The following is a 59,890-nucleotide window of genomic DNA, read 5'->3' on the forward strand; positions in this document are numbered from 1 at the left end:
CGCTTTTAATCCCGACGGCGGGTTCACTTCCCCTCGGTTCCCGACGGGGTCTCCTGCTTTCCTTGCCGCGCGTCTCGTTGTTTGCTTGCCCTTCCCGCTGGATCTCGTGGTTGATTCGTTTCGCAATGCCGCGGCACTGATTTCTGGGGGGTTCACTTCTGATCCGTGTTCTTGCGGGGGAGCTAAACGACAAGAAATGCACCCGTCGCATGCTACATCTCTACGCGGTAGCAGGAACAGGGCCATTGCTGGTTGAGATGGGCCCAAAGATTTGCAATCTTCAGTGATTTCATTTGAGGTTCTGAGAGGGGTTCTTCGCTGTTGTCCTCTGAGTAGTTTTTATTTGGATTTTTTTTTCCGGTTGGCTGTGCCAATGCGCCATGTCATATTTCTGCGAGAGGTTGGTGGTGATTGGTACTTGCAATTGTGCAAATCTCTTCTATGGCTTTGTTTAGTTTCAAAATTTTTTTGCAAAATAGGTACTGTAGCACTTTCGTTTGTTTGTGACAAATATTGTCTAATTATGTACTAACTAGGCTCAAAAGATTCATCTCATTAATTCCGACCAAACTATGCAATTAGTTTTTATTTTCGTCTATATTTAATACTTCATGCATGCGTCTAAAGATTTGATGTGACGGGGAATCTGAAAAATTTTGCAAAATTTTTTGGGAACTAAACAAGGCCTATTTTTAAGTGCAGGCTACTGGGGGTCTGGGGCTGAGACTAGGGGCAGGATTTGACTTTTTGATTGTTTTCTCCACACTTGCTATTTGTTTTTTTCTTGGGAGCCCCACGTTCGTTAGAAAAGGAGAGAATGTGTGGATTATCTGCACTGTTTTATCTTTCATTTCGGTTAGAAAAGGGACAAGTCACGCCTGATTCTCGATTCCTTTGTACAGCAAAAATGAGGTATTTCAATTTAGTGCCTTGATCTGTGCTTACTGAGGCCTTGTTTAGTTCCGAAAAGATTTTGGATTTTGGTACCGTAGCACTTTCGTTTGTTTGTGACAAATATTATCCAATTATGGACTAACTAGGATCAAAAGATTCATCTCGCGATTTCCAGCTAAACTGTGTAATTAGTTTTTACTTTCGTCTATATTTAATGCTTCATGCATGTGCCACAAGATTCGATGTGACGGAAAATCTTGAAAACTTTTTGCTTTTTAGGGTGAACTAAACAAGGCCTGAATGACTCTGGGACCTCGAGATTTCATACCGTACTTCGTTTCTTTGGGCCTGTTCTAGTATATACCCCTAAAAAATAAATGCTCCAATACTGCGCTAAGATAGCCTTAAGCATAATTTCTTTTTAAAATCTCTCCATCCTCTTTTATGCTTATTATTTCTGTCTCAAGTTTTGGCCTGGATTTATTTAATATATATTTGAGATCCGAAACATGCAGCATTTTCTGTTTGAGCTCAAAAGCCATGCAAATGATTCTCTTTCAGTACCGTTTTATCTGCCTTGACGTGTTCAGCTACGATCTTGACCTGATCTCTCATCTGAGTTGAAGCTCCTTGTTGGCTGTGCAAGGGGAGAATCAGGGCAAGTACGGAAACCTGTGTTCTTATGGTTCTTGTGTCTGATTTTCTGCAGTGACTTTGCTACAATGGGTCATGTTCTAATCAAAAGAAGGACCACATTTTCTTGTCAACATTGAAGATACAATCTTTCATTATTGCTGGGTAAGTTGGAACAGAGAAGCGCATATTCAAGATGATGGACACGAGGCGTCACTCTGTGTCTGTGGATGTCCCACTGTCAAGAACCTTGGTGCAGCTCAAGCGAGTGAGATCGCTGCGGGATCCAGCGACGAACTCGATGAGCAAGTACGCATCTCCTTCTGATCACATGATCTGGGAGACTGCTTCTAGCAATGGGGTGACTCTGGACCTTGGCAGGTCAGCACATCATCACCTGGTTGAAGAAGACGAAGACGTGGGAGCTGAGCCTACAATGGGGTCAGAGCGGAGTTTTCGGGGACCAAATGCAAGGACTGCATCATATAGGAAATCTTCAGCTGTCAGGATTAGAGGCTTGAACCCACCAAGAAACAAGCAGGTTCATCGTGTCCGCCAAGATGGTCACCGCAAGTCGTTGGATTCTAACCACTCAAATCACAGTTCTATCCGTCAATTGGCAAACAATGTGGTCAACAATGTGGATGCAGATAAGGAAGAGGAGGAAGTGAATTCTTATGAAAGACCAAAATTTGCAATGCCAGATAAGGCTGATGAAGAAGTGAAAATGCCAGACTACTCCAAATTCAGGAGCAAGTCTTCTGCTGCAATGAGCCGTGTTGGGAGCCCCTGTATGTCAGCCAGTGAGGCACGCTCCGTTGGGTCAAGAAGAAGCACTTTAGGGCATGGAACTGAGGATACACGACTGAGGTCGAATGATGTCGTGGGATCGAATTTTAGTGGCTGTGGTATAAGCTACTGCTGGTCAGGAGCATCGAAGTACCGAGAACTTTATTCAGATAGTGATGGTCCAGATCAACCTCTCTTGTCTACAGATGGGACCGAGGCTGCATTCCAAGGCAATGTACCATACACTGAGACACCGAGGTGTTTAAGCCAGAAATTCCGCCCTCGTTCTTTCAGTGAATTGATCGGCCTAAATGTTGTTGCCCAGTCCCTCTTATATTCCTCTTGCAAAGGAAAAGTTGCTCCAATGTACTTGTTTCATGGCCCCCGGGGTACAGGCAAGACATCCACAGCAAGGATTTTTGCCGCAGCACTAAATTGTGTATCTCTTGAAGAGCAAAGGCCATGTGGGTTCTGTAAAGAGTGTGTCATTCTTTTCTCTGGGAAGAGTAGAGATGTGAAAGAACTTGATGCAGCGAAAATGGATCGTTTAGGTCGAGTAAAGGCACTTCTCAAGAGTGCATCTCTCGTTCCATACTCTTCGCGCTTCAAGGTTTTCATAATAGATGAATGCCATCTCTTGCAAGAAGATGCATGGTCAGCAATACTGAAGAGTCTTGATGAGCCATACCGGCATACAGTATACATTATGATTACTTCTGACATAGAAAGCCTGCCTCGCACTTCCATCACACATTGCCAGAAGTTCCATTTTCCGAAGATAAAGGTGGCAGATATTGTCTACAGGTTGGAGAGAATCTGTATAGAAGAAGGATTGGAATTTGACCATGATGGGTTGTATTTCATTGCTGCAAAGTCTAATGGTTCTCTTAGAGATTCAGAAATAATGCTTGATCAACTCAGTTTGCTAGGGAAGAAGATCACAATTTCTCTTGTGCATGAACTTGTGAGTTGTCTACTGTCATCTGTCATGCTCTAAGTAGTATGTCATAAAGTCAGTATTGTCATGTTTATATATCTGTTATTTGCAGGTAGGATCTGTGTCTGATGACGAGTTGATTGAATTGCTTGATCTAGCATTGTCGTCCGACACAACCAATACTGTAAGACGAGCTCGAGAACTTATGGGGTCAGCAATTGATCCTCTGCAGCTGGTGTCTCAGTTGGCCAACCTTATTATGGACATTCTCTCAGGGCGATGTCAATCTGCAGTCACTGAAGTCAGCAAAAGTTTCTTGGGTAGATATGCATGTACGTGTCCTTTCCAGCTTTCCTTGCCATGTTTCTTTCTTATTTGCCGCATGAGCATTCTCCTATTGTTCAAAATTGCGTGCTTTTATCTTTTAAGATGCTTGAATTGAACCAACTACAGGATCATACATTTATTGTTGGAAAATTGTCATGATCTTACTTTTTTCTTGAATTTTGAAACTGTGTCTATCTTACTTTTATCTTGAATTTTGAAACTGTGTCTATCTACATCCCTGTTTGTTCTACAAAGATTTTCGTCTCAAGTCTGGTCTTTTTTGTCACGATTATGCAGTATCGGAGATTGGAATAAAGAAATTAAGGCATGCACTGAAGATACTATCAGAAACTGAAAAACAATTAAGGACATCAAGGAATCAGGCTACTTGGGTTACAGTTGCGCTTTTGCAGTTTAGCACCAATGAACCTAACCTTGCTGCTGAACCGAATGATATGCATGCACATTCAGTAACTGGATATACAGGTAAACATACTAATTTGCAGTATCCCATGTATTTTCGATTTCCATACAGAATGGAATGATAACCATTTTTGATATCCCATTGTGTAGATGACTGGGTTTCCAAGGTGCACTCAAGTGCCAATTTTTGTCAGGCATGTAACAGCAGCAAGTCCAACTGCTCTGAGAGACACTGTAGGCGGCTTAAGCTTGAGAACATATGGAGGAGAGCCATTGGAAAGTGTCGATCAAGGTCAGCCAAAAGTTTCCTCAGGAAAGAAGGCTTCTTATCATCGGTTCATGTTACTGAAGGTAAAAACAACCATGCCATCTCAATTGAAAATTTAATTTCTCATATATGGCTTGTGCTGAAAATGATACACTATATGTACAAATTCTCAGAGCTGGCCATAGCAGAAGTTGGTTTTGGACACCCGGATCACCTATCAAGAGCAGAGAAAATGCAAAGCCTCATAGAATGCTCTTTACAGCATGTTCTTGGGTGCAATGTGGAGATCAGATTCAAACTTGTACCCTGTCCAGTCAGAAAAGATGCTAGGTTGAAGAGACAGTCGTTCAGTTTTCTCAACTGCTCTGGCCGGAAGCAAGAGCTGTCAGATTCAGTTGTGACTGATGAAGATGAAGTTGTGAGGCCTGGAGCAAGAGAGACACCGCTTAAAGGCTACACCTCTAGTCAGCAGGAATCACCATATACCATGCAACGTGTTGATTCAAAACCAACAGTCCATGGTTGTGAGGATGATGCTCGGAGTACCTTGACGTCAAACAGATCCATGACAGATGATCTGACAAGGACGTGCAGGTCAGAGACTAACTACTCAAAGGGTGTAAGTGAGCACGGCCACTTTGATAGCATCCAGGAACCGGACCTACAGCCGAATTGCTTCTCGCGAACACTCAAGCTTCAAAAGAAGCTATTGTCTTCTGGCGCAGCACACACAATCTGTTTGAGGATCCAGCCACATAACAAGATGGACTTCCTGCCTAAGAAAGAATTCGATACATACTTCTGCGCATACGAACCTTACGAGCAGTGTTCAAGATCAAATTCAAGAGCTACTTACAGTTCAAGAGATGATGACTTGTAAGCAGTCTGAACTTGGCACAATCTCATGCAACGATATATTCAATTACATTACTGCCATGTGACGAACAAGTGCTGAACTATTTTTTTCTTCTGCAGGTGGAGCAAGAATTCACGCTTTGGTTCGAATCTACTCTGCTGGAGGGCCCCAAAACAATCCATGTAACCGAGGTACATTACTCTGTATTTTCATATTTCTTGGTCAGAAACTCAGAATAGCCATGTGGATTCAGTGTTTTGGCCTGCTTGGTTGGTATTTGCTAGTGTTCATGTGACATGTTGACCCCAGTTCTGCCAGAGCATCCCCCACACCAGCAAGTTGCTTTCTTACAAGCGTAACTGCAATGAACAGCACAAGCATTGCTGCTGGGGAAAAGTGAGTGATGATAGCAGAACATTGACATGCTGAAAGCTGGGGAAAAGTGAATCATGATAGCAGAACATTGACATGCAGAAAAACAGTGCCAAATCATTCAGCTTACCTTTTGCATTTCTCTGTGAATTTGCAGGAAAGGATGAGCATACTAGATGGAAGACAGCAATTCTGCTATGACATTTGCCAATTTTGCCCGAAGCTGTAAACATGAACACCACCTGCGGGGACAATTTTTCAAGGAAAGTCCAGGAGTGGTCTGTGTTATTCTTGTTCTGAGAAACTGTTTAGTGATATTTTCTTGGTAATGCAGGTCCTTTATAATGCTAGTGGGCAGTTGTACAGCGCGCCAATGATGAAACCCTGTGTATACTGAATAGTTCTGTTATTCTGAATTTTGTAGGGCGATTTGATGCTCTCCCCATTTACATGATCTTTTTATTAGCTGAATTATTAACATCGTCTAAACTCCTCACGAGTCACGACTCATATAGATTGATCTTCCTTTCAATCAAAAGGTAAGCGTGCAAAAGCATCAGCGTCAGCCTGTGAAGTGTGAGCACGCCTGAAGTTTAGTGCGACCCAGTTGTACTTGCCACCCAATGGCCATCGCAATCGAACATAAAGATCAGTTAAAACTGAAACCAACCAGAAGCCATCATGGCTTGATTTGTCCACTGTCCAGAAAAGAAGCCACCATGAAACCTTGTTTTTTTCGAGATCGGGGGATATAGCCCGTTTTTCATTAAACAGAGACCATAAAACCTGATAGTTCGGAATCTAGTCTAAAACGAACTAAAAATGTTTGCAAATAGGTATCCATCAACCGTTTCAGGGCTTAGTTCCAACACCAGCAGCTACCACACCACCAGGAGGGCATGCGAGATGGCTGAGGGCTGAGGTCGATGCTGGTTGGTAGGAATGACACTTACATTCCACACCAAAGGAATGACACTTACATTCCAGTTGGTTGGTAGGCCAACATAGGAGATAGCAATTGCCCACGGCAATCTGCACAACAAGAGCATCCACAAGGGGTCCAGAGAGAAGGCGAGGCTCGAGATACGTGAGGTCTGAATCATGATCAAGCCTCTCATAATGCCCCCAACAGAAAGTATAAACCCAACCCTCTCTAGACAGAGCAGCAGAGAAGAAGCCTCCTACAGATGCTTGGACTACAAATACACCTTTCAGTGACTCCACAACCTTAGGGATGCTGGTATAAGCACCTGCAAATTCCAAACCCGCGAAACTATCCTGTCCAAACACGTACACGCTTCCTGTGTCACTCACGAGCATTGTCCGCCTCCAGCCGGTGTGATTCTGATGCCCTGCAGAGACCTACAACTAAGGAATGCATGGTTTCAGAGTTGTGACACTGTGCATATATGTTAACAGTAGGCAAAGGAGGGAGAAATTGGGGAAGGAATTGGACGAACAGCACAGCAGGAGATCGAAGAAGAATACGGTAGGAAGAGTGCTTAGCAAGTATGAGAGTTTGGTTTACAATTTTCTGATGTCCCTCCCTCTCGATGTCTTGCCTCATATAACCAGTACATGGGCTGCTGCCCCGCCGTGCACACAGGCACGCTCACATCCACTCGCTACCCGCTACGCGCATATTGGGCCTCCGAATACGAGAGCCTGCTCTGGGCCCATGAAGCACTTCACTAGTATCGGGACGGATGCTGACATTCCCCGGGGCTTGAGAACCTGCTTGCCCCCAAGCAGGTGCACGAGGAAAGGACTGGCGAAGATGAGCAGCATTCTCCCAGGTGGCCATGTCACGGTCCCAGCCCGACCAGCGAACCAAAACTTGTTCCACTGTCCCATTAGCAGTGGGAACAACACGCTGCTGAAAAATTTCCTCTGGCACACGAGGTAACTCAATATCAGTAGGGAATGAGGACAACACTGGAGTACCTGGGAGGATGGCAGCCTTCAGTTGTGACACGTGAAAAACCGGATGGACCGACGATGTGGAAGGAAGCTGCAACTTATAAGCAACAGTCCCAATGCGAGCCAATACTTCAAAGGGGCCATAGAATTTGAATGAGAGTTTCTGGTTGGCGCGAGGGGCCAGAGATGTTTGAACATACGGCTGGAGTTTGACGAAAACCATGTCTCCCACCTGGAATGAGCGTTCAGAGCGGTGCTTATCGGCTTGACGCTTCATGCGCAACTTAGCACGGGCCAGGTGCTGCTTGATCAACTCACCAATGGCATGACGATTTTGCAGCCAAGAAGAGAGTTCTGGAACTACCACATCATCGAACACAGAAATCCCAAAGTGGCGTGGAGGAGCACCATATAGCGCCTCAAAGGGGGAGAATCCAGTAGCTGAGTGGGTAGAAGCATTGTACCAGAATTCGGCGAGTGGAATCCAAGAAGACCATTTAGTTGGGCAGGCATTAGCAAAGCAACGAAGAAATGTCTCCATAGTTTGGTTGAGGCGCTCAGTTTGGCCATCCGACTTAGGGTGGTAACTGGAACTCATCTGGAGGGAAACATCAGCAAGACGAAACAATTCCTTCGAGAAGGTACTAGTGAAAACTCGATCACGATCCGAAATGATAATCGTCGGAAGACCGTGCAATCGATACACATTGTTGAGGAAAAGCTGAGCAACCTTAGCAGCAGTAAATGGGTGTAGTAAGGTGATGAAATGTGCATACTTAGTGAAGGAGTCCACCACTACCAAGATGCAATTGGCGTCTCCCGAACGTGGAAGGCCTTCCACAAAGTCCAGCGACACAATCTGCCATGCTGCAGCTGGCACCGGTAACGGCTGCAGAAGTCCGGGTAGCTTGGACGGTCTGGTTTAGCCTGCTGGCAGATAAGACAAGTACTGACGAAAGATCGCACAGCGGACTTCATACCTTGCCAAGAAAAGAGTTGCTTCAGGCGCGTATAAGTCACCGGAAACCCTGAATGGCCGCCCAGCGCGCTTGAATGAACCGCATGTAAAATCTTGAGTTGAAGGGCTTTGTTGTCGCCAATCCAAATACGAGAACCGTGCCTGAGGACACCATCACGCAAGGAAAACCCAGCAACAGCTGTGGGATCAATGCAGAGCTTAGCAATCATAGCAGTGGACATTGGGTCATTAGCATAGCCAGCAATCACATCCTGAATCCACTGTGGGGTAATCACAGAAACTGCTGCACAAATGGAGTCATGGACTGGTTTGCGCGACAAAGCATCCGCCGCCCTGTTGGAGGCACCAGGTTTGTATATGATTTTAAACTGGAGACCAGCCAATTTGGAAAATAACTTTTGTTGCCACGGCGTATGCAGACGCTGGTCAGTAAGCTGTGCTAGACTTTGCTGATCAGTATAAATGGTGAACTCAGCTAGCTGGAGGTAGGGACGCCATTGTTGAACCGCCATCAGAACTGCCATGTATTCCTTCTCATATGTGCTTAAACCCCTACTACGAGGACCCAATGCTTTGCTGAGGAAAGCCAAGGGATGGCCAGCTTGCATGAGGACAGCGCCAATTCCAGTAGCACAGGCATCAGTTTCAATACTGAAAGGTTTGGAGAAATCTGGCAATGCGAGAACCGGAGAGGAACTGAGAGCTGTTTTCAGAGCCTGAAAGGACTGAGCGTGTACCGGTGTCCACTGAAACAAGGAATTCTTACGGAGAAGCTCCGTGAGTGGTTTAGCCAAGATCCCAAAATGCCTCACAAATTTTCGGTAGTAACCAGCCAAGCCCAAAAAACCACGCAATTCCTTGACTGAAGTAGGGGTAGGCCAATTGACCACCGCAGAAACTTTGCCAGGGTCAGTCTGCACACCATTACCAGAAATCACATGGCCCAAATAAGAAATGCTGGTTTTGGCGAATTCACACTTGGAGAGTTTGATTTTCCAATCATGAGCTAGCAACTGGTGAAATACCTGCTCCAAATGCTGAATGTGCTCTTCGAAGGAATTGCTATAAATCAAAATATCGTCAAAGAAGACCAAAACAAACTTGCGAAGGAATGGAGCCAAGGTACAGTTCATAGCATCCTGAAATGTGCCTGGAGCCCCAGTGAGCCCGAAAGGCATCACTCTAAACTCAAAATGGCCAAACTGAGTTTGAAAAGCTGTTTTATACTCTTCCCCGGGCTTGAGTAGAATTTGATGGAACCCAGAGCGCAAATCCAATTTGGAAAACCAAGTAGCACCACCAAGTTCATCCAAGAGTTCATCAATGATGGGAACAGGATATTTGCCTTTCTGGGTAATAGCATTGAGTTGGCGGTAATCAACACAAAAACGCCAAGTCTTGTCTTTCTTCTTAACAAGTAACACTGGGGAGGAAAAGGGGCTGGAGCTTTTCTGAACAATACCAGACTGCAACATCTCCCTAACTTGCTTCTCCACTTCATCTTTAATTGCAGGAGAAAAACGGTATGGCCGAGAGTAGACTGGAGCGGCACCGGGTATCAACGGAATAGAATGGTCACAATTCCGAGAAGGAGGTAACTGAGTTGGTTGCTCAAACATTTTAGCATAGTGTTGTACCAACTGCTGAATCTCTGGAGGCCAGGTAGATCGTCCATTGGGGATGTTTCAGAGGCCGACATGTGTAAAACTGCACCAGACGGTAAATCAGACAAGATGCCGACAAGCTGAACTGAGTTCCCTTTATGAGTAAACTGAATCCACTTTTGCCCCCAATGGACCTCCATGGGACTGTTGTCCTCTAACCAGTCCAAGCCAAGTATCATATCATACGCAGACAATGGAAGAACCTTCAGGTTGGAGATAAACTGGCAACTCTGTATTGACCAGGAAGCATCAGGTATATGGGTGGAGCATGTGAGAATTTGACCATTGGCAACCTGAACTTGCAATGGACAAGAAAGTTTCTGGACTGACGAAAAACGAGCGGCCAACTCTGTGCTGATGAAAGTATGGGAACTACCAGAATCCAACAATATGCGAATCTGATGATCACCCAACTGACCCCAAAAACACATCGTGCGAGGGGCAGTGACACCCGACACAGCAGCAACTGACACAGAGAGAAACACCTGATCAGTGATCTGTTCTTCTGGTGGATCCTCTGGCTCATGGACGTCGTCGAGTTGAAAAACATCTAGAAGTTCTTGCACCACATGCAGTTGTACAGTAGGAGGGCATTGGTGATCGCGGGACCATTTACCGCCGCAACGCATACACAGTCCTTGAGCACGCCGGGTGGCACGCAAAGCAGACCACCGGTCTTCAGGAGATGGACCGCGCGCACCTTCCACGGCTGGCCTGAGCTCCGAGGTTGGCAATGCCAGTCGAGGAGGAGGCGGAGGCAGCGGGAGAGCCTTTGGTGCAAACGGCCGAGCGGTCATCGGGGCGTCCCAACGCCGGCCATCCCTCTTCTTCATGGGGTCGGCGACCTCCTCCTGCAATTTAGCGAGAAGGCAAGCAGTATCCAGATCTTTGGGACGGTGCATCGAAACAACAGCACGAATGGGATCCTTAAGGCCATCAACAAAACGCATAGCATAATAGAGTGGCTCCCTAGTGCCCCCGTAAGCATTAAGCTGATCAACCAGAGCAGTGTATTGGTTAATGTAGTCCTGGATTGGGCCAGTTTGGCGGAGTTGGAAAAATTGTCTAAGCAACAATTCGTGTTGTTCCTGCCCAAAACGCTCCAGAATGAGGGATGAAAAGGTAGGCCATGAACAGGTTTGCAACTGATGCTCTACAGATGATGACCAACGAGCAGCATCTCCGGTAAAATGCATTTTGGCTACCCGAACCCACATATGAGTTTCAGTTCCATATAGCTCAAAGTAATCCTGACACTGACTAAGCCAATACTTAGGGTGAGAGCCATCAAATTTGGGAAAATCGAACTTAGGCAACTTAGGACCGTAATACCCAGTGTTACCCACACCTAAGTTACCGCTGTGAAAGCCTGGCTCTACTGCAGGTTGCAGAACTGAAACAGGGGATGAAGGAGGGGGAAAAACAGGCATACCCAGGGTAGAAACTACCCCGAATCCACTCTCCCGGTGATGGTTGTCGACGCGGTGCCCGTTGGGCGATGTTGCTGGAGCGCCGTGATGCGGACGCTCGACAGCAGATGGAACGGCGTCCGGCGCGGCTGCGAAGACGCCAGGAGAGGTAGCCGGCTGCTCCAGGACGGCACGTTCCCAGTGGCGCGAGATCTTAGAGACCTCGAGCTTGGTCTTGGACACTTGAAGCCGGATGTCGTCCACAGCGCCATCGATTGAAGGACGCCACTCCTCGATGGAGGCGGTGGCGCGCTCCAACGACTCCATGCGGGACGCCTGCGACTTCTCCAGATCCGCGATCTGGCGGGCGAGGCGGGCATCCTGATCCGCGAACCGCGAATCCCACTTCGCATCTTGTTCGTTGAAGCGCTTGGTGAGTTCATCCAGGATGAGGCGAGTCTTCGGATTCATCACGCCGAGACGTCGTTGACGGCGAGTAAAGTGACTGTGGGCTAGGGGTGGGGGAGGATCCAGATCGAGAGCACCCACAAGTCGATTCAAAGCGGGGATCGGAATTACAGCGTTCCAAATCGCTACCAGCAGCTCACTGCTAGCGAGAGGATCGAGCCAACCAGATCCATTGCCAAATCAACCGATGGAGTATGTGCGCACGAACAGAATCGACCCAAAATCGGTGTCTCCGATACCAATTGTTAACAGTAGGCAAAGGAGGGAGAAATTGGGGAAGGAATTGGACGAACAGAAGAATACGGTAGGAAGAGTGCTTAGCAAGTATGAGAGTTTGGTTTACAATTCTGATGTCCCTCCCTCTCGATGTCTTGCCTCATATAACCAGTACATGGGCTGCTGCCCCGCCGTGCACACAGGCACGCTCACATCCACTCGCTACCCGCTACGCGTATATTGGGCCTCCGAATACGAGAGCCTGCTCTGGGCCCATGAAGCACTTCACTAGTATCGGGACGGATGCTGACAATATATAGTTCTATACTACAGTAGCTATCAGCAAAACCAACATATATACGTTACGTTACCTAATGAGGCATGGTCTGAACTGTGCTTCTGTGTTCCCAACCCCAAGCTGCCCCAAAGAATTACCGCCGAATGACTGAATGAGTATGCGTCCCCCTTTGCCCTTTGCCGTGACAGCGATGCTATGCCCTGGTCCAGCAACAACCTGAGATTTCCCACGGTGGTAATTCTTCTCGCCGATCACATCAGGTACACAAGGACTAGCTTCCAAGAGCCACCGCACTGCTGCTTCAGCCTCTCTTTTTTTTTTCCCCTCATGCTTCATTGGCTTAAAGATGGCCTTTTGGCAGCAAGTATCATATGCTGCAAGTTTAGGGAGAGACAACGTGGCATCTGGCTCAAAGTTTGCACGCCTTCTGAAGAATTTACTCAGAATTTTTTCTCATGACAATAATTAAAGGTGTGTTGCAAGTATCTTTGTCAGATAAATTAATGTTATCACCTGAGATTCTTAAGTATGTTAAAGCTATAGAGTGTTATCCTAATGTATCTATTGTATATCAGATTCTCTTAACTGTTCCTGTGACAGTAGCATCATCTGAAGTAAGTTTATCTAAATTGAAACTATTAAAAAAAATATTTGAGGTCAACTATGTTAGAAAAAGATTAATGGCTTGGCTATGTGCATCATTGAGAAAGATATTTTAGAAAACATCAATCTCCAGGCTGTTTGTGAAGATTTTGCATCACAAAATGCTAGTAATTAACAAAAGCACATCATTATTGTTTTATTTGAAGTAACTATTAATAGTTGTTTACTGTTCTCTCTCTCTCTCTCTCTTTTTGCGAAAAGTTATTTACTGTTCTTTCAGTTCCTTGCCAGCGAATGGCCATCTCAATAAACATCAGACAAAAACTGAAACCAACCAGAAGCTAGCCATGACATGATCTGTCCACTGTCCAGAGAAGAAGCCACGACGAAACCAACCAGGTGTCTAGGATCCAACACGAGCTAAAATATCTGTAAATAAATGTTTATACACCAGCAGCTACCACCACCAGGGCCATTGGGGGATGGTTGAGGTCGATGCTGGTGAAATGAAGCTAGGCGAGATCAATGTCAACACAACGTGGAGCAGGCCTAGTTTTCTGTCCCTCAGCAAGCTTCATACCAAGCTGCCCCTTGCTACCTACACCGAGAGAGTAGACCCTGCCGGATTCGGTGAGGACGAGCGTATGAGAGCCATCTTTATTCTTGTAGTTGTCGACCCAGTCCCAGGTGTTGGTCGCGCTAATCTGCACAACCTTTCCATCCACCGCAACAATCCGAGTGGCTAGATTGGGAATCCCGTCGTCCGCGTCGTCTTCCACTTCCACACCGTCCTCGTCTTCCTGAAACAACCTGACTAGGTTGGGAATCCTGTCGTCCTGAAACCAGGAGAGATGAAACGGCAAAGTCAGGAATTCGAAACTATAAACCAGTTACTTATATTGCTATGGATTTAATTAATTGTCTGAATTTGTCCGATACAAGGAAGAAGATGATGATCAAACCTCAACACCCAGATTATCCGAATGATCGCACCCAAAGGAGTAGACATGGCCATTATCTGAGACGACGAAGGTGGATCTAAAGCCAGCTGAGACATACCTAGCCTTCACACGCGCCAAGCTTGCCACTGCCGTGGGGAAGATAGTATAATGTTGTCGATCATCGTGTCCCAGACAACCATTGGGGTTCCGCCCCCATGTGAACACACGTCCATCACTTGCCAGAACTGCACAATGGAAAGCGCCTGCTGAAACCGACACCGGTTTTGCCTTCAGTGTCTGGAAATGTTTGATCATTCTTGGGATCCTCAGTTTTTCTTCGCATCCATGCCCAAGCTTGCCTCCTTCGCCGCACCCTATTGAGTAGACCGACCTGCAAAAATTGATTCAAAATTTCAAACTTATTGCAAGAAAAAGAAATCGATCATTGACATCAATATCACAAGAGCCCGTGACCCTAGCTCGTAAATAATTGGAAGACTGTGTATATATGAACGGTGATACTTGTTTAACAACAACTAAGAAGATCATCATGAATGAAAACTGAGCAACAAAGGAATGGCACTTACATTCCAGTCGGTTGGTAGGCCAACATAAGGAGATAGCAATTGCCCGCGGCAATCTGCACAACAAGAGCATGCTCAAGCGGTCCAGAGAGAAGGCGAGGCTCGAGATCAGTCGGATTTGAACGATGACCAAGCCTCGCATCACGCCCCCAACAGAAAGTGTAAACCTGACCCTCTCTTGACAGAACTGCAGAGAAGTAGCCCCCAACAGATGCTTGGACTACAAATATGCCTTTCAGTGACTCCACAACCTTAGGGCTGCTAGTATAAGAACCAGCAGATTCTAAACCTGCAAAACTATCCTGTCCAAACACGTACACGCTTCCTGTGTCGCTCACGAGCATTGTCCGCCTCGAGCCGACTGCGGCTTGTGTGATTCTGATGCCCTGCAGAGACCTACAAGGCATGCATGGTTTGACAGACGTGACATTGTGCAGATATAGTTCAATACTACAGTAGTTATCAGCAAAAACCAATATACGTTACGTTACCTGATAAGGCATGGTTTGCACTGTCCTTCTGTATTCCCAAGTCCAAGCTGCCCTGAAGAATTTGCGCCGAATGAGTACACGTCCCCCTTTGCCGTGACAACGATGCTATGCTCTGGTCCAGCAACAACCTGGGATTTCCCACGGTGGTAATTCTTCTCACCGATCAACAGGTACATAAGGACGAGCTTCCAAGAGCCTCCACAACGCTGCTTCAACCTCTCTTTTTCCTCATTCTTCATTGACTTCAAGATGTCCTTTTGGCAGCAAGTATCATATGCTGCAATGTCTGGGAGAGACAGTGTGCCATCTGGCTCAAAGTTTGCAGGGCTTCTGAAGAACTTACATGTAGCCTGAACAACATCGTATCAGACATGATAATTAAGCAACATTTCAAATACTGAAAACAATTTTATATATGGTTGTACAAATTGCACTTGCCTCCAAAGCAGCCAAATCCTTGGGTTCCAGCCCGTAGGATGAGAGCACATGGAGGAGAATGGACGGGTTTGCAGTGAGGGGGATTTGCTGCAATGATGGACAAAAGTGGGAGGTGGTTTCATTCACAATGTTGTGGAACTTTATAACCACGGAGGCCTTGCTCTCTGTGGCATCCATTGGGAACCTGAACTTGATGAGTTTGAGGTGCCTTAATTGTGAGCTTAAAACCTTCAAGGACTAGATCTGCTGAGGGAAAGAGAAACAAATCATTGCATATCTGGATACCAACGAGACAAGTGTCATGTCTCCATAATAGTCATGGATTTCAAACATACTAATCAAATGCTTTTTTTTGCATACTATACTATTAGTCAAGAGCATTCTAGTTTATACAAAGATATATAGATCAGTAGATGTCTGAGTAAGAGAACAGGTAGTAACAAATGACATTGAGGATAGATCTTAAAGCCAGCAATTCTGACGATGAAATTAGCTGAAGCAGCAAGATCATAATGAAGGTACTCATGCAAGTCTATCAAAGTTCAGAGAAAATAATGTAAGAAAGAATTATACTCCCTCCATCCCAAATTATAAGTCATTCCAAAAATCTTGGAGAGTCAAACCATCTTAAATTTGACTAAATTTATGTAATAAGATAATAACATTTATGATATTATCTAAGTATCATTAAATTCTTCATCAATTATATTTTAATAATAATACCTATTTGATGCCATAAATCTTTGTACTTCTCTCTATAATTTTGGTCAAACTTTAGATGTCTTGACTCTCCAAAATTCTATAATTTGGAATGGAGGGAGTACTAAAATCAAGAGCCTCCTCGCTCCCCCCAAAAAATCAAGCAAATCAAACATTTTCTTTTTTGGGAGACAGGAGGGGTTTGACCCCTTACTGAAATTTTATTGAAAAGATAAAAGAGGTGTACAAATGTTCAGGACACAAAAAAGTTCAAGAAAAAAATGAGCAAAATTACACATAAGACTCTAGCCATTGTTGAGAAAACAAATCATTGCGCACTATACGTCAATACCACTACCAGCCACAATAACACAAATTGCATCGAAAGTATATATATATATTTACTAAACAAATGTATTGCATATATACACGCTTCATGCTTCAAAAAGAAGGGAAGGCACCACCATCTATTGACCATCGAACAAGTAGCAACATAATCTTCACAAGATCAATGTCCAAAAGACCAAAACAATCCAAACTACAGTTAAGCATCATCACCAAATCACAGGGATGATTAAGATGATTCGCTTCAAGATTAAAAAGATAATCTAATCTAATACTATTAATGGTCCTTTTCCCTGTAATCACCCAAAACCCTAAATCAACGTTACACAGTTTACCACTGTCAGCTGATCAACACCTGAAGAGATTACGACAGAACGAGTAAACAGATTGCAAAACAAAGGGCCTAGCTGATCCAACTTATTAGGTGAGGGGCGGAGACACCTGCCTAGTGCATCACTAGCCGGTAGCCGCCGGCGAAGGGCACGATGAGGACGTCGCCGCCAGGAAAGAGAGAGGACGAGGGGCTGCGTGACGGTTGGTTATTTGGATTCTCTGTTATCTCTCTCTCTCTCTCTAGATATGCTTAAACCCCTCTCCCCCGGTTCCCTTCCATTCCGCGTCCTCTTCTCGACGCCGACAGGTGGGCCGTGGGCCTAGCGCCCTCTTCGCGCCACGTCGCCCGGTGACGACGATCCGATCGCGTCGCGCGCCGCATCTTCCCCGGTCTCGGACGACGCTGGCAGGGTCGGGCGCGCGCTGCCGCGCTGCGCCGATGCCGGCCCTGTCGCGTCGCACGCCGCGTCCTTCCTCGGCGCTCCTCCGGTGGAATCAGGGGATCGCCGACCGGCCCGCGAGCTGTCTCTCAGCTGTCGTCGCATCGGGTGGCAGTGACAAAACTCCAGGTTGTTGATCATCTACGTCCGGAAGCTGCTGCTCCCGCCGCCCTGTTCGCTTAAATTATTGTTTGTTGATTTGATGGGAGAGAAAAACAATGCTAAACGATATACCGGAGTACATGCGAGATGATGATGAAGATGATGTTGACTGAAGTCAAAACCGGAGTTTGGACCAAGTCAAAAAGAGGTGTTCCGGACCGACTAGGTGACATAGGGGGGTTTGGAGCCTTGGGCCTTAAAATTGTAAGCGGAGTAGTTTTTTACCATATATGGTATCATCAAAGAGCCCGTATCATGACGAAGCGACTTTATAAATATATGAAATCATGTCTAATTACTATATATATACTTGCCAAATTTAAGTTTTAGGGTGTCAAAAAAATATTATATTCCTTTACATTTCAAATAGCCAGCCATAAAATTTTGGGTCGGCCACTAGACATTTTTATTAATTTCAAATAAATCTCAAAGATCCATTCATTTGTGTATATAGAAGAGTGGGAAAACTTAGCCTCACCTTACTAGTTGAACGAAGGTTGCTATACTTAAACACATATAAGTTCTCTCCACTCCTCCAAGTCTAGTACGGGGAGAAAGAAAGAAAAACCAACACACGCTCACCTCGTCAGGCCAGAATGAAGAGTGTGGGCGTATGACACTTGTCCTTAAAGTTTAATGAGTAACATACCATGAAAGAGGACAAAATTTGAAATTTTCATACTTGTTTTTTTGTCTCATCATAATAGATAAGAAGACAAGCAGCATAGTTGAAATTGAAATCGAATCATTTTCCTAGAACCCGTGCAATTTCTCGGGAAATGCTGTGGAATAAGGTACAATTATGGTGTGATTTATGGCCTAAACATCTCTCTTCTTCATCTGCTAGGTTTTCGTTTTCAGCAGGACTCCTCTGGGCGCGGCAGCATCCTCGAGGGCTGTTAGGGTCCAGACATTCAGATCCAATCCACGCATCGACCGGGTACCGTTCATCTTCCCCAACATCGGTCCTACGATTTTGAGGGTTCTCTAGCGAATTCATCGCGATGACCCTGTAGACTATAAAATCTTATACTTCGCTTGTCTAAAAAACCATGGTTCAAAGTACTGTTCGCTAATTATTGTGTGAGAAAAATACTGCTGAATGACTGACAGATTCGGCAGATAAACTCAAGCGAAGAGGCTCATAGACTAATTTTCTAAAAAAAACATAACTATATGAGTACAAAGTACTAGACAAAAATTGGACAAGGAAAAATACCTAGAACCTATACAATTTAGACATAAATTGATTCAGAACCAACATTCACAAATCACAAAAGGGCACAAGGGTAGAAGAATTTGCCTCAGCTAGTTACCGCTGTTGTCTACAACGTCGTCGTCTAGATTCAAGAACTCGGGCGTCGGAACATTGGTGATCGACGCTGGTGATGTTGATCGTGTGGTGATCTGATCGGTGCTGCATGCCTACGTCTTGCCATCTCACCAAGTGCCGAAGTATAGAACGGAGATGTCGCGATCACTATGTGCGTGTGCGGGCTGCAGACATTGCCATCTCACCAAGAACTCCTTTTACTGATGAGCCACCGCACCTTCTCGTTAATCCTAAATCTTAATGGACTATAATTAAAGGGTATAAGATCTTATATATTTGGGCTTGGACTCTCATTCTGCTTGGGCCCTCGGCCGTTGCAGCTCTTAGGGCCGGCATTCCTCGTGCTCAGGGTCATCCTCGCCCTTCTCCTCGTGCTAAACTGCACCCTCGACCTCACCCCACGATAGGATCTCCCACTTCCCACCACCATGGCCTGGCTCACCAGCAAGCACCACCATGACACCCTGACCCTGATCCAAACCGCCCAGTCATCATTTCCACCACCTGGACGGAGATGAGACGAAAGATGTTGAAGTAACAGAATCCAATTTGAAGTTTTAGTGCGGCCAGTTGCCCTTGCCAGCGAATGGCCATCTCAATAAAGGTCAGACATTTCATAAAAAATAAATAAATAAATAAAGGCCAGAAAAACTGAAACCAACCAAAAGCCATGGCAATGGCATGTGATAGATCTGTCCATTGTCCAGAAAAGAAGCCAACTAGCCTCATAGTCAAGAATCTAAAACGAGCTAAAATATAGTCAAGAATCTAAAACGAGCTAAAATGTTTGCAAATAAATATTCATACACTCCAAACCATTTCAGGAAGTTCCAACACCAGCTGCTAGATTGCAGCACCAGGGGAGCATAGGCCGGAGATGGCTGAGGTCGATGCCGGTGAATATGGAACTAGTCGAGATCAATGGCGACACCATCTGGGGCCGGCCTAATTTTCTGTCCCTCAGCAAGCTTCACACCAAGCTGCCCCTCGCTACCTCTACCGAGAGAGTAGAGCCTGCCGGATTCGGTGAGGACGCATGTATGACATTCAGAGGTAATCCGATTTTGGCTTCGGCTAGGCCAGTCCCAGGTGTTGGTCGCGCTAATCTGCACAACCTTTTCATTCAGCGAAACATTCAGATTGGCGGCTAGCTTGGGAATCCTGACATCCTCGCCGACATCCGCCTGAAACCACGAGAGATGAAATGAAACGGCAAATTAAAGTCAGGAATTTGGAACTAGTTACTGATCGCTGCTATATATGGCTTTGTTATCGCTAGCAAGTTACTGATGATCGCTGCTATATATGGCTTTGTTATCTGCATTATATACAAGTCCGAGACTCAACTCAAGTACAAGGAAGATGATGGTCAAACCTTAACACCCAGATTACGCGAATGATCGCACCCGAAGGAGTAGACATCGCCATTGTCTGTGACGACGAAGGTGGAGCAATAGCCAGTTGAGATATAGGTAGCCTTCACCGACCCCAAGCCTGCCACTGCCGTGGGGAGGACAACATATTCTTGTTTATCATCGTGCCCCAGACAACCAGTGTCGGAGTCCCATCCCCAGGTGAACACACGTCCGTCGCTTGCCAGAACTGCACAATGGAAAGCGCCTGCTGAAACCGACACCGGTTTTACCTTCAGTGTCTTGAACTGTTGGATCATCCTTGGGATCGTCAGGCTTATCGTGCATCCATGCCCAAGCTTGCCTCCTTCACCGCACCCTACTGAGTAGACCGACCTGCAAATTGATACAAAAATTCAAACTTATTGCAAGAAAAAAAATGCTCGTGGCCCTGCTCGTAAATATTCAAAGAGAGCTTGTCCAATGTATATAGGAACAGTGATGCTTGTATAACGAAAACTAAGAAGATCAGCATGGATGAAAACTGAGCAACAAAGGAATGACACTTACATTCCAGTAGGTTGGTAGACCAACATAAGGAGATAGCAGTTGCCCGCGGCAATCTGCATAACAAGAGCATCCTTAGGCGGTACAGAGAGAAGGCGAGGCTCGAGATCAGTTGGATCTGAATGATGACCAAGCCTTGCATCATGCCCCCAACAGAAAGTGTAAACCTGACCCTCTCTAGACAGAACTGCAGAGAAGTGGCCTCCAACAGATGCTTGGACTACAAATATGCCTTTCAATGACTCCACAACCTTAGGGCTACTGGTATAATCACCAGCAAATTCTAAACCCGCGAAAATATCCTGTCCAAACACATACACGCTTCCTGTGTCGCTTACAAGCATTGTCCGCCTCGAACCGACTGCGGCTTGTGTGATTCTGATGCCCTGCAGAGACCTACAAGCAAGGCATGGTGTGAGAGTAGTGACATTGTGCATATATAGTTCTACTGGTTATCGGCAAAACAAGCATACGTTATGTTACCTAATAAGGCATGGTTTGCACTGTTCTTCTGTATTCCCAAGCCCAAGCTGCCCTGAAGAATTTGCGCCGAATGAGTACACATCCCCCTTCGATGTGACAGCGATGGTGTGCCCTGGTCCAGCTACAACCCGAGATTTCCCACGGTGGTAATTCTTCTCGCCGACCAACAGGTACGTAAGGACAAGCTTCCAAGAGCCGCCGCACCGCTGCTTCAAGCTGTCTTTTTCCTTTTGCTCCATTGACTTAAAGATGGCCTTTTGGCAGCAAGTATCATATGCTGCAAGTTCAGGGAGAGACAACGTGGCATCTGGCTCAAACTTTGCAGGCCTTCTGAAGAATTGACATGCAACCTGAACAACATTGTATTATATCTCGATCGTCAATTCGTCACATGATAAGCAACATTTCATTCAAAATACTGAAAAAATAAACTTGCCTCCAAAGCAGCCAGATCCTTGGGTTCCAGCCCGTAGGAAGAGAGCACATGGAGGAGAAGGGACGGATTTGAAGTGAGGGGGATTTGCTGTAGTGATGGACAAGAGTGGGAGGTGCTCTCATTCACAATGTTGTGGACCTTTGTAACAACGGATGCTTTGCTATCCGTGGTATCCATTTGGAACCTGCACTTCGTCATGACCTTGAGGTACCTTAATTGTGAGCTCTAAACCTTCAAGGACAAGAGCTTAGGAGAAAAGAAACAAATCTTCACATAATTTGGACAGACATCTGGACCAGTAATATAATGTGCCAACGAGGTAGTGTCATGTTTTTATGCTGATGGATTTCAAACAGACTAGTCAATTGTATACTAAACTATTAGTCACACAAGAGTACTGTAATTTGTACAAAGACACACAAATCAGTAGCTGTCAATGAGTAAGAGAACAATTAGTAATAAATAATGACATTGAGGTCAGATGTTAATAGATATATAGTCAGCAATGCCGATGATGAAATTAGCTGATGAAGCACAAGGCTTAATCAACCCTCCCCTCCCCCCCCGCCCCCCCACCCACCCACCCAAAAAAAAGCCAAGCACTTGTGCCCAATACGTCAATACTCCACCGGCCATTATCAACACAAACTGCAATACATGTTTTTTTCCCTAAATAAGCGTACATGCATGCTTTGCAAAGAAGGAAAGGCACCACCATCTATATTGATCAACGAACAAGTGGCAACATTATCTTCACAATTAAGATCAATATCCAAAACACCAATACTACAGGTAAGCATCATCATCAAATAAGAAGATGATTGAGGTCCTCCCGGACCTCTCCTGTTCATTCAAAAAAAGAAGATCATCTAATCTAATACTCCTACTACAATAATGGTCCTTTTCCTATATAATCACACCCAAACACTAATCCACGCAACACAGTTTTTTACCATCTTTAACACAACAACTGAAAGAGAGAGGCTGTTGTACACACTGGAGACACTTACGAGCGAGTAAACAGAGACCGCAAAACAAAAGGTGCTGTCTGATCGATCGAAGTTATTAGCAGGATCAGGCAGGAGAGGACTGGAGACACACCTGGTGCATGTGGATCACTAGCCGGCCGGCGACGAAGGGCACGATGAGGACCTCGCCGCCAGGAAATTAAAGGGAGAGGAGGAGGGCCGGGACTACGTGGTTTGTTTGTTTGGATTCTCCGTTAATATATAAAATAAAAGTCCTGTCGTCCCCCGGCTCCGATCCCTTCCATTCCGTGCCCGACAGGTGGGCCTCTTCACCAATTGCATCGGGCGCCGGCGGCGGCCACACCCAGCCTCGCGCCACCACGCACGTCCTCCCGTGATCGCGTCGCGCACCGCACTTCCACCGCCTCTGGCGACACTGACAGGATCGGGCGCTGCGCCACGTCCCCACCGTGCGTGGGGGTCGCGTGCCGCGTCATCCTCCCCCGGCGTGGCCTGCCTCTCGAAACAGGGCATCGCCGACGGTCGACCCGGCCTTCTCCGATGTCATCGCATCGGATGGCAGTGAAGAAGCTCCAAGTTGCTGATCTACGTCCGGAAGTTGCTGCTCCCGCCTACTGCACCTCCTACGGAAGGATGGGAATGGTATGGATCAAGGATGCCGATGCCTAGCAATTTGACACACCGATAAGCTGGAACACATACTGAGATGGTGAGAACTGAGAAGACAATATGTTGATTGAAGTCAAGACGTCAAGGTCGGAGTTTAGACCAAGTCAAAAAGAGGCATTGCGGGCATTGGAGGGGTTGCATACTGGCTACACGGCGCAGGAGGGTTTGGAGCTTCGGTTTCAAAATCTGCAGGAGAATCTCAGGGTAGTATGTGGCAGTCATCGGAGAGCTTGTGTATCAAGATAGAGCAACAACTCTATGAACCTCTGCATGGAAGACCAATTTCAAGTAATGCTCAAATTCTATGAATACCTTTTGCATTGAAATAATAAATGGAAATCAAAATAGTATGATTCAACCTCAGACCCTTTTAAATGTAGCAGATAACAGTGGAGCTCGAAAATTGATGTGTATTCGAGTCGTAGGAGCCGCTCGTAATCAGCGATATAGTCGTATTAGTGATGTTATTATTGCTGTAATCAAAGACGCAGTACCCAAAATGCCTCTAGAAAGATATGAAGTAATTCGAGCTGTAATTGTATGTACACGTATAATAATAGGCGATGATGACAATGCAGCAGTTATCATTGATCAAAAAGGAAATTCACAAGGAACTCGAGAATTAAGAGAATTGAATTTTACTAAAATAGTTTCATTAGCTCCTGAAGTATTATAAATACTAGTAGACGAGATATATATCAAAGAAAAAATTAGTAGATTATGTCTCACGTATATGCTTTAAAATCTAAAATTAAAAGAAAAGGGGAAACATGTTGATTATAGAAAAATTAGAAGGAACCTAGAATTAGAGTCTTATGGGCAAGGACACTATTGATGATTTACTAACCTCTATAAGAAACGTAGACATGAATAAAAAAGAAACTGTTCGAGTAGTATCCACAAATATTACCGAAAACATTGTTAAAATACTTCTACGAGAGGGTTTTATTGAAAGTGTTCGGAAACATCAGGAAAATAACAGATATTTATTGGGTTCAACTTTGCGACATCAAAAGAGAGAGACTAGAAAGGAAACATATAGAACTAGAACCTTTTTAAAGCGTATCAGCCGACCTAGTTTACGAATTTATGCTAACTATCAAGGAATTCCTAAGGTTTTGGGCGGAATAGGAATTGGCGAATTGTTATTCTTTCTACTTCTCGAGGTACAAGACAGATCGAGAAGCTCGACTAAACAGAATTGGGGGAGAAGTTTTATGTTATATATGATAATGGTCGCAACTATAGTACCCAAATTCTATCTCGAACATCCTATTTTGAAAATAAAATAGAAAAATAGGAGAAAATATATGACAGAAAAAAAGAGAGAGAAAACCCGAGAGAAGCAAAAGTAACTTTTGAAGGTTTAGTTACGGAAGCCCTACCCAACGGAATGTTCCATGTTCGCCTAGAGATTGACACGATCATCTTGGGCTATATTTCATGAAAGATCCAGTCTAGCTCTACACGAATACTGATGGGGGATAGGGTCAAAATTGAAGTAAGTTGTTATGATTCCAGCAAAGCTCGTATAATTTATAGACTTCCCCATAAGGATTCGAAGAGACTCAAAGGATACTGAAGATTTGAAGGATACCAAAGATTCAAAGGATTAGGTTTTTCTGGGGTAATAACTTCCAAGTTTCAGAATTTAAGTGAAGAGACTTATTTTTTCCAAAAGAATATATTCTAGTTTAAGAAAGGAATACCTATATATGAAAATAAGAGCTTCCGTTCGTAAAATTTGTATAAAATGTCGACTGATTCGCAGGCGTGGGCGAATTAGAGTCATTTGTTCCAATCCGAAGCATAAACAAAGACAGGGGTAATCTTTCGAAAAAGAAGCTTTTCTTTCTAATAAAGCATGGAAATGTCCAAATTGCAAATAAAAAAATGAAAGTAAAGGATATATTTTAACCCGAAATAGATATCTTTGTATCATTTTTCTTTTTGTTATTTCTAACTCATATTTATGAGATAATAAAATATGACAAAAGCTATACCAAAAATAGGTTCACGTAAGAAAGTGCGTATTGGTTTGCGTAGGAATGTCCGTTTTAGTTTACGGAAGAGTGCACGTAGAATAACAAAAGGGCTATTCATGTTCAAGCCAGTTTCAACAATACCATTATAACCAGCGACGAAGCCAGCAGTGGGGCTAGGGGGGCTCCAGCCCCCCCTACCGCTGCTGGCCCAGTGAAATTTCTAGTGCTTTTCTTCTAATTTTAGACACAAATTTATAAGGTAGGGTGGGCTGAGAACTTTATTTTTTAGATATATTTTGTGAATTTGATCATTAATCTATATTTACGAGGGATAATAATAGAGCTAAGTCGATGTAAAAATTTTGTTCAGCCCCCCCTAAATTTTTTCCTGGCTTCGTCCTGATTATAACCGTTACAAACCCACAAGGTCAGGTCATTTTCTGGTCCTCCGCAGGTACTTGTTGATTCAAAAGTTCAAGAAAAGCATCACCCTATGCTGGTCAAAGAACAGTAGTAGATACTATTCGTACAGTGGGTTTGCAACTAGCAGAAGTTATGGTAAAATATACTGGTAGTGGAAGAGATGCCGCATTACGAGCCATTGCTAAAAGTGGTGTACGGTTAAGTTGTATATGTGATGTAACACTTATGCCGCATAATGGATGTCTACCTCTAAAAAAAGACATCTGTAAAAAAAATAAAACCGCTTTCAAGAGAAATAAATGATTCAATGATCAAATATATGTGGAGCCTACATGCCATATCAACCAAACAACCTTCGAAATTGAGTTCGAGTGTGTTTCTAAATTTAGCAACAAGTTCTAAGGACAAATCAAACTTTACTCGATTTAAATTTAACATCATTTATTAAATGTAAACTGTTTAACTACTAACTAATCCTAATCCCGTTGTTCGACAATGTACAATGTTTTACCAAATTTCTCAACTTTAAGTTTGTGGAAAAATGCAACATGCAACATACAACACGAGCATCTCCAACGGTTTGGCATTTTTTGTTTGCCATTTGTTGTAATTTGCCAACTCCCAAAACGATATGGCAAGTAAAAAAAAGACCATCTCCGAGTGTTTGACATAATTGACTTGGTAAAACCTAAAATTGTGGACCCAACCATATTTGACGTGACTTTTCTTCCGCGCCGTATCTGGTCCCGCGCTTTTGGTCGCGCGTGTTTCTTTCTTCGCGGCGTTTTCTCGTTGTCGCGCCGCCAGTTTACGAGTATCCAGGTCGCCGCCGTTTCCTGGTACCTGTATTCGAGACGCTGCAGGTCCCAAGTCGTCATCGAGGGTTTCCTGTCATAGAGTCCTTCCTGTCTAGAGTCATTTATCCTGCTGCCGTGGACTGTAGGTCATCGTCGATCTCCAAGGTTTGTCACCACGCACGAAGAGTCCCCTACGCGCGGAAGTAGCGCCCGATCGGCGTTTGCCAAACGACCCGCAGCCTTGCATTTATGCCAAGTTTCCTCCCGTGACTATTGCCCAAATTGCAAAATACAAATACAAAACTGTTGGATATCTCATCTCAATAATTTTGATAAATTACAAGAATGCAAATGACAAATACAAAACTGTTGGAAACGCTGAAGTCACGACTCACGACTGCTCGTCTCATACTTGAATCCGCAGTCGTATTGGCTGTACTCGTATTTGCAACTGTCCGTATACGAGAAGCACTGGAAACCATCATTTTCGCCATCTTTTCCCTTTATTAGATCATTGACAACCTCGCCAGAATCCATGGACACAGAACACATACATCGTATACACGAAACCGAGTAGGTGAAAACGAGCAGCATTGCTGAAAGGGCAGATGCCCAGATAACCAGAAACCATGCGGAGCTAGTTACAAAAATACCAAAGGTTACGGGATACATCTCATAACCTGAAACGAAATGGTTTTATTCTTTTAACTCTCAAAAGTACCCTCCCAGACCAGACCAATAGAACACTATCTCAACAAGGGACACCACATCCATCCTACAATCCTCCAGTATACAGTAACATAAGTAAACTAATAACAGGAAAACTTTGGTATGGAGCTAATGACATCATGGGCACAAATGTACACACAGGGAAGGTATCGCCAGTAGTGAAGCTCAGGGAATGGATTCGAAGGTTGGCAGCAGCCAGCCGTGCTCTGTTGCAAGCTCCACATACTCTCCAAACTTCTCCTGGGCATTCGGGATGTCGAGGACGAGATCATCAAGGCCTTCCTTGACACGGGCAAAGCCTTTGGTCATCTGGTTGATGGTTATCAGCCCCTCGCCAAAACACTCCTGCAGCAGGGCCAAGATGCTGGTGTCATTCTGCTTCTCCATCGCCATGACTAGTGCCTTCTTTACCACCTCATGGTTGAAGAAGGGCATCCCAAGATCACGGATGCATCTGCAGGCTTCTCCCAGGTCACCACCTGTGTTGTATTCCTCCAAGAGCTTAGTGATCTTGTCCTTGGCATCTTCCACAGCCCATCCAGTGCCACCACCCCAGCACCGCAGTATCCGCTCACCAGAGTGGCGAGCTGACAGTAGCGCACGGGCCATCTGGACAGTTTGGCTACCACTGCTGTTCGGGCGAAGCTTAATGCTGATTTCATCCAAATTCAGCGGAATTAATACTTCATCAATCACTGCCCTAGCTAGGAAGAGGGCAAGTTCACTTGGAGCATCGACAATGTCAAGGGCAGTGTCTTCTGCTGACTGCAAGAGCATTATGAACCCCTTCATGATATCTTCAGTCGAAAACAATTCTAATCTCAGTGAAGAAAGGAGTACAGAGGCCATCTCCTTCTCTCTACTCTTTCTGTCCATAGCAAGTGTGACAAGCTTCTTGAGGAAAATGGGATTGAATTCTGGAGCAGAGAGCTCTTCAAGGCTTCGAATAAGTTCTGGGACATCGTCTGAGAGAAAATACTCATGAATTATGTGGGCAGATTCTTCTTTAAAATGCTTCATCTTTACAGCACTTGTATTTTGCATCTCTTCGTCAGGGGCAGCAGATTTACCAAAAGAAGCATCAAGCCATCCTTCAGCCATAGCTGTTGAAACCAGCTTGTCAAAAAGAGCTTTAGCAGAAGGAATATCAAGACTCAGGTCATCAACACCCTCAGCTAGTCGAGAAAAACCCTTTGAGATTTGATTAGGACTGATCAAGCAACCTGCAGCAGCCTCCTTCAATAACTTAAGGATTAATGGCTGCGAGGATATGTTCTCCATAGCGAAGGTGAGAGCACGCTTCACAACCTCATGATGGAAAAACGGAAGGCTAAGCTCTCTTATACACCTAAAGGCTTCATCTATGTCTCCACTCTCAATATACTCTCTGAGAATATTCTGAATCCTCCTTTTTGCTTCTTCTACAGTAAAGTGTGTGCTTCCACCCCATTTGCGTTCGACCAACTCTGCATGGTGGGGAGCTGACAAATAGCTCTTTTCAACAACCTGCAGAACTTGAATGCCCTTGGAAAATTCTGGAAGTAGTGCTCTAGCCCGAGTGAGGAAAATAGGAGGTAAAATTTCATCAACAATAGCCCGTGCAATAAAAACAGCCAAGACATCAGTAGCATCTGGTATATCAACAGTCAGATCTTCTGTAGATTCCAGAAGCATCATAAAACCTTGACTGATTGTGTAGGAGCTCAGTAGATCAGCATACAAAGAAGATAACAGAATTGACGCCATTTCTTTTTCTTTGTCATGACGATCCATTGCCATAGATATGAGCTTCTTCACAAAGTAATGCTGAAACTGATCAGATCCAAGACCCCTTAGCTCAGAAGCTGCCAATTCTACATCTCCTGTACTAAAATACTCCTCAATTATTGGAACTACAAGCTTTCTATAGTCATCTAATGTACCAGGAATCTGCATTTGCATTGATACAGAGCATTGTTAAATTAAGCATACCATATCAACAAATAATAAATGAAAGCAACATCATGGAGTACATATCGAACCTTGCTATTCCCATTAGCTAGTTTTTTCAACTCTTGAGATGGTAAAAAGTCTACACCTTCATGATTGTCTTGTTCAGTTTTCCCACCAACACCATCTGAAATAAAACCATGGAGTTAGGTGATACCAGCATGAAAGAAACCCTCCTAGAAAAGCATTGCATGTAGTCAAACCACACTAAAAAAAATTACATAACTAATTCATCATTACCGCTTCTAAATATAAGCATGCCTCATACATAACCATTTCATCACCATCACTTCTATATATAGATAGCCAGGTTTTGCGTGCTTTGGACTATAATTTTAGTAACTTGCTCTATTTATTTTCTGGCAAGACGTGACACAGGTTAAATACAAGTATCAAGCATTACTGATCATCACAATTTGCGTCGCAATAGCAAATAAATGATTTTCAGTTGCCATGTTCACAAATTCATATTGCAAAAGCACTTCTAATGTCACAATCATGTAATCAAGAGAAAAAATCAACACCAGTGTTTCGACCCTTTCTATCAATTAAAAAAATGTCATCAGTACCGATAGAAGGTCGGCTTTAAGCTCAAGCTTAAGCAACTCCAAAGATCTGATGACATATAGCAATCAACAGTGGAGTATATTTGAGCAGTATTGAAAACCTGACCAATGAGTTACCACATGCACAAACTATTTCCAAAAGGAAACAGGGGCGCTTTAACTTTGTTGGATTTCGGAGCTGCAAGGATTTTGCTTCATAACGAAATCAGGGCTCCAATCATTTTGGATAAGTGCATGAGACCCTAGAATCACTAGACACCATAGCCAAGAAACTCTAGCATCATGAACCAAAAAGAATCAGACACAAGTAATTTTCCTGCCACACAAGCAGCAACGATAAACCAATACTAAACAAAAAAAGGACACTACTATGACCTGTGTGCACAGACACAGATGACTCCATCTGCACGCCTCCTCCTTCACCTGCATGCAACCCCTTCTTCCTCGGCGTTCGTCTTCCTCCTCGCGACCCCGGCCAGCGGCTCCCTCGCTGCCAGCCGCGCCGCCCACCTCCCGGCCCCAGCCCTCAACCCTGCCCTCCTCCTCGTCTTCGTCCTCACTCCTGCTGCAGCACACCGCACATGGAGACCTCCCCCCCCCCCCCCATCTTCCTCCGCCGCCATGGCTATGGGCGCCCTCGCCCTGACCTGGCCCGGCCACTTCCGCCGCCAACGTTAAACCAATAATAAACAAAAAAAAGGACACTACTACGACCTTCGTGCGTAGGCACACATGACTCCATCTGCACGCCGCCTCCTTCACCTGCGTGCAACCCCTTCTTCCTCGGCGTTCGTCTTCCTCCTCGCTGCCAGCCGCGCCGCCCACCTCCTGGCCCCAGCCCTCAACCCTGCCCTCCACGTCGTCTTCGTCCTCGCTCCCGCTGTAGCGCACCGCCCATGGAGACCTCCTCCCCCCCCCTCTTCCTCCGCCGCCATGGCTATGGGCACCCTCGCCCTTACCTGGCCCAGCACCTCCTACGCCACTCTAACCCTAACGCTGCCCTCCCACCGTACCCACCGCCTGGCCAGCCTGCCTGCCTCCCCCAAGCCCCTTTTAAGCCCGCCAGAGTTGAGGAAGAAGAGAAGGAGAGAGAAGGCGCGGGGTCACACCATAGCGATACAGCGCGGCCTTCTTCTCTTGCAGTGGCGGTGACAGGTGAGTTGTCCTACATTTTTTTTGTCTTCTTGTGCGTGTGCGCGGAAACGTTCCCGCACGTGCGTGCGGAATTAAGCATTTCCAAAAAAGGAAACAATGTTAAGTCGGTAGCATTCATGCTATGCTGATATATACCCACCAGCTTCAAACACATCACTGAACTTGATTGAAGATAACCTATTTGCAGGCAGGGCAACATGAATTGGGCAGCCCTAACGGCAACAGATCCCTCTCCTATCATGACCAGTGCTTACTGTAAGGGAAGCATCTAAGGGCCAAAACCTCAAGCAACAACAGAATCAAGCATTTCCATTCAAGTTCAGTATCTACAGCGACTCTAAACATTTATTTGGCTACAGTAGCATCTCATAACATAACACAATCGGTGCTTAGGAGAGCGAAAGATATACTCGTAAGGATAAAAAAGCGGTCACCTTTCTTAGTGGGGTGATGGTGCGGGAGGTGTCTGACGGCGATCCCGCCGTCCGCCGGCGCGCCCCCGCCGGTGGCCACCCGCAGGTGCCCCTCCGCAAGCATCCTCGTCGGCGACATCGCCCCCTCCTCCGCCGCCATCTCCCTCTGCCCCCTCCTCCTCCTCCTCCGCACGCCCTACACCACACACACACGCACACAGCACAGCACAGCGCCACACAGACAGGAACCAAAATCACCAACAAAATCGAGCGAAAATCGAATCGGAAAGCTGCGAGCGTCGCGAGCGCAGGACGATCCGGGATGAGCGGGCGTCGGCCGAACCTGTGGAGATCGGAGGCGACGGGGCGGTGACGAGGACGGCGGAGGACGGCGCGGATCTCACCCCTGGCGTGGCGTTTCCGCCGCGCGGCGAGGTAGCGAGCGAGAGGGGACGCGATGGGGGGCAGAGGGGACGCGAGGGGGAGTTTCTCGTTTTATTTATCGGCCTCACCCCCCGTTGTGACGGTTAATCATTTATGGCCCCCTCTAATTACCATTTACCCCGGGGTGTGTTTAATTAGTCCTCCCCTCCGGGGTTAAATGGTAAAAAAAATTTCCCAGGCTCCATTTTCCCTTCTCGTGTTTTCTTTTCTTTACCTCCCAAGCAGGCAAAAGCACCTGCCATGCCGACGAGGCTGGCAGTCGGGCCCACTTGTCAGTGGTTCAAGGCTGCTGAGCTGCGCGGTTGTTTGTTTCGGGCCTTTCGGCTGTGGGTGGGGACGGGGGCTGCACATGTAGAAAGAACGGGTGTATACACCGGCTGCTGATCGGACGTCATCTCCCGCAGTGGACCGGTGTATGGACGGCGTCCATACAGCGCACCCCCGCCAAGCGCCAACGCCCAGCGGGAGCGGATGGAGATGGGCGGCGGCGTGGGGATTTGGCGCGGCCACGTCAGGGCTGAGGCGCAGCCACGTGGCTGGAGCGAGACCGAGACCGAGACCGAGACCGTAACCGGAAGGCGACGCGAACGCCGCCGGTGGAGATGGCCGTCAGTGTCGCGCGTCGCTCGCCGGCTGACGCGGAAAGCCGCGGCGGCGGCGGCGGCGGCAAGAGAACCCGCCAGAGAGACCGGTCGTCGTTCACGCCTGAAACCTGTTTTTTCTTCCTTCCGTTTCTGAACGTTGTGTGTCGTGTCGCGCTGGCCAGTCACATGGGCGACGCCGACGGGAAGCCGGAGCCCGGAGGGGAGGGGAGCCCCGATGACGAGGGAGGCCGCGACACGCCAACGGGCCTTTACACCTCTGTATGGCTGTATATCGGTGATGCTTATCGCCATCGATGCATCGTCATCCATTCCAGGGCTTCTTCAGAAAACTAGCGCAGGGCGCCCGCCGAGGCGTGGCGATGATGAATTGATGACAGGGACAGGAGGGATTAAGGAATTCCTTTCGGATCAGATAAGATGCATTAAGCTAAGAGCACGAGTGGAATCATCGCACTACATCTTGGCTAGATCCTGGCCTTTTACTGAACTTTTTTGTTTTCAGAAAAGATATGCAGACTTTTATACTGAACTTTATGCCTCAATCTCGCCTTTTCAGTTACACAGAGCCGCACGCAGGGAAACACTATCCCCTTCACGCATGATCGGCCATGATCGTCCACCACCCACTGGGACAAGTGTTCGATGGACATAGCAGGAGGAGCCGAACCAATTGATTGTTATTTACAGCTAGATAGCTATATATACAGTAGCGTGGTAGAATTATAGAGTGATGAAGCGATGCTGATGTACACAGATACAGACAGACAGGCAGTAGCTAAGGCACTACTACTAGCTGCCTAGCTAGGACTGGTCGAGCAGGTTTTGGAGGTAGAGGTTGAGGATGTATCTGCCGGTGGAGAGGACGTCGAGGCGCTTCTCGCTCGGCTCGTACCGCCCCTTGCGCAGCTGGTACCGGTGCGTCACCGCCGACACCGTGTACGCCTGCCCTTCGATCGTCACGCTCTCGCCGCAGTGGATGTTCTGCTTGGCGTAGCCCGTGTCCGTCCGTCCGTCCGTCCGTCGCCATCCATGCCCCCGGCACATGTACAACCAAGAACAACAACACCGTTAGCTAGGAACCGGCAGCAGTTGCAGTGATAACTTGTGTGTGCAGTGCAGATGCAATGCAAAGAGTACTACGGTTGAGTAGAGAGATTGAGATAATATTCAGAACAAGTTCAGAATACTGAATTTTCAGAGTACTAGTGGCGACAGCAATTGCTGACGTTCTACGAATACTGAATGTTCAGAAGAAGGAGCTCTGGAAAAAAAGAAACAGAACAATTTCAGAATCTGAGCAAGGAACTGTGGATTTTCGAACGCATGCAGCTAATTCAGTTTCTGAACATGGCAATTGGGCTGTGGGCAGGGGACGATGCTGCTCCACTCCACTTGCTCATAGTGCCTGTGATTGTTGCCTTGTTGGTCGCTGCAGGCTGCAGCCTTAATCAAGATGGACGAGCATTTTTGCCGTCTACTGATGGGTGGTTGTTATTATTGTTGCATTGAATAGGTGAAAGGGTTTTCCATTTTTCTCTTTTACGTACAGATGAAAAAAGAATATTCTTGGCATCAAACTAAAGTTACTAGTGTTTTTTTCCTTTGCAAACATCCTAGAAGTTCTTTTAGTATCTGCGAGTTGCTTCGTGTCAAACCCTGCACCAGTCAGGTTACATCGACTGAATGCAAGCTTCAGAGCTGAGGTGAAAGTCTTCTTCTAGAATCTAGATACTAGTACTACATGGCAGGCATACATATGCACAGGAAGAAGAAAAGCAAATGGGGAGAGAGAGAGAGAGAGAGAGATGTGGCGTACGGTGGGGAAGCAACGGACGCCGAGGCACCGCGGCGGCGGCGTGATCTCGACGACCTTGAAGGGGTGCTTGTGCTCCTTGCCGTCCCGCTCCCGCTCCCTGTCCCGGCCGTCCTTGTTCTTCCTGCACACCACCGCGAGACGCGGCTGCACATGCAGTTTTTGAAGCATCAGCAAGAGAGGTTGAGATGATTAGCGAACTGCATGCAGCAACGACGACGCTAGCTAGCTGCTGTTCGATCTGGGATATCATCGTGAGCTAGCTTGCATACCTTGTGGTACGTGAACGAGGTGGACGCGACCATGGCCATGGCGGACTGCTGCCCGCTCGCTAGCTTTGATTCCTGGTGCTGGTGCTGGAGAATTCGATCTCGTTTTTTCTGATGAGAGGCCGATGAACCGTGGAAATCGTCGTGTGGCTAGTGGCTACAACGCGGTGGGGATCGGTAGGCAGATATTTTGATTCTGTCCTAGTGGCCGTGGATGGCTGGCTATACGGCGTTTGATTGATTGGGCCCGGTGGGTGCTTTCGGGCAGGAGGAAGTGTGGAACGAGGCGCGCCACGCGGCGGCGTGGTACTTTCCGGCCAGGCGACCACGGCTTGTTTCAGAGTCTGTTTTGGGCCTCTTTGGGACGAGATTTTCTTGTGCTGTGCAGGGCCTAGCACGGGCCTCTCTCCCAGCACAGATGGTCAAAACGGCTGGACTGGAGACGATACCATTCTTCAGTGTTCAGTGATCTGTGTTTATCAACTGATGGAATCATTTCTCAAAAAAAAAAGCAACTGATGGAATCATGTTGGATTGCCTTCTCAGTGGGCAGTTCTGTCAAGAACTCATACATCGTTTGTTTTGCAGTATAAATTGTTTATCAAATGGTAAGCGAACGAGTGGGCTCCAGGTTCTCCTCGCAGCACAGTATATCTCCACCAAAATGCATCACCATCTACCGCGTCAATTTAGTTTCATCAAAACCGTCACGGAGTATGGTCTTAATAGTATATTTATTTGATACCATACATATTAATAATATTTCTTTCATAACTAGATCCAAATCATATAAGCTTAACTTAGAACAAAGTCAGAATGACTAAGGCCTTGTTTAGATGCAAAAGAATTTTGAAGTTTGACACTGTAGCACTATTGTTTGTATTTGACAAACATTGTCCAACCATGGACTAATTAGGCTCAAAAGATTTGTCTCATGATTTACAGAAAAACTGTGCAATTAGTTATTTTTTATATATATATTTAATATTCCATACATGCGTCCAAAGATTTGATGTGATGAGGAATCTTGTAAAGTTTTGGAATTTTAGGTGCATCTAAACAAGGCCTAATAAGGCCCCGTTTGCAAAGCAAAAACGTTAAGGATTCTTGTGACAATCGGTAGAATCACTACCAAACAAAACATTTTCAAAATATGCCTGGCAAGAAGAAACACCTATTAGCTGGTTTTGCGTGATTCTGATTTTTCCTCCCCTTTTGTATTAGCAACCTTAAATTTTAACTTAGTTCCTTATAAGTGAAATAAGTTAAGATATGTTGTCTTTAAGTTGTTCTTCACCCACAAAAAGTTCTAATCCTTTTAAGAATGTTTTTATTTATATGGTTTTTATGATAAAATATTTTTAATCGAAATCTAGCCTACCAGCCAAACTTTTCCACCAAATGATTTTGATTCATCACCAGAAATGGTTCTTGAGAGAATATAGATCCGAGATGTTTCTTCTATGAGAATCTATAACCCTACCAAACACATCATAAATTAGAATGGATGTATTCTCATGGCTGGTGATCTGCAATGCGGCTATAGCCAGATTTACAACAAAACTAATCGGCCTATGTCGTTAGTCTCAAAACACTTATAAAAGAAAAATAGAAAACAAATAGAGGCGAGTATTTTTGGATGCCCTATCTGTGAATGGCCAAGCATAGCCCGGGCAAACATCTATCTCTGTTAATTACTTACCGAGGCAGTCGCCTTACGATGTCGTGTTTGCCAAAACATGCATAAGCAGTTATGCCTTTGTAAATAATGATTTTTTTATAGGTGGAAAGTGGTGACAATCTTAATAAGCTAATATTTAAATTAAAAGTTGTTATCTAAAAAGCTATAACTTTTTTATATGAATTTAGATGAAGATAAATTTTATACTAAAATTGTCCTTGACAAGATCTCCAACTTGTATTTGACAAGTTTGATTCGAAGTCATTTAGAGCTCCTAATGTGCATTTTAAGTTTTCATATGTTGAACTTTTAAAATTAGCATTTTCAAACGACTTCATATGTTGACATAGTCTATATAAAAGGTGTACTTATCAGTGTGATCTACAGTCTCTTAGTTGGCAAGTTAATATAAATCCTTTAGAATGCCAAATACATGCTTTAAGTTCTTAGATTTTAAAATTCAAATTTTAAATTTTACAAATGACCTTGGACGTTGAAATTGCCTATCTAAAGGTGCCTTGGTTGAGCGAACTTGAGAAGTTTTTTTTATTTGATTTGAGATCATTTAGAGTATCCCATGTTATTTTTGAACTATCAGATTTTAATATGGAATTAAAAAAAACAATTTCAGATGGAGACATGACATATGCCAGAGTTTTAGTTCCCGGCACAATCTAAAAATTTATAGTTAATTTTTTTTAAAAAAATATTTAGAGGTTAAAACAAGATTAGTAAATGTTAAAAGAAAGGGATAGCACAATATACTCACTCACAAAGAGTTTGAACAGTTGGTTAAAAAAGGGATTGTTAAACAAGGCAAGAGGTGACATGTTTGCATCCTACAGTATAAGCTAGGGGTGTTTGTCCTGATATTTTTTTGATAAAAAAATCTGTCTAGAAATGGTCTCTGTTCTTTTTTTTTAATAAAATCTTTTGCAGGGGCCTTGGCCCCTCCAGTTCCCTAAAAAAAAATGATCGGGTGAACCAAGTGGCACCACACAGGACAGCGTAGCACGTTCGCCAACCAAACCCTTCCATTCATTCATGTCGATCGACCGCGGCGCCTAACCAAAGCGTACTTATTTCATTTACAATCCTTTTTGTTCTTCATTCACTTGGGCGAACGCGCCTGGTGGGCATGCTTGCATGCATGCATCACATGGCGCAACAGTCACCCGATGCGATGCAACGCCATTTGCACGCACGGCACGGGGCTAGTAGTAGTAGGTCGAGCGGAGCGCTCGGTCGAAAAGAAGGGCCAAGGCAACAATATTGCAAGGACCAGCAGCCAAGATCGTCGGCACGCGCGGCGGGGAATCCCGATCCACGCAGGCGGCATGTGCGCCGGGAGCCTGCGTGTCACTGCACGGGCACGGAGGGGAGCGCCGGAGCGGCCGCCGGGACGACGATGGAGATGCTTTTGGCGCGGCTCGGAGAATGGTGGCGGGATTCCGAGGCATCACGACAAAAGAGCGCGCCTGTTTAATTAACATTTTAACAATTTGTCGTGCATGCGTACGTACGTGCCCAGGAGTCAGGACGGATGATGAGTATGAGCTCTAGCTACTAGCCACATGCAGATCAGCCGCTGAGCTTGGTGGAAGAAGCCATAACAACTGTTCAGACCACGGGCGGGCCATTTGTTGGACAGTATTAATTGTGTTTGTGTATGATGATTGATCGGTTACTATTCAGTTTGGTGTCCATTTTGTTTATCTAGAGGATTCCGCGCCGGCTAGTAGCTAGATTTTAACTAATTGCATCATTGGGACTTGTCACCAAGCTCACCATCGATCTCGATCTCAAGAGTTTTGTGGTGTGTTTCCCTCGAGCTTGAGGATGAGCCAGAGCCCAGAGAGCACAACCAGATTTTTCAATTTCTCCTAGTAATGTGGGGTTCTTCTAGTATTTTAGCATTTAAAATTTAGTATAAACTTTCCCTAGTAAATGCCTCCTAGTGAGGATTCCCTAGTGTTTGACTAGTGGTAGTGTTTTATTACTAACTAAAAACACTAGGAGAACTCCACCATTTTGGTAGTGGAGGGGCACCATCTAGTCAGTTTGCACTCTAGCTAGACTAGACCATGCATGTGGGAGATACTGGGTTTGCACTACCGGAGACACGATCTATGCTGAGTGTTAAACGCTTTGCCTAGTGTCTTATATCGGACACTCGGCAAATGAGTGGTTTGCCGAGTGTCGCCCTCGACAAAAAGAAACACACAGCAATTCGACAGTTTGCCTAGTGCCAGACAATAGGCAAACCATGACACTCGGCAAACTAGCTTTTGCCAGCACTAGGCAAAGCTAGACACTCGGCAAATGTTCTGTTCCAGCATGCACGGCCCAACCGCCGTTAGGGTTTGCCGAGTGTCTCGTTAGACACTCGATAAAGTTACATTTTGTCTAGTGTTTCATACTAAGACTAGACAAAGCGTGCAATTCTAGTAGTGTTGGATGTTATCCAGTCTACACACTATGCTCGAAAAAATAAGGACAAATCTTTTGAAGCGCCTCAGATAGCTAGCTGTGCATGCTAATGATGATTAGATGTATTATATCTATCGCTTTCGCGCCTAGCTGTGCCGTAGGCCGTAGCTATATGATGTCCAATTATAAGTTGTTGACCTTCAAATTGACAACAAATCCGTCTTTATGCATGCTTTCAGTTCGAAGCCAGCCAGCCGGCCTCTTCTACGAACACCTACTGACTTACACGTATGCTTGTCTCGCAAAGATCATCACAACTGTGTGCATGCATGGCCCAAAAGTTAACTTAAATTTTATTTTAGACAGATGTCTTGGACTTAGACCTGAGTCCAAACCCCTAAGGAAACACATGCATGTCAAGCTAATAGCAGGGACCTAATAGCCCCACATGTTGCCTCAACCACCGCTAAAGCTCCCTAAAGCCTGAACCATAACAATAAACTATTGCTGATAAACCTAGCTTATCAGGGGTTTGTTTAATATTGTACTAGTGTAGTAGGGCTACTATATATAACTTCTTATTATTGCTCCCTCTAGTTCGCAAATATTTGATTGGTTCAAGCTATAAGGTTTAATTTGGGTCAAACTGTTCAAATCTTTTGATTATTACAAATAACTTTCAAACCAGTATAGTTTATAAACCAGAAAAGTGTGTATGTATACATTTATCTTTGAAAACACTTCATAAAACATAAATTTGTTTGAATATACATTTGTTTCTAATAGAAAATATAATGCTGTCAAAAATCAAAACTATGCTTTGAAGACTCTATCTTTGTCCAAAACAGAGTATTTGCAAGCTGGAGAGGGAGTACATTCTAGCTACAGATAGGAATGAATGAAGCGCACGTACGAGCTCTGAACAATCAATCACGGCATCATCTTTAATTTTTCTACTTCCCTGATCAATGCAAAGGCGCACGGAATCATGCAAACGTGTGCTTGTCTATCATCAGTGGCGAGCAGCAGGGCGCGGAACACCAGCCGGAAAACTTGCGCCTCGCCCAACCGCCGGCCATTAGAATAACCCCGGTAGGTTCGCGGACCGCCCTAATCATCGTGCTCTTGCATGCCAAATGCCATGCATTGCGGGCGGCCGGCCCCATGCCAACTCCCAACTCCCATGTGCATGCGCTCGTCGCGATGCGCACGCATGCAGAGCAATATTCCATCCAGCCGCTTCACCCTCTTTACCCAGCAGCAGCAAGGCCCAACGTACCAAATGTGAAAAAATGCCAAACACATCTCCTAAGCATGAACAACAATATATGTGAAATCGCATGAGGAACGGTGTGGGGTGATCTAAAGACGAGCCATGCGTTTCTGTCTGAACTCTGAACTGGGGTAAAGCTGTTCCGCGAGCATGCGTGCTGCATCCATTTCCGTCAGTAAAAGTACCTGGTTGGTTCGTTAACATTCACATTGACGCATTCGATTTTTCAGTTTTAAATTTGTCTGCATACTGCTACGTACAGTGTTCGAGCAAGGACATGGAATGGAACGCGCGAGAACCGGCGGCCTACCTGTCAGACTTGTGCTGTGCAAATCGGACCCAAGTTGTTTGCGCCTTTGTGAGCTACTAGCCGCTTTGGACTTTGGCACTTTGCGAGGATCGCGCCCTTTTTCTTTTAAACAAACGCACGCTTGTAAAGCTTGTCCTTTGCAGGCCATGGCTGACCCCCCTACCTTCTTCTACTTCTCCCCCCCGGCCCTATATATGCAAAGCGAACTCTTCTTCTACGGCCACACCGGCACCACACGGACTGCTGCTCTCTGCTCTGCCCTCCATTGCTGCAACTGCTGCTCTGAGCTGCTGAGCAGCACCGTGCTACCGTGAGCTCGATCAGTTCCGAAGATGATCAAGCTGAGGTACCCCAAGAAGCTGTTCAGGAGGAGCTCCTCCAAGGGCAGCACTACCAGCAGCAGCAGCGACGGCGATGCCGGCAGCGTCCGCGGCGGCGGGGAGATCGAGTGGGAGGTTCGGCCGGGCGGCATGCTGGTGCAGAAGAGGGACTGCAGGGCGGACGTGGAGGTCATCACCGTCAGGGTCGCCACCGGCTTCTCCTGGCACGACGTCTCCGTTGTGGCTACCTGCACTTTTGGTCAGTACTCGTGCTCTGCATTTTTACTGTATTCATTTGCTCCCCCAAATCTCTCATATTTTTCACAAGAATTGAAAGCCGCCATGTTTTCGTACATAGTTAAAGTTGTGTGTCGATCGGCATTGCTATGATTGTGTCATTGTGTGTCGAGTTCACTTGAAGAGGCTGTGTCTCAATTTGTTCAGCTGTGACAAGAAGTAAACAGGCCAATACTACAAATTCACACAACCTATAGTTTTGTTCACACACAGCCAGATCCACACACACACTGCATCGGCATTGTTGACCCTTCTGAGTTCATTTCTCACTCCACGAGCGGGGAGTCACCTACTTCAGCAATAAAATGAGGAAATCACTGAAGAGTCTGTCACCCTCAACAACTCCATAAGCATGGCACTATATCACTGGGTTGTTCATGTAGGAGTAATAGAAAACACAAACAATGACATGGGCATGTCTGCAATCTGCACAATGATCAATGTCTGCATAGCTACCTGCAAGTGCACGATGACGATCCTGAGTGGAACTTTCCTATCCTTTGTCAGTTTGCCACATAGTAGCATGAGATGAGCTGTCACGATTGTATTTGCTTTTTAAAATAATATAACAAAATTTTGTCGTTACATTACATACTCCAAGAATGAATCAAATATAGTATGCAACAACCTAATAACTAACGCGTGTCTGTGCAAATAAAATGATTGCAGGTGAGCTGAAGGTGGTGCTGTCCATGGTGACAGGGCTGGAGCCTCGGGAGCAGAGGCTGCTGTTCAGGGGCAAGGAGAGGGAGGACAGCGACCACCTCCACATGATCGGGGTGAGGGACATGGACAAGGTGCTGCTCCTCGAGGACCCTGCCCTCAAGGACATGAAGCTCCGGGCCGGACTCACAGCCCAGGCCGTGCAGAGCCCGTATCAGACTTTTATCAAGGTGTAGGCCTGCCCAGCTCGGCTTGGCCCGCCGCCGCCCTAACTGATAGAGTAAACCAGTGTCATTCGGCTGCTGTGCTCTTGGTTGGTGATTGTCTGCTGCTAATCAGTGCTTAGTACCACTCCATGTATGGTATGGGCAAAGGAAACGGCCCCCTTTCATGTGAGAGTTAGAGTACCACTGCTTGTTAGTTGTGTGTTTTCTCATTTGTAGGTAGAAATGCACTTGTAATGCTGAGTGTGGCTGTCATCATATATGCATGCTGAGTCTTTGCTGTCAAGAAAATGCAAACTTAGATGACGCAGGCATACTGGCCTAGCAAGTTCCACACACAGTTTCGACTCTGAAGGGCCTCCAGAGCTCCAACTGATGATGATTTAGAGACAGACATTCCTCCTTTTCGGGCGATGCCTCTTATTTCAACTTCACCTCCTGCTCGGCTGCTCCTGGGTTGTACAGTTTCGTCGGCGATAAAAAAAAGTTTGATTTCCCTGTATCCTGTGAGACACTGACAGATTGGTTGTCCGATGCTTGCTTCAAAATCTGGCGCCATTTCCTACCATACCAGTACCAATCCACAAAATTGGGTGTCTGGCTATATGCTGATGACAAAGAGGCTGCCAAATTTCCACAGAACTGACATCACTGAATTTACTGGCCAACAGTCTAACGGACACTCAACTGATATCTCTGTAGATCAAAGGGCAGCATGAACAGAGCACTGTTGTCCTGGTGGCATCTTGTAGGAGTATACTGTATGTATGCATATACTCCTACACCGTACTACCAAAGCTTTTCCCCTCTCATTCATGTCGATCGCTGCAGCTGCACCTACACAAATTGTACTGCTAGTCTGGTACTAATAACATTAATGTGGCGTGGCGTGACAGTCGGAACGCCATTTCCATGCATGGGATTATGGGAAGATCGTCGCCCCGTAGGTACGGCGGGGAATCCCGATCCACGCAAGCCGCATGTGGGTCTCCCTCCACCCTCGCGTGCCACGGCTACAGATGAAGGATGCTTTGGCTCGAAGAAAAACGGGGATTCCGAGGCGTAAGGACAAACAAGAGCACCCTTGTCAACTAGTAGTATGTCCTGCACACGTTCAGCAATCAGACTGTAGTACTAACCACATGCATGAGCCGCTGGCTGGTGAGCTTCTTGGAAGCCAATCGCTGATGAATCGCAGTTCAGAGTTCAGAACGCTGGACAATTGGACGCCTTGTGTCGATGATGATCAGTTAGTTGTTTATTTTCTATGGAGGATCAAGGTCTGCTTGCTAGCTAGTGGCACACATTTGGGATATCTCGCCAGGTTGATCAACTCATGAGTATCAAGGACTACTTAACTCCATCACTATTAATGATTGTCTATTTCACCCATTATCTACAAATAAACCAAGTATTACGGGGTGTTTGGGACTGTTCCACGAACTCTGCTCCACAAAGTCCACCATGGAGCAACTCCACAAAAAAGCTCTCACAACTCTATATTTTTTTCTCGAATAAAGTGCCTAGAGCTGAAGTTCTTTGGCTAAAAAACATGGAGCAGAGCTACAAAACATAGAGCAGAGCGGTCCCAAACACCCCCTATATCCCCTTAAAACATTAAAAGTCATTTAAATAACCAGATAAGGCGGTTTTACTAACGTGTCATGTTACATGGGTGATGACATGGCAGTGGGTTAGTAAACCGTAGGAAAAGTCTACATAACCCATATCATATCAAGGTTTAACTATGTAAATCCCCTCAATTATAAAAGTTAATATTATGGCCCTTAAAACATTTAATGATATTCAAATAACCTGGTTGTTCTGATATCAGATCCCGCTACACTTATCTGAGTACTCATACTTTTATGTAGACATTAGACAAGAGTATTTTGTGAGTCTGGCCGAGACAAAAAAAAAAAGCCTAGCCGTTTCAGGCCAAGAATAAATCCCGCACATGACCATCTCTTTAGGGCAACCACAATGTTCAGAGAAAGTAGTCTATAGGGAATAAAATACTCTCTATCAGCTAACTGAAACATTGTGGAGGTAGTCCATATAGCAGTCTATAACAAAAGCTACCCATAGCCCTATGGACTACCCATAAGCAATAAAGAAATGTTATTTTCTCTCTCCATGATCTCTCTCTTGTGTCATGATACTCCGTACATGAGATGGTTGGAAAGAATAATTTTTAATCTCTAGTGGACCCTACCTTATGGACTACTTTATTGGCTAAACATTGTGAGCAAAAAATAATAGCTATGGACTACTTATGTAGGCCCCATGTATATGGACTACTTGGTCCATATACATTGAGGTTGCTCTTAGTCGTGTTTGACAGATTTCGTGGCCGGGCCTAGGCAGGCGGGCCACGGGCCGTGGTTGTAATGTAAAATAGCTAAAAGAAATATTTTAGGTTTTTTTTTTGAGATTACACAGTACAACGCAGACACTCAACACGCACGCACACTCACCCCTATGAACACACGTACGCAAACCCTATCCCTATGAGCACCTTCGAAGGACTGAGCCGGCAAATCTTGAAGTTCACGAAGTCACCATAGACGCCTCGCTGTCGACGGGCACGTCGCCTACCACTTAATGCATAGCGCCGGAAAATCCTGGAATAAATCCAGAATAAAGTGCCGCACCCAGGATTTGAACCCTGGGTGGGAGCCCCCCAACCAATGGCCTTTGCCATTGCGCCGTGAACCCCTTGGCAAGAAATATTTTAGGTTAAGAATTTTTTTTTAGACAAAATGATATTTGTGTCGAGACCCTATTCATTAAGACAGTCAGGCTTATTCGAATTTGCTCGGGTCTAATAGGCACATATGTTCCCTTCTCCGTCTTCCTATTCCTTTGAGGCTTGCTCCTGCGTCCTCGTCATACTATTGCATTTCTCCTGATTCTTTTATGTTGTGTTATATGCTTATGGATTCTGATTCAAAAAGAAACCAAAAGTTGATCGATCTGCAAATAGAAATTTGCTTTATATACTTTCCGTTGAGTGCCAGCCAGGCGACCAGCAGCTGCGTACAAGTATATTCCAGTGTAGAATACATGCTTTTGTCGTCATACAAAGCATCACAACTGTCTTACCAAGCATAAGCTTAATCTACTTGGGAGGTCTAGTCCTAAAGGGAAAAAAAACAGTCACCCCAAAATTAAGGCTCATCAACCCAAATAATGTACTGCTGCTGCTCCTAAACCAAACAAACGCCGATTAGCAATGCTGCGACACACATGACACATCACTTCATATAAAATATCTCTACAGCGCTAAGCAGCTAGCTAGCACACGTACGAGCTCTGAACAATCATGGTGCCATCATCCTTTTCCCGGGCCAGTTCGTACGTGCGCGCATCAGTGGCGAGCAGAAGGCGCGGGACACAAGCCGGAAAACTTGCGCCCACAACCGCCAGCAACTACAATAATCACGGTAGGTTTACGACCAAACCGACAACCCTAACCATCATGCATGCTCTTGCATTGCGGCTCTAGTTTTTCTCCCATGTGTCGCATTGCGCACGGTCCCTACTATTCTATCAGGCTGTTTCACCATGTTTACCCGACAAGCCAAATGCAAATCATAGCGGAGGCGGAGCGGTAAAAGGAGACCATGTAATTAACGATGATTATCAAGAGAAGGTCACATCATAATCATAATCATAATCAGTGACTGTTCAGTGTTCAACAGATTCCTCGGAACAACGAGGACTGCACTTATGCTGTATTAACGGAACAAATGTTATCTACTCCGTTCATTCCAAATTATAAATCATTTACTTTTTTTATATCGTTTTTGTTATGTATCTAGACATCGTTATATCTAGATATATAGCAAAATCGTTATATAAAAAATAAAAACGATTTATAATTTGAACGTAGGGAGAGCATGGCGCAATGTCTAAGCAGTTTACAAAGTCAGTTCAGAAGTATATGTGTATGCGTATGGGTCATGAGTGCTTGAGTCTGTATTTGTGTTTATAATATATATTCTTGATTGTGATTGTGTTCGAGCAGACACGGAAAGAAAACAGGCAGGGTGGTTGGCTCCACATTTTAGCCCCGGTTCGTGGAAGCCCGCGCGGGGCTACACAACCGACGCCACTATTTCACGAACGTTCAGTGGAAACAAAAGCAACGGTCAATTTCCGACAGCACTGACATAACCCTATTACTTCTCTCGCTTCGTTCTCCTTCTCTGGCAATGATGTCAGCATTGACATAACCTACAAAAGCCATTTTTTAAAATGCTATAACTTAAAAACGGTGTGTCCATTTTTAATTTCGATGGCACTAGTGTGTTCTACACGATGAGACGAATAAAACTAGACCTCACTTACATATGTTTCGAAGAATTTTGTTCTACAAATAACTTATATGTACTAACTTAGGATATATAATTTAGAACATATAAGTTAGAACACACCATTTACATGTAATAGCTTATGTGTACCAAATAATCAGATATAACTTAGAAAGTATAACTTAGAATATATAACTTATAATGTATAACTTATAACTTATACGAAACCTTGAAAACGTAAGAGTTATGAAACACATTTTATTTATAAAAAGTTATTAAACACAAAGGACAAATGAACTAAGTTATACCTTATGACAAAACTTGCAAACACAAAAGTTATTAACGTACAAAGGAACGAATTAACTTATAACTTATATCAAAACTTACAAACATAAAAAATTGATGAAATCTAACTTGTGTACACAAGTTATTCCATGTAACTTGTGTATATAAGTTAATCAATACAATTTATGTGCATAAGTTGTAAAGTTATATGTTATTGTAATTTAACACATAAATTTCTATGTAAAAAAATCTTCGAAATATATGTAAGTGGGATCTAGTTTTGTTCATCTCGTCACGAAGAATACATTGGTGCAAACAGAATGAAAATTGGATAAACCGTTTGGAAGTTATAGTAATTTAAAATAAATGATTTGCAATTTTGAGATGACGTCAATAGGACGTCAGCGGAGTGGAAGACGCTGAGATCGTTCGCTGGATTAGTTTCTAATGAACGTTCACTAGAATGGATCTGGGCTACACAACTCTACTGCAAATTGGAGCAGAGCCGCTCCACATTTGTGAGCTACCCGTTTTGGAGTTTGCGAAGATCGCCTGTCCTATTGTCCCCTCTCACGCCTCACCACTCACCAGAACCTTTTTTTTTTTTTTGCTTCAACGAAGTAACGAACGCACGCTTCTAAAGCTTGTCCCGTCACCTGTGCACGCACTGCCTTCCTTTCCTCCCCCTATATACACACAGTGACCTCTCTTGAGTTGTTCCACGGCCGCACCACCATTTCAGCGTGACTCACCGCTCCTCCTCGCTCTCCATTGCTGCTGGAGCGAGCAGCTTCTTGGCCTAGTGTTGCCACAATGATCAAGCTGAGGTGCTCCAAGAAGCTGTTCAGGAGGAGCTCCTCCAACTCCAAGGGCAGCACCGCCGGCAGCAGCAGCAGCAGCGACGGCGGGGATGCCGGCAGCGGTGGCCGTGGGGAGATCGAGTGGGAGGTGAGGCCCGGAGGGATGCTGGTGCAGAAGAGGGAGGGGAGGCCGGACGTGGAGGTGATCACCGTCAGGGTGGCCACCGGCTTCTCCTGGCATGACGTCTCCATCGGGGCTACCTGCACTTTTGGTAAGTACTGAGTAGTAGCCTGAACATTTTTTTTTTTTTGTGTCTGCTCATTTGCTTGCCAGTTTTTTGGTAGAGCAGTAGAGCTCTCTCTGAGTTTGGTTGTGTATGTCCTAGAAAGTTGTTTTGACCATGCATGTTTTTTTTTTTGGCTTTTGAGGCTTCTCCCTTAAATAAATAAAGAGTTTATTAGCACACCTTTTTGTGCTAATAAAAATGTGAATATTCCATAAAGCTCACTTGTAACAACGTCTTGTTCGTTTGAGTTTATCAGCCGAATCTATCAACCATTAGTAGCATGCAAGTATCCTTATGATTCTGCATAGGTTGGGTACAACTACAATAAGCTGGTTGCAAAGTGCTTAACTAAGTTGTTTAGTTCTAGATGCAAGTATCCAGCACACACTGACAAAAAATTGTTCAGCTGCAGTTTGGCCCCCTGATCCAAACTAGTAATACTGAAACTCAAAGTATCAAGAATCAACTTTGACAAGGACTAAACACTGAAAGTGGCCAATGCCAGTTGATTCATCTGTCCCCCAGTTTCCATAGCCAGATCCAGCCAAACAGGAATTGTTGGCACTTGCATTTCTGCCCATTGGCATGTGTCCACTAGCCAAATCACCTGCATCATCATCAGCAGTAAAATGACTGGTGAGTCGTCACCCAAGTCACCCTCAGGCCTCAACTACTCCACAAAACCACAAGTATGGTCGTAGGTAACAGGGGTGTGCAGGCATGCATAGAGAGACACAATTAAACAGTGACATGGGCATCTCTGCACACATGACCATTCAGACAAGGGACTTGAATGGAACGAACCTTCATAATCTGTGCACAATTGCATGTGTTTGCTATTTTTTTTAAAAAAAACAACTGTTTCATTCACCCTTCTTCAGAAAAAAAAAGCAAACCAAATATGAGAAATTGGGCCAGAGATATAACATGTGTCCATGCGAAACGATTGCAGAGGAGCTGAAGGCGGTGCTGTCCATGGTGACGGGGCTTGAGCCACGGGAGCAGAGGCTGCTGTTCAGGGGCAAGGAGAGGGAGGACGGCGACCACCTCCACATGGTCGGGGTGAGGGACAGGGACAAGGTGCTCCTGCTCGAGGACCCTGCCCTCAAGGACATGAAGCTCCGGGCCACGCTCGTGGCCCAGACCGCGCAGAGCCCATACCGGCCTTTCATCAAGGTGTAGGTTGGCCCGGCACGGCCTGTGGCGTCTGCCTCGCTAAGTGCTTCCTTAGTGCTTATAGAGCTAATCAATCGCGCCATCAGCTGGTCAGGCTTCTCTTAATAACTGATACTAATAAGCTGATTAGTTGCTGGTGGCTTAATCAAGTAGGACTGTAGGAGTATGTATGGTGTGATGTGATTTATTACCGCCCCTAATCGCTGACCCACTGCCATGAACAAGTGCTATGTACCACTCTACTCTCCATGTGCTATGTACGCTCGTCATATTAAATTTATCCAAGGATAGAACAATGGTAAAATAATAAGTAGCAAGGATATATGTGGTTTCTATGAACTAAAGCAAGACTTAAGACTTCGGGGCATAACCCGTCTAACAGAGGGATGATTAGACAAGGTCTGCCACGAGCTCTACGATTTAATAATTAGACGTATCGTGGTGGAATACAAAAGATGTACAGGGCTATCACCATCTGTCACCTACTACAACCTATCTGGAGGCCTAGCTGTAAACACAACCAAGCTATAGCCTAAGCACCACGTTTAATCTATAGACTCGCTACTCTAATCATGTACACCATGAAATGAGATTAGAGCGCTCTAACCAAGCGGCGAAACCAGTAAACACAATAGTATAAATAATACTTAAGTAATACTAAATCGCGCGTGCACTCGATTGGAAACACAAAAGTTATAACTTATGCTAAAACTTGGAAACACAAAACTGTTAAAAAAACATAACTTATGTACAAAAGTTGCTAAACACAAAGGAACAATTTAACTTATAACATAGGCCAAAACTCAGAAACACAAAAGTTATTAAACACAAACAAACCAATTAACTTATAACTTATATCAAAACTTAGAACACAAAAACTATGAACACTACTTATGTGCAAAATGTTATATTATCAAAGTTGTGAATATAAGTTATGTATAAAAAGATCTGTATATAACTTAGTAACTTTCTAAAAAAAAGATACATAATTTTTTAAACCAAAAATAGAAAGTTGCGGGAGTACTCAAACATCTGTTGCATATAACTTATTAGTAACTTTCTTAAAAGGGAAAATTGCGGAAATATTTTATCAAAAATAAAAAGTTACGAGGATTACTCAATCATCCGCTAGATTTGAATCCAGTGCATGCTTCCTTAATGGTTACTGCTTAGAGCTAATCAATCAATCATGCCATCAGCTGATCACGCTTCTCCTAACAGATTAGTTGTTTAATGTATGGTGTGATGTGATCTTCTGCTCCTGATCGCCCGACTGCCCATGAACAAGTGCTATGTACCACTCTATGACTCTACTCCATGTGAGAGATACTGCTGCTACTACTTGATCAGTTGGGTTACTGTGTGAGCGTAGCTACTGGCACTTGCAAGTGCCAAGATGTGTGGACTTTGGGACTTGTTTAGTTCCCACCAAAATCCAAAAAGTTTTCAAGATTCCCCGTCACATCGAATCTTGTGGCAAATGCATGAAGCATTAAATATAGACGAAAGCAAAAACTAATTACACAATTGAGCTGGAAATCGCGAGACGAATCTTTTAATCCTAGTTAGTTCATAATTAGATAATATTTATCACAAACAAACGAAAGTGCTACAGTACCGAAATTCGAAATCTTTTTGATCTAAATAAGGCCTTAGTTATTGCCGCGGCATATGCTAGGTTTGGTTTGGAAAGATGCAAAGCTTTAGATTGTGCCTGCGACTTATTAATTAATTGGGGTCCATGGGTGGAGATGGAATTATATTGCATCAAAAGATTCAAGAGCGCTATCATGTTATTTTCATGACTCACGAGCCCACATTCTTGTGGCATTGTGCTGCGAGAGAATCCTGTTCCTGAATGAATGAATCCCGGCTGCAGGAACTAGCTAGCTAGAACTAGAATCATGTGCAAGCAGACAGCCGAAAGGGGAGTTCGGTATCTAGTACCAGTCGACCAGTGCATGAATGAATGGACAGCAAATGGAGTGCACACCCAGCAAGTGGTTAGAGCTAGATATTACCTTCAAATCAACTTCTTCAATAATACTAATTTTTCCTAGCATAGCATATAGTAACTTTTAATGTGGATAGCTCACGTGACATCTCTACCCCTAAAAAGCCCGAAGAGGGACGTCAACAGCACTCCCTCTTCGACGTGCTCGCGTCCTCCGACTACTCGGCCACTCTCTCCTCCTGCAGCTTCAAAAAAAGAGTGGGCGAGCCGTCCAGCACGCTGAGCCAGGCAGAGGGCCAGAGAGGGAGCACATGCAGGCAGGCAGGCGACAGGCTTTGAGCCAGCGCAGCAGCAGCAGCCGGCGGGTAATCTACCCCATATTGGCCTGCCCCTGACTCACATTACTGTACATTAACAGTGCTATCCACGTTACCGTTCGATCCTTCGCTCCGTCGCTCCTGGCCGGCCCCTGCCCCACACGCGTACGGCCACCGCCCTCCCTCCTGCAAGCGATAAGGATTGGCCTGCCCCTCCTGCTAGCCAGCGTTAAAAAATAGCCAGCTACAGTACAGGGATAAAAAAAAAGGACAAAATAAAACAACCAGCGTTCCCTACTCCATCTCTGTCCTTGCGTCGCACACGCTGAGAGCCGGAGGGAGCACATGCAGGCTCTGCTGAAGTGGGAGCAGCTGCAACAGTGAGTGGTAAGTTTCACTCACCAACTTTTCCTCCACCCGCTTCTTCCTCCCTGCAACAATTCCTCCGCCAGCTCTTTCCTCCCTACAACAATGGCTTCCCTCTCTCTCTAAAGAACTACTCGTATGTATGCACACAGCTTCCAAGATTCAGAGGCAGGGGGCGGATCAATCAGTCGGCGAGTGACGGAAACACCCAAACCGGTGGCGGCCACTTCCAGAGCAAGTCCCTGGCGGCGCCGCGCGGCGGCCTGTAGCTCCCGTCGGCGAGGTCCAGCACGCCCACATCCGGCGGGACCAGTGGCGGACCCAGAATTTTATCACAGGGTATGCCGCACAAAAAAAAATCTTACGCAATTCGATAAAACCCCTTCCAATTTGGTAAAAACAATGTGCATTAAATAATATGATAAGTCTTAAATTTAAAGATTAGCTAAAAATTATAACAAATTATGATATAAAGAAAAGAAATACAAATAATTCGAAATAGTAGCCATAAAAGAGACATACAACAAGATGGGATGAAAAGATAGCAAAAGAAAGGATGAAATATTTATTTATAGTTATAATATCTAGAGGGGATAAAAAATAAAAATAAAGACACATAGGTGTCATGGGATACAACATGATGGGATAAAAATAATATAAAAACTAATCCATACTTAATTTTAAAAGTTACAAAAGAAAATAGAAAATTAAAATGTCATTGCATATAGCTATTAATAAGTGATAATAAAACGAATTCGAGGTTATATTATTTTTATTTATTATTTCATTTCATGAGGTGTCTCATAGGAAACAACAACTTAGGATGAATAAAATCAGAAAATGAAGACAAAAATAGGTAATTTTTAAAGGGGCAAAAAAAAAGAGAATAAAGAAATGGGAAACAGAAAATGAAGACGAAAATTGCAGCTGCAAAGGTTTGAACTGGTGACCTCTTGATTAAGAACCAAAAGACATACCATTGAGCTAGCAAGGCATACTAATAATACTTGTTGTAAATATTTATATGTAAACAATGCACTATTAATTAAGTAGAAGGCTGACCCACAGGGTATGCCGTGGCCCACCTGGCATACCCCGTGGGTCCGCCCTGGGCGGGACCTCGTGGCACCGGTCGTGCGACCACGGTCCGTCGTCGGTGAAGTAGACGCAGTCGCTCCTCACCCCGACGTCGTCCGCGGGGACGCACAGCTACGCGCTCTTCCCGAGTAACAGCGCGCGTTCGCCCAGGACGACGCGGCCGTCCGCCCGCGCCCATCGGCCGGCGGCGGCCGGATCAATCAGACGGCGAGTGACGGGAACACCCAAACCGGTGGCGGCGGCGGCGCTGCGCGGCGGCCTGTAGCTCCCGTCAGCGAGGTCCAGGGCGGCGAGCGAGCGCAGCTGCGCCGCCTGTGCCGCGTCCGTGCGGGACGGGCAGGAGCGGCGGACGAGCAGGGCGACGTCGCAGCCGACGAGCACGGCGAGTGAGGTGGTGAGCAGCAGCAGCAGGTGGCGGTTCTCCGCGAGCGAGGACGCCCAGTGCGCCCCGGCCCCACCCTCGGGGTCAGGGTCCCACCCCGTCAGCAGCGCCGCCAGCAGGTCCAGCGCTCGGGGTCACATAATTTCTTTTATTTTTAAAATTGGTTTTAGGAAAATACCTCGAACATGTTGGGACGTCTGAGTTACTATTAGTTTTTATTAAATCTATTCCCTCTGTGCCATTAAAAGTGTCGTTTTTTACTTTTAGATTTTATTGTTTGACGTTCGTCTTATTCAATTTTTATGCAAATAGTAAAATAAATAAAACATAGTTAAAATATTTTTATTGACGAAACAAGTCATAACAAAATAAATAATATTTATAACAAATTTTGAATAAGACTAATGGTCAAATAAGAAGAACAAAAAGTCAAAAACGACACTTTTAGTGGGACAGAGGCTGTGTTGAGAGGATACAATGGGGAGAGAATGAAAAATGGAGACAGAAGAGAAGAAATTAGAAAAGAAAAAAAGAAATGAAAATAAGAGGGGTATTTTTTTCTAGCTCAAGCTATATTATCATAGCAGAACGGATGGGTTGATATGATTAATATACGAAGATGATAGGTCGTTTCCATGAGAATGAGATGGTGTACCATTATGTGCTGGTCATATTGTTTGGGAACATTGATCTTACAAATAGACTTTATAATGGTACCAGACTTATTATACAGGGTTCCAAAAAATACTATAGATACAGAAATTGTGTTAGAACATGCTCGAAAGAGATTTTTTTCTACTTCATATAGCCTTATGCCCATTGAACGATGAGATGTTCCCATTCCAATTTAAAAGAAAATAGTTTCCATAAATTGATGTAAAATTTGTGTGCCAAGGAAATTTTTTAAAAAAGAGTACATATTGATGAATACATATGATGAATTTTAGAAACTGAGCTTTTTTATTTGCAAGTGGATAAAAATAGTATGTTTGTCTATATATTTTGATGCACAGAGTTTTTATATCATTGTTGCATTGAAATTTTACTTCCGTAGCAACACACGGTCATACGCTAGTTTGGTGAGAAATGATCTGAGTGGGAACTTGCTGGTGTTCCCCATTGAAGGGACAGCAGGACTGCAGGTCCGCGTTCGTCTCGGCGTCAGTGAACCCTCTCGGTGCTCTGTGCAGCGCCGTGCATCATGACAACACGAGCAATCTGCCATAGTCGCGCACACCTCAAGATATTTGTTGCTAGATTACTCGATTACATTATATAGTACTCGACTAGAATATCATAAGCATGCAGGTATCCGGGGAGACCGACGACGTCCAGAACTTCAGTTGGCAGAGCTGTCAGATACTGGCCTGAACACCTCAAGTAAAATCTCATAGACCCCAGTGGCGGCCCAGGTGTGCTATCTCCTCCGATCCAACCAACGAGCATGCAAAGCTGGAGGTCTGAAGCTGAGAGACGTTCAGCGCTGTTGTTGTCTGCCGACGCATTCTCAATCGCGAGCCATGTCGTTGCTTGCTTACTGCATCGACTGCCACCATTCGCAACCCGCCGCGGTGCACCATCTGAGCAGCCTCCACGCAGGAGTACGTGCCTGGGAAACTATCCTCAGACACCGCACGCACGGGTCAGAGTTTGGCAGCCTAGCTTCTACAAAGTTGCCCTGCCCCTTTTGCCAACCTTGTGACGAGAGCAGGAGAGTAGCTGTAAACCACTTGGCATCATCATCCAGCAAATACTCCTAGTAATCCTACTAGTTAGCACCAATAGCGCTAACTAACAACAGCTAGGGAGCTAGCCCGAAGTTGCATCATCGATGATCGTGCAGTGTCCAAAAGCAAACAAATTAAAAGGCGGCGGCGTACGTGTCTCGTCTCGCCTCTCCCTGTCGCGCGCGGTCGTGGTCGCCGCCTGACCCTCATCTCGTTTCGCCATCATCGTCTTGTGTCCTGTCCCGCCGCGCAGTGCAGTGCAGGAAAAGAACGGCCGTTCTAGCTCATCCTCCACTCGCGTCGGCGTCGCGTGTTGAGGGAGAGGGAGGTGTGTGCAAAAGGAAAAGAAAAAAAGAAAGGAAAACATGAGGCAAAGCAACACGATATATACTACTCGCAGTGTGCCGGGAATAGTCTGCTGTAATTGGCCTCGGTTGGGACGCGGATGCGATATCGATGCCATTGCCCCATGGAATTATTGGAATGGAATGGAATGACGAGACGACGATGGGTACAGTACACTAGCTACGTATACTCCTTGTCGCTTTTGCCCTCGATCAGCTCTGTCGTCGCGCGCCACCCCGGCCGGCGTGATACACCCATGCACCCAACTATATACTTCCTACACGTTACTTTCACCGCGTCAAGTACGTGGCACACGTTCTAGCGTGCAGTGGGTGAACGAACACTGAACAGGCTCACCGAAAGCGATCGAGAGGTGCAGATGACAAGGAGACGTTAACGGCTCTCTCTCTCCATCATCACGACTCTTTTTATCGGAATTCTTCGGGTCCGTGTTCAGACCCGAGCACTCGTCCAAACGACGTTTCTCGCGCTCCGCGACGCAATATTTCCCGCCCTCCACCCCGACGCGACGTTTTCGACGCTAGGCTTCGGCCTTCCAGGTTTCAGGTACGTAATGTATATGGTACGTAGTTTCTCTTCCCTTTTCTTTTTTGTTTTTCTTTTCTTTTTGTGCTTCATTTTTTTTCTTTTTATTCCCCTTTTGTGTTTAATTTATTTTTTATTTTTTGTTTTATGTGTTTGTATTATTCTTTTCATTTTTCAAATTGTTTATCTTTATTCTGTTTCCTTTTTATTTTAATTTCCTTTCCTTTTCTTATTATTTTTCTTTCCTTGCTTCAATTTATTTTTTGTTTTATTTTTGTTTCATGTGATTTTTTTATGTTTTCATATTTCATTTTTTTGTTTACTTCATTTAATTTTGTTTTTATGTTTATTCTTTTTTCTCTCTTTTTTTCTTTTCTCTTTTTACTTAATGTTTTCTATAGTTTTTCTTTTCATTTTTTTTATTTTCATGCTTCACTATTTTTTTTGTTTATGTGTTTTTATTATTCTTTTTAACTTTTTATATTTTATGTTTCTTTTTTTTCTTTTCTTATTATTTTGATGCTCGCATGTTGTGCATGTAATGTTTTATTTTTATTTTTTTCTTTTTTCTTTTTGTTTTCTATTTATTTATTTTCTTTGTTTCTTTACTAATAAGTATATTTTCTTTCATCTATGTATTTTATTTATTATTTTTATAATGTTGTTTGTGATGCTTTATGTAGTTGACATGTGATTTTTATGTTTTTTGATGTTTATATGTTATACATGCGATGTTTTTTATGTTCACGTGGCACACATATAATATAATGTATTTTGCAATATTTGGATAATATATATGTCATGTTTTCATAGCATAAATGAGATGTTCTATGATGTACTTAGTGATGTTCACTTACTACACATATTATGTTCTGTGATGTATTTTGTTAGTGTTCACATAATATATATATGATGTTCTATAATGCATTAAATGATGTTCTGTGGTATTTTTAACGATGTTCTCTAGTGTACATGTGGTGTTCTATAGTATATTTTTAAGATGTTTAAAAAGCATCTATGTGATATTCTTTTAATATTTTTCTATTACGTTTTTATTTTTTGTCTTATGCTTTTGCTCTAGATTTTATTTATAGTGCATGCAAATTTCACTGACAGATGGCAGAGGTAGCGTATGGGTAGACTGAGATAGCGTGTATATCGGCTAAAGTGGTCATAATTATCAAAATATATTCATGTGAGATCTTGTTTTAAAGGATTTATTGCAAGGAACTCGATGGTCAAATTGAAAATTAATTTGAATATTTGGTTTAACAGTTATGACTTTTTTTATTTCGTTAAAAATCACATGCATAAGCTGAAAGTTGAATTGGATGTGGTGGACCAGCTAAATTTGACCACTTTAGCCGATATACACGCTATCTCAGTCTACCCGTACGCTACCTCTACCATCTGTCAGTGAAATTTGCATGCACTATAAGTGGCGAAAAAAATAGGCGGGAAGCTGACAGTGGCTCTTGACAGATTGGGCGGACCCTAGCAGCCTGGTGCGGCCGTTCGCCCCCCACCACGTACGTGTGCTATAGAGTTGCACATGTTTATCGAGCAAAAAGCCAAAAACTCTCTCCAGTACCTCGGCGGCGACATTGCTCGATCCTCGATCAAGTTATAACAATCTTACACCTTTCCCCGTATAGGCAGAAGTCAGCTGGGAGAGAAACATAGAACCACGCCTGCCACTAGTTTCTCCATTATTACAGGAACGCTAGTACAGTACAGGTGTACAACACATCGTGTGACTTAAACATGAAGTTTTGATTTTTTTTCCAAAATTTTTAAATCTAAATAAAAAATTTAGCATGATTTATGACTACACAACTATTGAGCAAAAGAATATGTGCAACATAAACAATAGAAAATATACTAGGTCATAAAGTTACATAGCACATGTATTAGTGTAGTATGGAAGTTCATATATTTTTTTTCTTGCGGTCACTCCTGAAATTACCAAAATTTGGGAAATTGAAATAAACTTTGAGCCCTGGTTATTTGCTCCTTGACAGCTTATAGTAGTCATGTAACTTGCGTGGACGACACCAGTGATGTAGATCATCCTCTTCATCATTATCTCACACATTATTGTTGTACCATTTCTCAACATTTTCCCTTTGAATTAAATTTGCAGATATCCATGTTGAATTGAAGAGTACTCAATCCTCACCGGAGCATCCACGACACCAGTGATGTAGATGTAGATCACCCTCTTCATCATCATCCCACACATTACATTATTGTTGTACCATTTCTCAACATTTTCCTTTTCAATTAAATTTGCAGTTATTCACGTTGAATTAAAGAGTACTCAATCCTCACCGGAGCATCCAAATTCCAGAGTTATCAAGAAGGCAACACACGTGCCATGTCATATCATCAATGTCATTAGAGCGATGTTGATGTAAATCCAATTAATCCTACATCCAAAGAGTTAGAGCACTCCGATTACACAAATCACCTTGCCACAAACTCAGCCTAACCAAGTTTTAGAACCCGGCTTCCATATTAAGCCTAGAAAAAACTAAGAACAATGAAAAGGAGCACAACTGACCTGTCTAGTGGCCGGCCACCTAGAGCGCGCGTACATGCTTTTTATTTTCTTGGGCCTTGTTTAGTTCCTCAAAAATTTTGCAAAATATTTCAGATTCTCCGTCACATTGAATCTTTAGACGTATGCATGGAGTATTAAATATAGATAAAAATAAAAACTAATTGCACAGTTTGGTCGAAATTGGCGAGACGAATCTTTTGAGCCTAGTTAGTCTGTAATTGAACAATATTTGTCAAATACAAACGAAAGTGCTACTGTTCCTATTTTGCAAAAAATTTTGGAAGTAAACAAGGCCTTGGTATCATTTTCTCTGGGCTCCACAAGCAGAGCTCTACCAATATAGTTGAAACTATTTTGAAAAACATTTCACAAAATAGCTTCTTATAATAGATCTAGAAGCGAAAGCTAAGAAAAACTAATATTTTCAGCTCTATCCGACATTCCCCTTTGTGAGATAAGATTTTTTTTTTATTTTAAGAGCTTCATTTGAAGAGGTATTTCATTTTAACTCGATTGACAAAAACAAACAACTCTAAATGACTTAAGCTGTTAGAGAAGCTAAGCCAAAATGGGTAGTTTGCTCAGAAAAAAGATTTAAGGCACTACCAGAATCCAGCTCTTTACCGAGTGTCTAGTGGTTGTGTTTTTTTTTCGAGCACTCGGCAAAGAGCTTTTTTGCGGAGTACCAAAAAAAACACTAGGCAAAGATGGTGTGGTGCAGTGGTTAAAGAGTAAGATGCGTGAGAGAGATCTTAGGTTTGAATCTCAGTTGCGGTAAAGTTGTGAATTTTGTAGGAAAAATGCTGAAAAAAAAATTAGAATTTTGCCGTGTACTCTTTGTCGAATGTATTTAGGTCTTTGTCGAGTGCCAAAGACATTCGGCAAAGCTTCTGTGTCGCGTAGTGAGGAAGAAAAGAGAGTACGGTCGAGCGATTCTACTGCTTGAGAGCTGGTAACAAAATGATACTGGTAGTAGTAGGTGTTTTTTTCTCAGTCGCTATGATTGATGACTAATAAAGGAAGATAGCGCTGTTGACAGTTCTCACTTCTCCATGAGCGGGTCCGGAGGAACATAGACTTTTGTATTCTTCAGGAACCGTGCGAGATAAGCGACTAACATCTTGCTAGCTAGTAGTTTTTTAATCGTATCTTTACGCTTCACGTACGTTGGACATAAGCCGGTGAAATTGCTAACCACTGGGAACGCCATCACCTGATGTGTGCTGTCTCGCGACGGAATATACATGAACTCTGGCATGGTGGATCGATAATGACGTGGGATCATGAGATCCATTTGGATGGCTCTGAACAAACGTCTAGACTACTGTACGGTTGTTCAGCTGCCTCTGATGCATATTGCTTATGAAAATGACGGTAACCGGTGCCCGATCCACACGCGGACCGTGCATAGGAAAAGGCGGGAGAAAACGACGACGACGCTGGACGCGGATATGCCGCGTTTCCACCTCTTCTTTCCTGATTAATTTGAATTTGAAGGCCTGTGTTGTGTACCCGGTGTACGAGCCACTAAAGTGGTGTACCGGTGGGCGGTGGCTGTTTTCGTGTCGTACGTCCCTCATTTGAGATCAAAGGCTGGATCGTCTCATTCGTTCGTTTAAAACAAACGCTCAAAATTTACGGCAACCGAGATAGTAGATGCAATGCAACAAGGAACACGTACGTTGCCGGAAGATCAGAAGAGCAACGTAAGAAGTACTCCCTCCATCCCGTAAGTCATTCCAAGAATTTTGGAGAATCAAAGTATTTTTACGTTTGACTAAAATTATAGAGAAAAATACTAAGATTTGTAACGTAAAGTGAATATACTATGAAAATATAATTAAGAAAGAATCTAATGATACTTAGTTAGTACTATAATAATTATTATTTTATAATATAAATTTGATTAAATTTAGAAAAGTTTGACTCTCCAAGATTTTTGGAATGACTTATAATTTATAATTTGGGATGGAGGGAGTAGTACTCAGTAGCTCTAGCCAACAATGAGAACCACCTCACAAGCC

At 44.5% G+C, this 59,890-nt stretch overlaps 7 protein-coding genes and 1 long non-coding RNA gene across 8 annotated transcripts in view; 3 read left to right on the forward strand and 5 right to left on the reverse strand.

Moving 5' to 3' along the window:
* LOC8060156 (protein STICHEL-like 2) overlaps positions 1–5,977 on the forward strand; it is a 6,313-nt gene extending 336 nt beyond the window's left edge. Inside the window, exons 2-8 of the mRNA XM_021462377.1 lie at positions 1,604–3,280; positions 3,366–3,585; positions 3,878–4,066; positions 4,154–4,354; positions 4,445–5,147; positions 5,247–5,318; positions 5,657–5,977. Of these exons, the coding sequence (XP_021318052.1) occupies positions 1,724–3,280; positions 3,366–3,585; positions 3,878–4,066; positions 4,154–4,354; positions 4,445–5,147; positions 5,247–5,313 (2,937 nt within the window). The 5' untranslated portion in view covers positions 1,604–1,723 and the 3' untranslated portion in view covers positions 5,314–5,318; positions 5,657–5,977. The remainder of the gene's footprint in view (positions 1–1,603; positions 3,281–3,365; positions 3,586–3,877; positions 4,067–4,153; positions 4,355–4,444; positions 5,148–5,246; positions 5,319–5,656) is intronic.
* Positions 13,528–15,687, reverse strand: LOC110436491 (E3 ubiquitin-protein ligase HERC2-like). The gene is made up of 5 exons (XM_021463612.1): positions 15,511–15,687; positions 15,073–15,422; positions 14,585–14,977; positions 14,019–14,388; positions 13,528–13,892 (listed from the first exon to the last, which is right to left on the reverse strand). The coding sequence occupies exons 1-5, from the start codon at positions 15,685–15,687 to the stop codon at positions 13,569–13,571; spliced, it is 1,614 nt and encodes a 537-aa protein (XP_021319287.1). The 3' UTR covers positions 13,528–13,568.
* Positions 19,731–21,944, reverse strand: LOC8060157 (ultraviolet-B receptor UVR8). Its single transcript, XM_002448026.2, has 5 exons — positions 21,661–21,944; positions 21,225–21,574; positions 20,745–21,137; positions 20,198–20,570; positions 19,731–20,006 (listed from the first exon to the last, which is right to left on the reverse strand). Exons 1-5 carry the CDS (start codon positions 21,856–21,858, stop codon positions 19,731–19,733), a joined length of 1,590 nt encoding a protein of 529 aa, XP_002448071.1. The 5' UTR covers positions 21,859–21,944.
* LOC8073676 lies at positions 27,102–31,862 on the reverse strand. Its single transcript, XM_002448027.2, has 4 exons — positions 31,719–31,862; positions 31,397–31,571; positions 29,274–29,368; positions 27,102–29,181 (listed from the first exon to the last, which is right to left on the reverse strand). The coding sequence occupies exons 2-4, from the start codon at positions 31,533–31,535 to the stop codon at positions 27,418–27,420; spliced, it is 1,998 nt and encodes a 665-aa protein (XP_002448072.1). The 5' UTR covers positions 31,536–31,571; positions 31,719–31,862; the 3' UTR covers positions 27,102–27,417.
* On the reverse strand, positions 32,913–34,740 carry LOC8060159. Its single transcript, XM_002448028.2, has 3 exons — positions 34,510–34,740; positions 34,241–34,384; positions 32,913–33,405 (listed from the first exon to the last, which is right to left on the reverse strand). Exons 1-3 carry the CDS (start codon positions 34,546–34,548, stop codon positions 33,226–33,228), a joined length of 363 nt encoding a protein of 120 aa, XP_002448073.1. The 5' UTR covers positions 34,549–34,740; the 3' UTR covers positions 32,913–33,225.
* LOC8060160 (BAG family molecular chaperone regulator 3) lies at positions 40,371–42,133 on the forward strand. Its single transcript, XM_002446639.2, has 2 exons — positions 40,371–40,779; positions 41,487–42,133. Exons 1-2 carry the CDS (start codon positions 40,533–40,535, stop codon positions 41,714–41,716), a joined length of 477 nt encoding a protein of 158 aa, XP_002446684.1. The 5' UTR covers positions 40,371–40,532; the 3' UTR covers positions 41,717–42,133.
* LOC8073677 (BAG family molecular chaperone regulator 1) lies at positions 46,910–48,933 on the forward strand. The gene is made up of 2 exons (XM_002446640.2): positions 46,910–47,377; positions 48,345–48,933. Exons 1-2 carry the CDS (start codon positions 47,119–47,121, stop codon positions 48,572–48,574), a joined length of 489 nt encoding a protein of 162 aa, XP_002446685.1. The 5' UTR covers positions 46,910–47,118; the 3' UTR covers positions 48,575–48,933.
* Positions 50,609–51,363, reverse strand: LOC110436626. Its single transcript, XR_002454438.1, has 3 exons — positions 51,242–51,363; positions 50,956–51,055; positions 50,609–50,761 (listed from the first exon to the last, which is right to left on the reverse strand). It is a non-coding gene; the product is annotated as an uncharacterized LOC110436626 (long non-coding RNA).

Source organism: Sorghum bicolor, chromosome 6 (genome assembly GCF_000003195.3).
Source record: "Sorghum bicolor cultivar BTx623 chromosome 6, Sorghum_bicolor_NCBIv3, whole genome shotgun sequence".
NCBI classification, from domain to species: Eukaryota; Viridiplantae; Streptophyta; class Magnoliopsida; order Poales; family Poaceae; genus Sorghum; species Sorghum bicolor.

Excerpts from the sequence above, each read along its gene's own strand:
- LOC110436491 (XM_021463612.1), bottom strand. The coding sequence starts at position 15,687 with ATGGATGCCACAGAGAGCAAGGCCTCCGTGGTTATAAAGTTCCACAAC. Across the intron at positions 15,423-15,510 it reads AGGATTTGGCTGCTTTGGAG|GCTACATGTAAGTTCTTCAG; the intron begins GCAAGTGCAATT and ends GATGTTGTTCAG. Across the intron at positions 14,389-14,584 it reads GCCTACCAACCGACTGGAAT|GTCGGTCTACTCAATAGGGT; the intron begins GTAAGTGCCATT and ends CAATTTTTGCAG.
- LOC8060157 (XM_002448026.2), bottom strand. The coding sequence starts at position 21,858 with ATGACGAAGTGCAGGTTCCAAATGGATACCACGGATAGCAAAGCATCC. Across the intron at positions 21,138-21,224 it reads TGCAAACCATGCCTTATTAG|GTCTCTGCAGGGCATCAGAA; the intron begins GTAACATAACGT and ends CCTTGCTTGTAG. Across the intron at positions 20,571-20,744 it reads GTCTACCAACCTACTGGAAT|GTCGGTCTACTCAGTAGGGT; the intron begins GTAAGTGTCATT and ends ATCAATTTGCAG.
- LOC8073676 (XM_002448027.2), bottom strand. The coding sequence starts at position 31,535 with ATGGCGGCGGAGGAGGGGGCGATGTCGCCGACGAGGATGCTTGCGGAG. Across the intron at positions 29,369-31,396 it reads CCATCACCCCACTAAGAAAG|ATGGTGTTGGTGGGAAAACT; the intron begins GTGACCGCTTTT and ends GTTTTATTTCAG. Across the intron at positions 29,182-29,273 it reads TAGCTAATGGGAATAGCAAG|ATTCCTGGTACATTAGATGA; the intron begins GTTCGATATGTA and ends ATGCAAATGCAG.
- LOC8060159 (XM_002448028.2), bottom strand. The coding sequence starts at position 34,548 with ATGGCCATGGTCGCGTCCACCTCGTTCACGTACCACAAG. Across the intron at positions 34,385-34,509 it reads CCTCGTTCACGTACCACAAG|CCGCGTCTCGCGGTGGTGTG; the intron begins GTATGCAAGCTA and ends CTGCATGTGCAG. Across the intron at positions 33,406-34,240 it reads GCGTCCGTTGCTTCCCCACC|AACATCCACTGCGGCGAGAG; the intron begins GTACGCCACATC and ends TACGCCAAGCAG.
- LOC8060160 (XM_002446639.2), top strand. The coding sequence starts at position 40,533 with ATGATCAAGCTGAGGTACCCCAAGAAGCTGTTCAGGAGGAGCTCCTCC. Across the intron at positions 40,780-41,486 it reads TGTGGCTACCTGCACTTTTG|GTGAGCTGAAGGTGGTGCTG; the intron begins GTCAGTACTCGT and ends AAATGATTGCAG.
- LOC8073677 (XM_002446640.2), top strand. The coding sequence starts at position 47,119 with ATGATCAAGCTGAGGTGCTCCAAGAAGCTGTTCAGGAGGAGCTCCTCC. Across the intron at positions 47,378-48,344 it reads CGGGGCTACCTGCACTTTTG|AGGAGCTGAAGGCGGTGCTG; the intron begins GTAAGTACTGAG and ends AAACGATTGCAG.